General features: G+C 42.1%; 3 protein-coding genes across 3 annotated transcripts in view; 2 read left to right on the forward strand and 1 right to left on the reverse strand.

Moving 5' to 3' along the window:
- The first annotated feature begins 14439 nt into the window (after positions 1–14439).
- Positions 14440–32359, forward strand: LOC308294259 (uncharacterized protein). Its single transcript, XM_080736986.1, has 4 exons — positions 14440–14566; positions 17175–17247; positions 18208–18296; positions 23247–32359. Exon 4 carries the CDS (start codon positions 23659–23661, stop codon positions 31045–31047), a length of 7389 nt encoding a protein of 2462 aa, XP_080593112.1. The 5' UTR covers positions 14440–14566; positions 17175–17247; positions 18208–18296; positions 23247–23658; the 3' UTR covers positions 31048–32359.
- Positions 32360–40753: 8394 nt separating this feature from the next.
- polr3c (polymerase (RNA) III (DNA directed) polypeptide C) lies at positions 40754–54591 on the reverse strand. The gene is made up of 13 exons (XM_080747538.1): positions 54491–54591; positions 51910–52058; positions 49565–49829; positions 48450–48754; positions 47975–48079; positions 47237–47410; positions 46544–46595; positions 45190–45250; positions 44653–44803; positions 44012–44113; positions 43386–43435; positions 41841–41990; positions 40754–41372 (listed from the first exon to the last, which is right to left on the reverse strand). The coding sequence occupies exons 2-13, from the start codon at positions 52054–52056 to the stop codon at positions 41288–41290; spliced, it is 1647 nt and encodes a 548-aa protein (XP_080603664.1). The 5' UTR covers positions 52057–52058; positions 54491–54591; the 3' UTR covers positions 40754–41287.
- Positions 54592–58149: 3558 nt separating this feature from the next.
- rnf115a (ring finger protein 115a) overlaps positions 58150–72089 on the forward strand; it is a 20718-nt gene continuing 6778 nt past the window's right edge. Inside the window, exons 1-5 of the mRNA XM_080744796.1 lie at positions 58150–58250; positions 62611–62669; positions 65483–65537; positions 67801–68180; positions 70654–70722. Of these exons, the coding sequence (XP_080600922.1) occupies positions 58173–58250; positions 62611–62669; positions 65483–65537; positions 67801–68180; positions 70654–70722 (641 nt within the window). The 5' untranslated portion in view covers positions 58150–58172. The remainder of the gene's footprint in view (positions 58251–62610; positions 62670–65482; positions 65538–67800; positions 68181–70653; positions 70723–72089) is intronic.

Here is a 72089-nt window from a genome sequence, read left to right on the forward strand (position 1 = left end):
ATCTATCATAGCTAAAAGAGAGTTTGAAGTTACAATGGGTTTGTATTGGAAGGGGGTGTGTCTAATAAAATGAAAATCAAATGGCAAAATACTGAATCAAGCAACGTAAAAACTGTCTGGGGGTCTCTTTTATGCCCGAGTAGAAGTTAAAATGACCCCAAACATGTTTGAAAGTTATCCCTTTAACAGTGTGCTTACTGCTATTCCTTCACCTTTCACAGGTTTGCTCAGGGAGGCGTCGCCGCTCCGTTTACACATCTGTACCCATCAAAACCGTCACCATCGGACCAATCACCTGTGAGTATCAAGAACAAACTATTTTAAGAATCTGATACAAGGACCCAGGGGTTAAAGCAAAAAAAAATCCCAAGACTGAAATGTATTTTCAGACCATGTCCCAATACAGTATGTGATTTTAGAAACATGGTGCGCACAACACACTCCAATATTTGGGGTGTTTTATTTCTCTGAAGTTCTGAACTGCCTTCACTGAAAGTGTCTGTGCCAATCCATGCTTCATTTTATAGAAGTATCTTCTGAAGTTCTGTTGTATTCTATTGCTAGTCCAAGGCCAATTCAAATACTCATATCTTGAAATTATAACAGCTTTTTAGTTTGGAGATCACTTGACTAGCGTTTTGACGACTTTGCCATTCACGCCGCGGCCATCGCTACACCTCCCGATTATTGTGGGCTCGCCTGGAAGGCGAGCACACGTATGTTATCTTCATTATTGTGGGCTCGCCTATAAGGCGAGCACACTTTAGATATTGTCATTATTGTGGGCTCGCCTATAAGGCGAGCACACTTTAGATATTGTAATTATTTATCTATCAGGCAGGCAGTCATATCAAGTTCTCCTCAACTGTTACTGTGGAGACGTTTGCTTGTATTTGTCTTTGAGACATGTTTTGTAGTGTTTTAGAAATTTTACTTAAAAAGAATAAGGGATTATTCTAAGTTATAGTTTTGCTTAGGCTTGCACCCCAATTGTTTGGCTACAAATCGGGAAAAATGGTCTACATTTTTTGTGCTGGATGTGCTCTAATTTGTGCAGTTGAAATCATCAATTGTGCTTTTATATATATTTATATATATAAATATTTATATGGTTATGAATTAGCAGATTTAGCAGCAGTATACTGATTGCCGGTGCAGCAGTATTTCATTGTAGAAGATAGCAGCAGAACAGTGGTGTCGTGTAGAATATCTCAATAATGATAGCAGCACAAATTATAAAATTTACGGCACAATTCAGCACTAAAGAATGACACCATTTTTATTATGTTTTCATCATATCTTACTTTCCATTTTTGTTACTTATACTCCACTACAATTACAGTATTTGACTGCTTCAGTTACTTGTTACTTTGCAGATTTTAGAATTAATACAAAACATAGGGAAACCTGGAGGTCCTTGAGGGTCCATTGCTGGTTCCCAAAGTGTGGTTCGGTTACCCCCGAGGGTCCCTGAAAGGTTTCCAGGGGGTCCATGGCTGGTTGCCAAAGTGTGGTTCGGGGACCTCTGGTGGGTCCCTGAGCTGTTTCCAGGGGGAGCATTGCGAATTCCCAAATGGCCGGGCTTTAAAGAGCCATAACCTCAGTTCTCAACATGCTACTGGTCTCGAACTTGTTTGTTTACCCGTCCACATTGTTTTTATTGTTATCTTAATTATTTCTTTATTTATCTATCATAGTAGTATCTCCTGCAGATTGTATTAATACAAAACATACAGTAACCACACACTGTGCATCTGACATACAATGTGACACGTTATGAGCTTGTAGATGTGCTATTTTCAGAAAATGAGAATAAATTTTATTCGGTAAGTTAAGTAAACCTTGCTGAGCATGTGCCTCCTGCTTGGCACTTAACATGGTAGTATCCACACGTTTCCAACGTCCCATCGTGCATTGTGCAGGTGGTGTGAGGTTGTATGTCTGCTGTTCTCCGGATGTGTCCCACACATAATGCTACAGTAAATTCTCGCGGAAACAGGTGGATATTTTCATGCTAAAACGTACCCCCCCCCCCCCCCCCCCCATACCGTTAAAGGACCAGGTCACCTCTGGGACAACAACCAGATCTTATTTTATTGTTGTGTGGGACACGATCAACACAATCCTGTAATTTCTTGTGTTCAATCTGTGTTTTTAGATATTTTAGTATTTCAGCATGCTACAACTGGTCATATGATGCTTTGTAGCATGATATTGCATCATCTCATGCATCATATGATGCAAAATGCATCATATGACCAGTTGTAGCATACTGAAATACTAAAATATCTAAAAACACAGATTGAACACAAAAAATAACTCAACATTGTGTTGATCGTGTCCCCACACAACAATAAAATAAGATCTGGTTGTCCCAAAGGTGACCTGGTCCTTTAAGTTCATGTAATAACACTGCTTGTCTACATTATTTGCATTACCATTTTACGTCAGTAAAATGAAAGAGAGCATTGCCTGGGAACTTGACACTTTTACTATTATTGTTTTGGGTTGGAAGCGAGCCCACACTGTTTCGAAGGAACAGTCTTTCTAGTTGTGGGCTCGCCAGTACCTGGCGAGCACACTTTAGATATTGTCATTATTTATTTATTTAGTAAGTAGACGGGATTTTCGGTTCCTTTCTACTCCTACATACTTAGTGAGAAAATGAAAATAAAAACATCAATGTGTTCAGTTTACAGTGGCGAAGTGTGCTATTATTTATTATAGCAATCGGCCAAATGGTGGCGCTGTAGGAAGCCTTCGAAAGTGCGATCTTTGAACAGGTATAGCTCATGCTGTGTTATACATACAGCCATGAAACCTGTATACACTTATGCGTCTCCTCATGCCGAACAACTTTTACCCTCTAACTTTTGACCTCTGACCTTTAGGTCTCCCACAATTCGGAATTATATGAAAAACAGTAAAAATCTATCTCCTCCTGGGATTTTCGCGTCAAGTGCACAAAACTTTTTTCACATGAACTTTGAACCTATATCTACACAGGCTATGTGGTGAGAAGTTTGTACGTTAAATAATGATTTTTTAATAATTCAATATATATTGCGGTTTTATGCAAATTATTCTTCGGCCTCTAAATCATACATGCAAAGTTGCACGTTCATGGCATTTGGCAAAGATGTGGAGGGTTAGTCAAAGTATCACTGAAACCAATTTTATTCCAATCGGCCAAAGGGGGGCGCTATACGAAGCGTCTGAAAATTCAAACTTCAAACGGGCATAAGTCATGACTCGTTTCGTTTGAAGACATGCAACTTGTTACACGCGTGCTTTGACTCAAGCGGAAGACATCTGTGTCGTTGTTAAGTAAGCTCCGCCCTAAGATTCTCCGCCATTTTGAGCAGTTTGTAAAACGCGTAAACCCGCTTTTATTCTGGAATTTTCGCGTCACGTGCACAAAACTTTTTTTACGTGAACTTTGGACCGATATCTAAAGATCTGTCAGATCGGATTTCTTTAACATTGAAACATGCTTTTTTAAATAATTCAAACAATATTGCATTTTTATGCAAATTATTCTTCTGCCTCTAAAACATACATGCAAAGTCACATTTTCATGACAAAATAGTGTAGAGGGTTAGTTCAAATATCACTGAAACCAATCTTACCCCAAATGGCCAAAGGGGGGCGCTATATAATTTTGAGCAGTTTGTAAAACGCTTAAACCCGTTTTTATTCTAGGATTTTTTTTTGCAATTTGCATGAAACATTCTACACGCAATCTAAGGACCTTTATCTAACATGCCTATGAAGTGCACACAAAAAAATTATAAAATAATAATAATAAATATAGCTGCAAGCAGCGATAAAGTGTCCAAAGCCAAAAACACCTCAAATCATGAACACAGCCTGGGATGTGCGTGAAATCTTGCAAGCACATTCCCAATAGGTCAAGGAACAGATACCAACCTTCTCACATTGGCCTGTTATAGCGCCACCAGCGGGTCAACTTTTGCACAACACATTTTTGGAACAAAATGGACCAATCTTTGACGTCAGTAACGTCAAAGAGAGCACTGCCTGCGATCTTGACATTTTGTGCTTTTATAGCCATTGCTTTCTGCCTTGAAGCGAGCCCACAATTGTTTCGAAGGAACAATATTTTTCTAGTTTATTTATATACTATATCAAGTTCTCCTCAAAACTTCGGTTCCTTTCTACTCCTACATACTTAGTGAGAAAATGAAAATAAAAACATCAATGTGTTCAGTTTACAGTGGCGAAGTGTGCTATTATTTTCTATAGCAATCGGCCAAATGGTGGCGCTGTAGGAAGCCTTCGAAAGTGCGATCTTTGAACAGGTATAGCTCATGCTGTGTTATACATACAGCCATGAAACCTGTATACACTTATGCGTCTCCTCATGCCGAACAACTTTTACCCTCTAACTTTTGACCTCTGACCTTTAGGTCTCCCACAATTCGGAATTATATGAAAAACAGTAAAAATCTATCTCCTCCTGGGATTTTCGCGTCAAGTGCACAAAACTTTTTTCACATGAACTTTGGACCAATACCTATACAGTCTATGTGGTGAGAAGTTTGTACGTTAAACCATTAATTTTTAATAATTCAATTCATATTGCGGTTTTATGCAAATTATTATTCTGCCTCTAAATCAAACATGCAAAGTGTTACGTTCATGGCATTTGGCAAACATGTAGAGGTTTAGTCCAAATATCACTGAAACCAATCTTATTCCAATTGGCCAAAGGGGGGCGCTATACGAAGCGTTTGAAAATTCAAACTTCAAACGGGCATAAGTCTTGACTCGTTTCGTTTGAAGACATGCAACTTGTTACACGCGTGCTTTGATTCAAGCGGAAGACATCTGTGTCGTTGTTAAGTAAGCTCCGCCCTTAGATTTTCCGCCAATTTGAGCAGTTTGTAAAACGCGTAAACCCGCTTTTATTCTGAAATTTTCGCGTCACGTGCACAAAACTTTTTTTACGGGAACTTTGGACCGATATCTAAAGATCTGTCAGATCGGATTTCTTTAAAATTGAAACATGCTTTTTTAAATAATTCAATGAATATTGCATTTTTATGCAAATTATTCTTCTGCCTCTAAATCATACATACAAAGTAGCATGTTCATGGCATTTGGCAAAGATGTAGAGTGTTATTCCAAATATCACTAAAACCAATCATACCCCAATTGGCCAAAGGGGGGCGCTATATCATTTTGAGCAGTTTGTGAAACGCTTAAAACCGTTTTTATTCTAGGATTTCTTTTTAGCAATTTGCATGAAACATTCTACACGCAATCTAAGGACCTTTATCTAACATGCCTATGAAGTGCATACAATAAAATAATAAAATAATAATAATAAATATAGCTGCAAGCAGCGATAAAGTGGCCAAAGCCAAAAACACCTCAAATCATGAACACAGCCTGGGATGTTCGTGAAATCTTGCAAGCACATTCCCAATAGGTCAAGAAACAGATACCACCCTTCTATCATTGGCCTGTTATAGCGCCACCAGCGGGTCAACTTTTGCATAACATTTTTGGAAAAAATGGACCAATCTTTGACGTCAGTAACGTCAAAGAGAGCACTGCCTGCGATCTTGACATTTTGTACTTTTATAGCCATTGTTTTCTGGCTAGAAGCGAGCCCACAATTGTTTCGAAGGAACAATATTTTCTAGTTTCTATACTAGGCAGTCAGTGCAAGTATCAAAAAACTTCGGTTCCTTTCTACTCCTACATACTTAGTGAGAAAATGAAAATAAAAACATCAATGTGTTCAGTTTACAGTGGCGAAGTGTGCTATTATTTTTTATAGCAATCGGCCAAATGGTGGCGCTGTAGGAAGCCTTCGAAAGTGCGATCTTTGAACAGGTATAGCTCATGCTGTGTTATACATACAGCCATGAAACCTGTATACACTTATGCGTCTCCTCATGCCGAACAACTTTTACCCTCTAACTTTTGACCTCTGACCTTTAGGTCTCCCACAATTCGGAATTATATGAAAAACAGTAAAAATCTATCTCCTCCTGGGATTTTCGCGTCAAGTGCACAAAACTTTTTTCACATGAACTTTGGACCAATACCTATACAGTCTATGTGGTGAGAAGTTTGTACGTTAAACCATTAATTTTTAATAATTCAATTCATATTGCGGTTTTATGCAAATTATTATTCTGCCTCTAAATCAAACATGCAAAGTGTTACTTTCATGGCATTTGGCAAACATGTAGAGGGTTAGTCCAAATATCACTGAAACCAATCTTATTCCAATTGGCCAAAGGGGGGCGCTATACGAAGCGTTTGAAAATTCAAACTTCAAACGGGCATAAGTCTTGACTCGTTTCGTTTGAAGACATGCAACTTGTTACACGCGTGCTTTGACTCAAGCGGAAGACATCTGTGTCGTTGTTAAGTAAGCTCCGCCCTTAGATTTTCCGCCAATTTGAGCAGTTTGTAAAACGCGTAAACCCTTTTTTATTCTGAAATCTTCGCGTCACGTGCACAAAACTTTTTTTACGTGAACTTTGGACCGATATCTAAAGATCTGTCAGATCGGATTTCTTTAAAATTGAAACATGCTTTTTTAAATAATTAAATGAATATTGCATTTTTATGCAAATTATTCTTCTGCCTCTAAATCATACATACAACGTAGCATGTTCATGGCATTTGGCAAAGATGTAGAGTGTTATTTCAAATATCACTAAAACCAATCATACCCCAATTGGCCAAAGGGGGGCGCTATATCATTTTGAGCAGTTTGTGAAACGCTTAAAACCGTTTTTATTCTAGGATTTCTTTTTAGCAATTTGCATGAAACATTCTACACGCAATCTAAGGACCTTTATCTAACATGCCTATGAAGTGCATACAATAAAATAATAAAATAATAATAATAAATATAGCTGCAAGCAGCGATAAAGTGGCCAAAGCCAAAAACACCTCAAATCATGAACACAGCCTGGGATGTGCGTGAAATCTTGCAAGCACATTCCCAATAGGTCAAGGAACAGATACCACCCTTCTATCATTGGCCTGTTATAGCGCCACCAGCGGGTCAACTTTTGCATAACATTTTTGGAAAAAATGGACCAATCTTTGACGTCAGTAACGTCAAAGAGAGCACTGCCTGCGATCTTGACATTTTGTACTTTTATAGCCATTGTTTTCTGGCTAGAAGCGAGCCCACAATTGTTTCGAAGGAACAATATTTTTCTAGTTTATTGTGGGCTCGCCTATAAGGCGAGCACACTCTAGATATTGTCATTAGTGTGGTTGCCCTTACAGGGCAACACACTATAGTTCTAGGGAAACTTTATTCTTCTAGATAAACTTTTATTTCGGCGCGTTTCACGGCCCACAGTTTTTGCGCCACACACTCGCGCCATATGTCAAATCGACCGGCTTCATCGGGAATCGTGTGCTATTATTGCGATAAGAGAAAAGTTGTATCGTTTAATTGATATTAATTTATTAGTGAATTAATTTTCCCCATTGACTTATAATGGGAATCACAAAAACTCACATTCAATTATTTTTCTCTCACAAACCATTGGGGCTACAGTTTCAAAACTTGGAGAGGAGGTTCATAATAATTTTAAGAATTAATTAAAAAATAATTACATCATTCGGCCACATGGTGGCGCTATAACACCCCACTTTACGTTTTGCCCTATAACTCTTGAACCGTAGGTCGGAAAATTAAAATTATTTTTTCCCTGGATTCCTTGGGTCATGACGCATCTCCCCATATAGGCCACGCCCATTTGCGTCAGGATAGATTTTCCGCCATTTTGAATTTTCTTCAAAACACACTTTTCGCTCCTTTTCCTACATATTTTCTCCAAATGTCACAAAAATGGGTACACGTGATCTATGGACCCATGCGATAAACATATTCAAGCGATATTTCGATAGTCCATACCGTTCGCCCGTAACAGTCTTACGAAGTTCGCGGGAGAGGCCCGGTTCGCGAAAAATAGCCATGAATCACAAACGAAACATCCAGTCAGCACCAAATTTTAACCACAAATCGTGGGTGGTATACTCAACAGATCCCCAAAAGCATTTCCACCTCAACCCATAGGGGGCGCCACAAACGCGCAAAACGTAACTGTTTCATGCCAAAATGTGTTTTTCAGGGGGAACGACCCTCTGAAAACGAAACACAAACAATCTCGGGAGTGACATGAGAACGTAATCACCTTGGAAAATTTGTGGGAGGAGCGGGCAACCACACTCGCAATTTCCCAAATTGCACATTTTCTAGTTAGTGTGGTTGCCCTTACAGGGCAACACACTATAGTTCTAGGGAAACTTTATTCTTTCTAGGGTAACCAAAAGTTTGACGGCTTTCTTCGCCCACAGTTTTTGCGCCACACATTCGCGCCATATGTCAAATCGACCGGCTTCATCGGGAATCGTGTGCTATGATTTTGCTAAGAGAAAAATTGTATAGTTTAATTGATATTAATTTATTAGTGAATTAATTTTCCCCATTGACTTATAATGGGAATCGCAAAAACTCACATTCATGTATTTTTCTCTCGCAAACCATAGGGGCTACAGTTTCAAAACTTGGAGAGGAGATTCATAATAATTGTAAGAATTAATAAAAAAATAATTACATCAGTCGGCCACATGGTGGCGCTATAACACCCCACTTTACGTTTTGCCCTATAACTCTTGAACCGTAGGTCGGAAAATTAAAATTCCTTTTTCCCTGGATTCCTTGGGTCATGACGCATCTCCTCATATAGGCCACGCCCATTTGCGTCAGGATAGATTTTCCGCCATTTTGAATTTTCTTCAAAACACACTTTTTGCTCCTTTTCCTACATATTTTCTCCAAATGTCACGAAAATCGGTACACATGATCTATGGACCCATGCGATAAACATATTCAAGCGATATTTCGATAGTCCATACCGTTCGTCCGGAACAGGCTTACGAAGTTAGCGAGAGGGGCCAGTTTCGCCAAAAATAGCCATAAATCACAAACGAAACATCCAGTCAACACCAAATTTTAACCACAAGTCGCGGGTGGGATATTCAACAAATCCCCCAAAACATTTCCAGTTCGACCCATAGGGGGCGGCAGGGCAGGCAACCACACTCGCAATTTCCCAAATTGCACATTTTCTAGTTAGTGTGGTTGCCCTAACAGGGCAACACACTATAGTTCTAGGGAAACTTTATTTATTATTATTATTATTCTTTGGGGGATAAACTTTTTTTCGGCGCGTTTCACCGCCCACAGTTTTTGCGCCACACACTCGCGCCATATGTCAAATCGACCGGCTTCATCGGGAATCGTGTGCTATCATTTTTCTAAGAGAAAGGTTGTATCGTTTAATTGATATGAATTTATTAGTGAATTAATTTCCCCCATTGACTTATAATGGGAATAGCAAAAACTCACATTCAATTATTTTCTCTCTCTTAAACCATAGGGTCTAAAGTTTCAAAACTTGGAGAGGAGATTCATAATAATTTTAAGAATTAATTAAAAAATAATTACATCATTCGGCCACATGGTGGCGCTATAACACCCCACTTTACGTTTTGCCCTATAACTCTTGAACCGTAGGTCGGAAAATTAAAATTATTTTTTCCCTGGATTCCTTGGGTCATGACGCATCTCCCCATATAGGCCACGCCCATTTGCGTCAGGATAGATTTTCCGCCATTTTGAATTTTCTTCAAAACACACTTTTTGCTCCTTTTCCCACATATTTTCTCCAAACGTCACAAAAAACGGTACACAAGATCTCTGAACCCACGCGATAAACATAACCAAGCGATATTTCGATAGTCCATACCGTTCGTCCGGAACACGCTTCCGAAGTTAGCGAGAGGGGCCCGTTTTTCCAAAAATAGCCATAAATCATAAACGAAACATCCAGTCAACACCAAATTTTAACCACAAGTCACGGGTGGGATATTCAACGAATCCCCAAAAGCATTTCCTCTTCGACCCATAGGGGGCGCCACAAACGCGCAAAACGTAACCATTTCATGCCAAAACGCGTTTTTCAGGGTGGACGACCCTCTCAAAACGAAACACAAACGTTCTCAGGGAGGCGCGTCACCCGCCGCTCGCGCCGGGGCGGGGCGGCAACCACACTCGCAATTTCCCAAATTGCACATTTTCTAGTTAGTGTGGTTGCCCTTACAGGGCAACACACTATAGTTCTAGGGAAACTTTATTTATTATTATTATTCTTTGGGGGATAAACTTTTTTTCGGCGCATTTCACCGCCCACAGTTTTTGCGCCACACACTCGCGCCATATGTCAAATCGACCGGCTTCATCGGGAATCGTGTGCTATCATTTTTCTAAGAGAAAGGTTGTATCGTTTAATTGATATGAATTTATTAGTGAATTAATTTCCCCCATTGACTTATAATGGGAATAGCAAAAACTCACATTCAATTATTTTCTCTCTCTTAAACCATAGGGTCTAAAGTTTCAAAACTTGGAGAGGAGATTCATAATAATTTTAAGAATTAATTAAAAAATAATTACATCATTCGGCCACATGGTGGCGCTATAACACCCCACTTTACGTTTTGCCCTATAACTCTTGAACCGTAGGTCGGAAAATTAAAATTATTTTTTCCCTGGATTCCTTGGGTCATGACGCATCTCCCCATATAGGCCACGCCCATTTGCGTCAGGATAGATTTTCCGCCATTTTGAATTTTCTTCAAAACACACTTTTTGCTCCTTTTCCCACATATTTTCTCCAAATGTCACAAAAATCGGTACAGATGATCTCTGGACCCATGCGATAAACATATTCAAGCGATATTTCGATAGTCCATACCGTTCGTCCGGAACAGGCTTACGAAGTTAGCGAGAGGGGCCCGTTTCGCCAAAAATAGCCATAAATCACAAACGAAACATCCAGTCAACACCAAATTTTAACCACAAGTCACGGGTGGGATATTCAACAAATCCCCAAAAGCATTTCCACTTCGACCCATAGGGGGCGCCACAACCGCGCAAAACGTATGCGTTTCGTGCCAAAACGCGTTTTTCAGGGGGAACGACCCTCTCAAAACGAAACACAAAGGATCTCGGGAGCGACAGGACAACGTAATCGCTTGGCGAAACTCGTTGGAGGAGCCTATTTCTTAAAAACAAGACGCCGTATCCTTAAATCACGAACGCAGGATCCGAACGGCACCTTTTAGAATCGCGCGTCGCGCGGCCCGACGGTATCCGTCCCGACGTCGTCTCCCTCGGGCCCCGGCGTTTTCCTCGGGGTCCCGGAGGCGCGTCCCCGCGGCTCGCGCCGGGGCGGGGCGGGCAACCACACTCGCAATTTCCCAAATTGCACATTTTCTAGTTAGTGTGGTTGCTATAGTTCTAGGGAAACTTTATTTATTATTATTCTTTCAATGTAACCAAAAGTTTGGCGCGCTTCACAGCCCACAGTTTTTGCGCCACACACTCGCGCCATATGTCAAATCGACCGGCTTGATCGGGAATAGTGTGCTATTACTTTTCTAAGAAAAAAGTTGTATCGTTTAATTGATATTAATTTATTAGTGAATTAATTTTCCCCATTGACTTATAATGGGAATCGCAAAAACTCACATTCAATATTTTCTTTCTCGCAAACCATAGGGGCTACAGTTTCAAAACTTGGAGAGGAGATTTATAATGATATCAAGAATTAAAGAAAAAATAATTTCGTCAGTTGGCCTCATGGTGGCGCTATAACAGCCCACTTTACGTTTCGGCCTGTAACTCTTGAACCGTAGGTCGGAAATTTAAAATTCCTTTTTCCCTGGATTCCTTGGGGCATGACGCATCTCCCCATATAGCCCCCGCCCATTTGCGTCAGGATAGATTTTCCGCCATTTTGAATTTTCTTCAAAACACACTTTTTGCTCTTTTTCCTACATATTTTCTCCAAATGTCACAAAAATCAGTACACATGATCTCTGGACCCATGCGATGAACATATTCAAGCGATATTTCGATAGTCCATACCGTTCGTCCGTAACAAGCTTCCAAATTTAGCGGGAGGGGCCCGTTTCGCAAAAAATAGCCATAAATCCGGAACGAAACATCCAGTCAACACCACATTTTAACCACTAGTCGGGGGTGGTATACTCAACAAATCCCCAAAAGCATTTCCATTTCGACTCATAGGGGGCGCCACAAACGCGCAAAACGTAACCGTTTCATGCCAAAACGTGTTTTTCAGGGGGAACGACCCTCTCAAAACGAAACACAAACGATCTCGGGAGCGACGCGACAACGTAAAATCGCCTTGCCAAATTTGTGGGAGGAGCCCATTTCTTAAAAACTGTGGGAGGAGCCCATTTCTTAAAAACAAGAAACCATATCCTTACATCACGAACGCAGGATCCCAACGACACCTTTTCTAATCGCGCGTCACACACACACACTCACAATTTCACACACACACACACACACACACACACACACACACACACACACACACACACACACACACACACACACACACACTCACAGTTTTCTGAAAAACATATGCTATAAATCAGCCAAATTTGTGGGAGGAGCCCATTTCTTTAAAACTGTGGGAGGAGCCCATTTCTTAAAAACAAGAAACCATATCCTTACATCACGAACGCAGGATCCCAACGACACCTTTTCTAATCGCGCGTCACACACACACACACACACACTCACAATTTCACACACACACACACACACACACACACACACACACACACACACACACACACACACACACACACACACACACACTCACAGTTTTCTGAAAAACATATGCTATAAATCAGTGGTTCCAACTGTGTCATGTCAAGGACCCCCAAAAAGATATGTGTTTGGCCGCAGACCCCATCTCAATCTGATTTTTTTCTTCTGGGGACCCCCGGGCCAGCGAAGATTTTGGTTACAAATGTGGCCTCATGCTAGATGCAGAATAGATATGCCTTCATGCTAGATGCACAATAGATACACCATAAAAATGCTAATATACAGCATACGATTTGTGAAAGTTACAAAATAAAATAAAAAGTCTGTTTAATCATAATCTCTATCTGATTTTTTTCTTCTGGGGACCCCCGGGCCAGCGAAGATTTTGGTTACAAATGTGGCCTCATGCTAGATGCAGAATAGATATGCCTTCATGCTAGATGCAGAATAGATACACCATAAAAATGCTAATATACAGCATACGATTTGTGAAAGTGACAAAATAAAATAAAAAGTCTGTTTAAATCATAAATAAAAAAAAACGTTTTTTTTTTTTTTTATAATTCAATGGCTATTTATTGGTTAGCCAATCACAGACCCGAAGTCCACGGGCTCAGCTGTAGCCTATCTATTAAATAACTCTATGATTAAATCCCTTCCAGATCAAATCAAGTAGAGGTGGGATTTATGGCTCAGACGTTCAAAATACTGGCTCATTTGGCTCCTCTCTCACTCAATCACTGTAGGCCTACTCAGTCAGTAGGCTACTCAGTGGAGTACAAGGAGATGTTGAATTTGGGGGGGGGGGCGTCTCTTCCCCAAATGAACGGCTCTCTACTGCGCCAACCGGATCCATCGTTCACTTCAAAGAGCCGTTCAAAAGATTCGATTCGTTCGCGAACGTCCCACCTATTGCGCCAACCGGATCCCATCGTTCACTTCAAAGAGCCGTTCAAAGGATTCGATTCGTTCGCGAACGTCCCACCTATAAAATCAAGTCATTACAAACGATAACGTGGTTAATAGTTTCTTTGGGGTGCACACAAATTGCGTGAATACTAATGTTGTTGTTGTTGTTGTTGTTGTTTTTGTTGATAGATAAACGTTGATGTTGTAATTGTTTGCATTGGTTGAAAACGTACTCAAATCTTTTTACTTGAGTAAAAGTATCAATTGATCTTGTCGGTTATGACAACACAGTAAAATCGGGGCTTAACTCCGCCCACTTTAGCAATGTAGAAGCACTCCGTTACAAGTAAAAGTCCAGAATTCAAAATGTACTTGAGTAAAAGTATGAAAGTGTTGGCATAAAAATTAAAAGTACAAAGTACCAAAAGTAAAAGTACAAGCTCAAATAGGGCTTAAGTGGTTCATGTATGTTTTATAATATTATGGTTTATTTTATGCAGCAAAGTAACTAGTAACTAAAGTTTTCAAATAATTGTAGTGGAGTAAAAGTACAATATTTGGATCCGAGAAGTAGTGGAGTTAGTAGAAGTAAAAGTATTGGAAATTGGACAAGTAAAGTACAAATACTTTTTCAAGTTTTAAACAGTGCACGTGTGTGTGTGTTTTCGGAAACAGTAGGCGGCTTCTGGTGTTCTGTCCAATTACAGCTCTGGCTTTAGGGGGCATGTCCTGGGCATGTCCAATAGCACGCCTGTGTACGCCCCCTCAGTCTGCTTTACGGCACGCTGGTGACTGGTTGTTTACGCTTGCCTTGTGAGCTGAGACAACAGAACTCGAGAGCTGTAGCTGCTATTTTCCAGCGATTCCATTGATTTATTTAGACATTGTTACACTTTTTATCTCATCTTTTTCCCCCCTGCAGGACCTCGCAACACTCAGGTAATTAACTTTACGTAACACGATCCTTTGTTTTCTACGACGCTGTCGTGTTTAAGCTATCGTTAGCTACCGGCCATAGCTACCGGTTGAAAGCAAAATGGCTTTGTTGTCAAAATGGCTTTGTTGTCGTATGATCGATGCTAACGTTAGCTTAGTTTTCTTGTTTGTTACGAAGTTGAGTCATGCACCGGGCTGCATACCCGCGTTTAGCGTTGAAAACGGCTGAAAAGGTACTTTTTGACGGCTACGGGTTAACTGAATTAAACGCTGGTGTGCCTTTATTGTGGAAGACAGCACCGTTTCCGCCCAAACAAACCTGTGTAACTTAACACAGCCATAGGACACGGCGTGCTATACAGTTTTCTTAACACACAAAAACACATTGAACATCCCGTTCAACTTTCAAATTAAAATGATCTGACCATGCAAACAAAAACACGTGCGTATGTCAGAGTTGGTATATATCGCTATCTATGCGTGTTCTCATCGCGCGTGTGTGTTTGTTGCGGGGATTAAAGACATTTTAATTTAACAAGGCGTTTGCCTAGAAAGTCTGTTAGATGCCCCATGTGTTTTAAACCTTTTCTTAGCTTTGTATAGGTGAACAACGTTCTGAACTTATTCATTTCTCTGTTTCTTGTTTTTATTTCTTAAGGCCCATTCCCACTGGGCCAGATAACAGATAAAAAAAATCTCTATCTCCAGATATTTTTCCATTCAAAGTGGATGGTAGATACAGATTAAAAAAATATTGGCCACAGATCAAAGTATCTGTGACAAATATCTGTGGTACATATTTTTTGTATCTGTATCTACCATCCACTTTGAATGGAAAAATATCTGGAGAAAGAGTTTTTTTTTATCTGGACCAGTGGGAATGGGCCTTTAGTCTATTTTCTTAATATTCTTCCATTTTGCCTTTTAATGTAGCACTTTGAGATTTGCTTCAAATGTAAAGTGTGATATAAATAAAATGTATTATTATTTGCTGGTATTTGGCATCAAGAACCCTGGTTCAAAGTTTAAGTTTAACCACTTAATGTGAGCTTGTAGATCTGCTATTTCCAAAATATCTGGCACACTGCAGCCATGTGATAAAAATGCATTGTACACATTTTATGGCAGCTACAAATATTTGGAAAATATTTCTATGTAGCCTATATCATACTTGTGTAATTTTAAAGCATACACTTGGAAAAATTACTCCAGTACTCAACAATATGTTTTGCTTTGTTTGCCTGGGATCAGTTTCTTGATGCACTACTCTGTCACTCAGCATTCTTTAAACAGCAAGTGTTTACCTTGCTAATTGTACATTTCTATTAAGCCTATCTGCTAAATGCCTAAATTGTATTTAGGTCTATACCCTACTGTTGTACTGTAGCTAACTGTCATAACCAAATATTTGAGCAAATGGCTGTCTCTGCCAGGCCAAAAGGCATGGTCGAGAATATGTTTGGCACCCTGTCCATCAGTGTGTGTGGACAGATAATCTCTGTCACTGATCAATGATGAAACAGTGCACACACACTCCATGGATGCTACAGTAGAACCACTGCCCCAACTGTTTCACATGGGCCCCTTAGAGCATTGGTTCTCAACCTTTTCAGGCTGTGACCCCCAAAATATTCATATTTTAACTGGGGACCCCCCCACCATGACGAGAACTAAGAGTTGAGGCATTTTGTATAACACATGTATGTGAAAATAGCAGATCTAGCAGATCTACATGCTCACAACGTTTCGCGTTTTGTGAGCATGTAGATCTGCTATTTTCACAATTTCTGCCTTAATATTAGATAATATTTGATAATGTGAGCATGTAGATCGGCTACGCTTCGCGTTTTGTGAGCTTGTAGATCTGCTATTTTCACAATTTCTGCCTTAATATTAGATAATATTTGATAATGTGAGCATGTAGATCGGCTATTTTCACAATTTCTGCCTTAATATTAGATAATATTTGATAATGTGAGCATGTAGATCGGCTATTTTCACAATGTCTGATTGATTGATTGAAGACTTTATTAGAAGTTTGCATAGGAAAAGGTACAGTTTCATGACAGTACATATTAGAGGTGTCTGCCTCATATCATCTGGGGACCCCCCAAAATCATTTGGGGACCCCCTGGGGGTCCCGGCCCACAGGTTGAGAACCACTGCCTTAGAGCACCACCAGAATATCATGTTGTTTTACATAACTCCTACTGATCTTGTGCAAAAATTGTTTGTTTTTCTATAGTCATTAAACCAATGTGTAGGCCTATTTCAGATTTGTCTTATTCCACCCTGATTGGCAAAGATTGTCTTCCAAAGTTTAAAGAAGTTCTCGGTTTTGAAGAAAATGCCTCAAATTATGGACACAGCATGTCATGTCATTTCTGTGAAATCTTGCACGCACATTCCCACTAGGTAAACAAAGGAATGACACACATTATTTCCCCCTTCAAATCAGCCTCAAGGTGACCTTGCATACGTACTCCCATGAGGCAGAAGAAAAACCTCTTGGTTAATGTTACTAACAGTGTATGTTGGTATGTAGAAAAATAAATGTGCCTTTGGTTTAAATTGATTTGTCTAAAATATTGTTTTCTAAATCATTTTGCAGCTGTGGGTGTAGACGATCCTGATCCATTGGACACAGCTGTGGTTGACTCACTGACCAGACACCCTACTGCAAGGTATGATAAAATAACCATTCTAAAATGGATAGTTTCAAGGTTTCCCTTTAAATGCTTAAATTGCTGTGGTATGAGACTATAATCCACACCTTGAATCAGTTTATATCAAACCCAGTTGCATTATTTCTTTCCAGTGTTCCACAGTGCACCAATTATCTGCATCTGTGTTGTTGCCAAAAACCTGGGACGCCTCGCGCTGCGAGGCGTTGTGAGCTATTTTTGGCTAAAGTTCTCAGAATATGGACGTTAGGGTTAAAAAAAAATTGTTAGATCTCACACAAAGATTTGGAGGACCCCCTGTTGTAACTCTGAGGACCCCCTAGGGGTCCCAGACACCCTGTTGAAGACCCCTGGCCTAATTTGTAAGTCCGCTCACACCCATTTGTTGCTGTGTCTTGGTGGGACACTCCATCCACTGGTAGTGGACATTTTAATTCAGTTGCTCGTATTGTTATTATGTGTGTTCAATTCTAATTTCAAACTTAGTTTCAGTAAAATGGAGCTGCTCAGTGGCAGTATAGTGACTCAGCATGTTTTTATGTTTTTATTCTTCTTCAAAAATTATGTTTTAGCAAATTCAACATAAAAAGGCAGAACCAGGGTGGGACAAGGCACATAGAGCCTGCTTTTTTTCCCCATTTCTATATTAACCACTTTAACCCTAGCGTCCATATTCAACTTTAACCAAAAATAGCAGACCTCACAACGTCTCGCACTGTGAGGCGTTGTGAGCTTGTAAATCGGTTATTTTTTATTTTATTTTTAAAAAGGCAGAACAAGGCACATAGAGCCTGCTGGTTGGTCAGTCGGGACCAACCAGAAGGCTAACAAAGGGTGAATTGTTAATAACTATTTAAAATATTTAAGTACACATGTGCACAATGGATTTCAGTGTGTAAATCAATAATGCATGTATCTTCAGTTGGGTCTAAAATACAGTATTTTTGGAATTATTTTCAGCTGTGACCCGACGACAGATTCTTCTGTTCTTTTGGTGGACACGGCTGTTGTTGACGGACCGACCTTCCCAGACTGACTGACACTGCAAGGTTTGTTTTAACTGACACACGCAAATCAAATAGTTTCAGATGTAACAGTGATCTCCATTCATGTCTCTGAAGATCAACTATAACATCCATGAGAAATGTGCATGGCAGTGGATTTTTGTATTTGCTGACAACTGCAGGCTCATGCAACACATTTTGACCTTGTAGATCTGCTATTTTGGACATGGGACACGCTGTATGAATAAAAAAAGCTAGAACTGTAAACATGCAGTCATTGCTGCTGACCCCCACACTTGATGGCTAACCAGCTGGTAAATTAACCATTAATGACATCCCAAGTAGATGCAGAGGACTAATTTAATGTACTAGAGCAGGAGTCTTCAACAGGGGGTCCGGCCGGGACCCCTAGGGGGTCCTCAGAGTTACTACAGGGGGGCCGCCAAATCTTTGTGTGATAGGATTAACCACTTAAACCCTAGCATCCCTATCATAGTAGAACATTAGCCAAAAATAGCAGATCTACTAGCTAAGCAGACTCAGCAGTACTGTTCAAGCAGACATTTACAAACACATTTTGAAAGATGATTCCATACTTATTTTGAGTTTGTACCACTGGCAAATACATCTGCATTAGCCTACTTAGTAGTATACTTCACCCATTTAGGACTGAGGTTGATTCTAAAAATACTGTGTAAATCCTGACCCAAGTTTTCAGGGGATCTAAATTGACCCATACATATATACAGTACTGTATATCACTATTAGCTGATAGTGGTTCTCATGGTGCTCATCCCTAAGAGTCAAAACGAAATGTCATGTCTGTAATTCCAAATGCTTTTAGGGGTGGGGTCTCCCCAGTTCAATGAGAGGTGTAGTGATTTTTCAAATCAGCTATTTCACCATATTTATCTGTGGTGCAGGGTCAAACTAAATTGACTAGCACTTAGGCTTGTCAGCTTGTGGGGTCCCCATTTCAAATATGATTAGTCTGGGGGGACGTGGCTTGAAAAAGTTGAAAGCTACAGTTCAATTGTAATACCTTTATATAGACTGATGTCATAGTTTTAGGTCCCCAGTCTATACCCTGCCTGTGGTCTTAGGTGTTGAGGGGTCGCTGAACGAACACATTCCCAAACTGCTGAGTGCACTCCGTTAGCTAGGATGTGTAGATGCAGAGATACACATTTGGTTTGTTGAGGTTTGTTGTTTGACACCTAAGTGATTACAGAATCAAGTTTTTCTGGAGGGTCTACTAAATGAATAATAATTGGGGTTGACACCAGAATGTATGTCCTCGATGCCATTACAATTCTGAAGACACATTTTCTATATTATTTTAGCGCACACTTTATTGTCTCCCCCAGGCCAAAGGCATGTCTGAGAATATGATTTGCACCTTGTTTCTGTCTGATTCTGTCTGTGAGCAGCGAAACTGACCACACACACACTCCCTGGATGACAGGGCAGAACCTCTCCCCCACATTTTTCACATATGCCTGGCATAGTGCTATCCTTTCCAAACATCACGCATATCGTTACACGGTACCTCTATATCAGTAGTGGCCAACTTCAATGATGGCAATATTTCTCCACTCACTCCAGACGGCCACATTGCATGCTGTCGGCCAGAAACTTATTTTTTAACCTGAATGTAAATGAATGACCTGCTTCATGTCAAGTAGCAAAAACAGCTTTCTACAAGATACAAAAAAAATTGCTACGTGATATCTCTTGCCATATGATGAAAATATTTGTTTCGGAAATTATTGAACTTTTGATTTCTATAGTTGTTGTAAAATGACACAATTGTAATTAAGCCCAAATGTGACGGAAAAACTTTCCATGCGCATAATGGATTTTAGTATGTAAACCATTAATTGCGACGTCAGGTGCAGTTAACTATCAAAACCTCCACCGCCTGTCAGTCAGTCTGTCCGGCACGTCACACTTTTCCCCATCTCATATCCATGACAAGTGCATAATGGATTTTAGTATGTAAACCATTAATTGCCGTTAGGTAGCAGTTACTATCAAAACCTCCACCGGATGTCAGTCAGTATTTCTAAAGTCAGGTCATCAACATGGATCTGTCCCAAATCCCCATATTCCCTCCTGATTGGATACGACTGCCTTCTAAAGTTTGTGTATGCGAAGTGACTTCATTGGTTCTTGAATTATTATGATTGCACTATTACTGTACACACACACACACACACACACACACACACACACACACACACACACACACACACACACACACACACACACACACACACACACACACACACTAGCAAATGGTTGTCTCTGCCAGGCCAAAAGCCATGGCCCAGAATATTCTGGTTCAAAATAACCAATTTCAGATGTACAGTAACTATGTAAATGTGGCAAATGGAAATTGTCTCGTGGTCCATTTCGGTGTCAATGTTTAAGCAGCCATTACCAATACATACAGTATATTCTATGTCACTTCACCCATTTAGGCTTAAGGTTGATTCTAAAATTGCCTTGTAAATCCCGACTTGAGTTTTCAGGGGATCTAAATTGAATCATACATGTATATCACCATAAGCTGATAGTGGTTACCGGTTGGCCAACTTGAACTGCTCCCAGAGTGCAGTCCACCAGCTAGGATATGTAGATGCAGAGGACTAACTTCATGTACTAGAGGTTTGTTTCACACGTCTCACAGCCAATCCAACCCATATGTCTGAGTCATAATGTCAGGGGCTTTGTTAAATTACCTGTTGTACCCATCCATGTTCCTTTTATTATATGGCCATCTTTTGGCATGTCCATATCTATTGGCCACTGCTGATTTTGATGTCGATTAGTCCCATATGCTCTGTTTATAACCTGATCTCCATATATGCCTATATACTGTATGGGCGTATAATTTACCATGGAAAGGTTGGCTGCCAACTCTGGGCTAATGCAATGCTTTTTGAGCTTGTAGATCTGCTATTTTGTACATGTGGCCTGTGTTTTACTATGTAGAGCATGGTTTCCCTTTAATTTATCATGGAAATGTTGTCTGACAATTCTGGGCTAATGCAATGCTTTTTGAGCTTGTAGATCTGTTATTTCCGACATTTGACCTGTAGTATGAATTAGTGAGCGACCGATATGGCCTTATTTGGGCATATCGGTTTATATCGGTATCGGTGAAATTTCCCGCCAATATAAAAATAAATAAATAAAAACCTGGCCTCTGTGGACTGGTGAATGGAAGTGGCAATGACATATTTTGTCCAGCAGATGGCACCATTCCTTCACACTGAGGTGTGTGTGTGTGTGTGTGTGTGTGTGTGTGTGTGTGTGTGTGTGTGTGTGTGTGTGTGTGTGTGTGTGTGTGTGTGTGTGTGTGTGTGTGTGTGTGTGTGTGTGTGTGTGTGTGTGTGTCAGTCACAACAGTGTGTAAATACTTTACTTACTATTGCTGGGTTTATTACTGTAGTTTAACAACTTAGATTGGGTCCAGGGTAGCAGCCGCGGGTTTTACAACAGTTTTACATCCAGTTTAGAAGGACATTCTGGACAGAAGCTCTTGCGGTGATGTCATGCTTCACAATTCAACTTTGTCTTTAATATACTTATCCAATAAATGTACAAGCATTCAGCATTATATGGTCGCAAGTTATGCCACATGTTTAGAGATAATCTGATGAAGCCTTTTACATTATAACATGTAATCATAATGCATCTTAGCCTGTAGTTGTATTGGGGTCGAGTCACTTCACACCAGCCTGCATTAACATTGGAATGAGTCTCAGTGCATAATGGTCTGCTAACTCCAGTTTTAGCGAGATGCGTGTCAAACATTAACATAACGACCCCCAAACAATCACCAATACAACACTGCTTTTTAACGAATAAAGGATGCAAGGAAGTTAAATGAACTAAATTATTGAGTTGACTCGCTTATGGAAAGATACAAGGTTCACTCGGACTCTACTTCAACCAACATAATGATATGCTCAGTTCAGCCATAAAACGGTGTTGCCTCAAAAATAGCAGATCTACAAGCTCACAACACGTCTATCCATGACGCATTACGAATGTTTAAGTCTGCTCATACATTTCCTCCCGGATATACTACTGAGTGTGGTGTTGCCTCAAAAATAGCAGATCTACAAGCTCACAACACGTCTATCCATGACGCATTACGAATGTTTAAGTCTGCTCATACATTTCCTCCCGGATATACTACTGAGTGTCTAGTCCAATCAGAATGCACAGTAAAACACTCTCACAGCCAATAGGTGACTATTATTTCTCAAACCTCAAGGCTTGCAACACAGCGGTTTTAATGATTTATTAGATTAAAAATATACAGAATAAGAATAACAAGTAGGCGAAAGAAACAATCTCACATTATGTTACTCAAAATGGGCACCTACCCGGTCGGACAACCTGGTAGCAAACTTCAACTGCCCGACCATTTTATTTACCTACCCTGGGCAGTCGGGCAATTGTTGGCCGGGCAATTGTTGGCGTCAATCCCTGTATTAATGTTGTCAAATGGACATTGTCTTGGGGTTCATCTATTCTCAGTGTTTAAGGAGCAATTACAAAAACATAACAGTATATCGTATGTTGCTTCACCCATTTAGGACTGACGTAGATTCTAAAAATACCTTGCAAAATCCTAACCTAAGTTTTTAGGGGTTCTAAATTGACCCATAAATATATATCATTAGCTGATGGTGGTTACTGGTTGGCCATCCCTAAGACGGATCTCTGCAAAACATTTTTGCTTGTATTACCCAACAGATTTTGTTCTAACTAAGGAGTAACAACACTAGTATCTGCACATCTGTCATTGCAGTAGCAGGAACGTTGCCCCCAAGCCCCAATCTGTTCACAGGTTGTGCAATGTTGAGGCTTGGTATTCTTCACATAATTTGGCCATTGGAAAACCCTGATGTGCAGCAATAATGTGTCTTCAGTTTAACTTATGTGTCTAAAATACTGTATTTTAAAAATTATTTTCAGCTGTGGGTGCACTGGCGCGGACCTATCCTGCTCTATTCGTCGACACGGCGGTGGTTGACTGACCGACTACCCAGTCTGCGACTACTGCAAGCCAAGGTATGTTTATTTATTTCTTTATTTTGTACTAGTGTTCATCAGATCTGAAGAGCTCCATTAGTGTCTTCATATTTAACGGTAAGTTGATTTGTTTAGAGTGAAGTCAGTTATATTGTTTATATATCCAACGTCCCATTGCGCAGAAGGTGTGCGGCAGTTCCACTGCCACATCTACAAGCTCACAACGGTTGCATCTGCGACGCAACGTGTTCTCCGGAAGTGTCCCATACATAATTCTACAGCACATTCGCGTGGATAGGTTTGGAATAAATCGTAAACAAGTTCATAGCTAGATATCACATTGCATTGCGACATCATGCCTCAGCGGAAGAAGAGATCTATTGCTGCAAAGAATAGATGGGCCACCAAACATTCAAAATCCCCAGAATACAACTGCATGGAAGTTGATGAAGGGAAACAAATATTTAGCCCGGTCATGGACAATTTGGCACAAACGTCTCAACAACATGCACAGTGTGAAGTTGAGGAACCGCACAGCAGTGTGGAAGCCATGGACCTTTCCAACAATGACCCTGTACAACAGACCGACATCCCAGCACCCTCGGTGATATCTGTTGTGGAAGCCATGGACCTTTCCAAAGATGACCTTGTACAACAGACCGACATCCCAGCACCCTTGCTGATATCTGTTGTAGAAGCCATGGACCTTTCCAACGATGACCCTGTACAACAGAGTGACATCCCAGCACCCTCTGTGATATCTGTGCGGGCATCCAAAAGCCAGAATGATCTTTCCTTTTCCAATATGTCAAGGAATAAGCAGTGCACATGCATGGCCCTGACATTTTTGGCACACCAACATGAAGGTCGTGACATTAAGCGTAATGATCTCGACAAGATATTGGACAAGGGAGACCGGCTGTACAAAAGGACCATAACAAAACTAAAGAAAGACAAACTGTTCAACTCCAACTTTTTGAGTATGGAAGAAATACCCCTGACTGTTCAAACACAACGCAAGAAGTACTCCGTGACTAAATATAATGTAGAGATGGGCTACATGAGAGATGACGGAGAAACTCACCGACGCAATTGGTGGCTGAATCTACAGAATAGACTTCAGTGCCTGTCGGTAGATGTCAATTATGCACTGCTGACAGTATCACCATACACCATTGCTGTCTTTAGAGACAGGTCTGGAAGATATGGACTGTTTGACTCCCATGCCAGAAGTGCTGATGGCCTACCTTTGCCTCGATGGAGAGGAGGAAAATGTGTCATGATGACTTTCACTCACTTGGATGATTTGATTGCTAAGATTGAACAGCTAAATCAATCCTTGCATTCCATAGCGATTGACAGAATCCAGTTCGATTTCATGCCTGTAACATTTGAACAGACAAATTCTCCGTCACCCCATCTGACTAGCGAGGATGAAAGTGACACTGGACCATCGAGCTCTAAACATTCAAGCTCCAAGTCTCCTTTGCAGTCAGGCATTGTATCATCCAAATTGAATAGCGAGGATGAAAGTGACACTGGACCATCGAGCTCCAAACATTCAAGTTCCAAGTCTCCTTTGCAGTCAGGCATTGTATCATCCAAATTGAATAAAGAGAGACGAAGAAAACAGAAGAGGAAGGAAGCTTCACAGCAAACTCCTGAGGCAAAACAAAGCAAAATTAATACAGATTTTAGGGCCAGGAAAAATGAATACATGAAGAAGTATAGGGCTAGGAGATGCAGTTTCGATGTAGCATTCAAGGCTAAGCAAAAACTACATAACAGCACATACTTCCGAAGAAGATATATCGAAGATGTTTCTTTCAGAGAGAAGGTCAAGACACATGTAAAGACATATGTCAACAAGAGGTTCTGTGAAGACCTGGTGTTCAGAGAGAAGCACAAGACATATGTCAACAAGAGGTTCCAAGAAGACCCGGTGTTCAGAGAGAAGCACATGACGTATGTCAACAAGAGGTTCCAAGAAGACGTGGTGTTCAAAGAGAAGCACAAGACATATGTCAACAAGAGGTTCCAAGAAGACCTGGTGTTCAAAGAGAAGCACAAGACGTATGCCAGGACATATGTCAACAAGAGGTTCCAAGACGACCCGGAGTTCAGGGCAAAACACACCCAACATATGAGGTTGTACATGTCCCACAAATGCGAAACGGACAAATACTTTAAGTTGCGCCGTGACATCCGTGCTGCATATAAAATAAAACGCAGGTACAAGGCGTTATGTCAAGTCCTGCTCAGACTGAGACATGATGAGAAGAAGAGGGAAGCTGAAAAAGCGTCTAGGGAGGCTGAAGCTACTTCTGAAGAAGCAATGAAAGCTGAAGCTGCGAAACAGCGTAGCCTGGAAGAAATCGCTATAGCAGATTTCCAGGAAGACATCAAATATGGCCCTACTTATGTGTGCACAACGTGCCATCGGGCACTTTTCTCGGAATCTGTGTACCGTTGCCGTCGTTCCAAGTTCACACGGAAGCGAAAGCTGGTTGATGCCTGCTTGACAGGCAAATACGTCCATTTGTGTGACGATCAATGTGGAGGCCCGCAAGCCTGCACTGTACCCGAAGAAAGGCGTCTCGAGTGGATATGCAAGAATTGTCACGACACCCTACAGGCTGGAAGAATGCCAGCCTTGGCTGTCGCAAACAATTTAGAGCTAGCACCCATTCCCCCAGAACTCAGCGATCTGAATGTGCTGGAAAGGCAACTCTTAGCTTTGGCCATACCGTTTGCCAAGATTCTCACACTTCCTAAAGGCAAACAGGGAGCTGTACTTGGTGCTGTGGTGTGTGTGCCATCACGGGTGCAAACCACAATAAACGCCTTACCGAGAAGGCTCGGCTCATCCGGACTGTACCGAATGAAGCTAAAGCGACGTCTGCGGTTCAAAGGCCATCATTTGTCTCACATTGTTAATATGAGGAAGGTTGTACGGGGCGCGAGGACACTCAAAGTGACTCACCCAGGCTACACAGCGGTCACAATCGATGATGACGACGATGTGGAGGGCCAGGTTGAAAATCTGCCCGCCGACGAAGTCATGGACAGTTGTGATGAGGCTGAAATGATGGAAGTAGCGGATTCTGCTGAAGCTCTCGACGCATCGCAGGCAGTGGATCAAGATCCCCCCAGTGTTGAAGATGAGCAAGATGCGCTGAGACCTGGACATGGCCTAGACAGTTGCTTGGAGGCAGATGACATAGCACAAGAAATGATGACCTATGGTGATGGCATATTTAGCATTGCCCCCGCCGAAGGCAACAGGCCTGTCAGCTACAGCACTGTCCCTAACCTCGAAGCGCAGGCCTTCCCTACTTTGTTTCCAACTGGAGCAAACACGTTGGATGTGAAGAGAAGGGTCCGTCTGTCCCCGAGCCGTTACTTCAACGCAAGACTTTTCAATGTTGACGGTCGTTTCGCTAGAGACCAAAGCTTTTGCTTCTTTGCACACTTTGTCTCAGAGACACATATTGCAAAAAACAGCATCTCCTTTCAGTTAAAGAAGGGAAAACCTTTAACCAATGATGGTCGCAGGATCACCAACAAGATGTTGAAAGACAAGCGTGAAGTCGAGAGACTGGTCAGAAGCAAAGACGCAACACGATTCATGTCACCAATTAGAGGGACTCCAGCTTACTGGCACAAGACGATGTTGGACTTGTTTGCCATGGTCCGTCAGTTAGGACCACCAACCTTCTTTGTGACCGCAAGTGCTGCTGAGTTCAGATGGCCAGAAGTCATCATCGCAATAAAAGCACAGCAAGGCCAGATTGTGGATTGGGAAAAGTTGGACTGGAATGGGAAATGCGACATTCTCAGAAGCAACGCAGTCACAACCATGCGAATGTTTGACAAGCGAGTTAAATCCGCTTACAAAAAACTGGTACATTCAGAAGCTCTACCTTTCGGACGCGTCATCGACTGGTTCCATCGTATCGAGTTCCAAGCCAGGGGAAGCCCACATTTTCACGCATTGATGTGGATCGACGGCGCCCCCGTCCTTGGCGTTGACTCGGATGAGAAGATCTGCGAGTTTGCAGACCGCTACATTTCGTGCCAGCTGCCTGATCCAGACGAAGATCCTGTGCTTTACCAAATTGTCCTACAGGTTCAGATGCACAGCCGAAACCATACAAAGTCCTGTAGGAAAGGTAGGAAGACATGCAGGTTTGGATTTCCAAAGCCACCAGTGGACAAAACGTGCATACTAAACCCAAAGGCGGTTGATCCAACTGCAAATGACAGTGGCACAGAAGATGAAAGTGAAGCAAACAAAGACATGGATGAAGGCGCAAACCAAAGCGCAACCAAAACAAAGGCAAAGCGTGCCGAAGGCCTTGGCAAAAAACAGACAGCAAGAGCACAAGCTGCTATGGAGAAACTCAAACCAATTTTCGACATGCTGATGGACTCTGCGTCAGGAGTGACAGACCTGTCGGACTTGCTGGCAAAGTGCAATATGACCAGCGAAGAGTACGACAGCTGTCTTGAAGACATGAGGAAGAACCGCGTCCTCCTCATGAAGCGCGGAGTGAAGGACTGCCTTGTGAACAACTACAACCCAGTTTTCCTGAAGGCCTGGAATGCTAACATGGATATCCAGTTTGTTCTGGATCACCATATTGCGATCACATACATGCTCTCCTACATTTCAAAGGCAGAACATGAGATGGGCGAACTTCTCAAACAGGTAGTGGTTGGCATCGATCCGACGCAGGTCACCGAGAGGGATGCGATGAACCAACTTGTTCACACCTATGTGAAAAACAGGCAGGTTAGCGCTCAGGAGGCAGTGGCCAGGACTTGCAGCATGCCGTTGAAGAAATGCTCCCGTGATGTTATCTTCCTCCCGACAGATGACAATGCAATGAAGATGAGTCTCCCCCTCAGCGCGCTGCGGAACAAACCAGACGACTCAGACCAAGTGTGGATGAAGGGATATCTGGACAAGTACAACGCCAGGCCCAAAACACCCGAGTTTGACAACATGTGTTTGGCAGACTTTGCGTCCAAGTACAGGGTTGTGTACGGCCAACAAGCAAAAGGCGAAGGTCGCTTGAAGTTGTCTGACAACATGGGAACCATTAAGAAGCGCGAGGGCAGAGATGCAGTTGTCAGATATGCAAAATTCTCGGAACAGAAGGAGCCAGAGAAATTCTATGGCAACTTGCTTAAAGTCTACCTGCCTCATCGCTATCAATCGACCCTCAAAACAGAAGCGTTCCCCACGTACAAGGAATTCTACGAGTCTGCGTGCGTGGAATTGCCTGGAACAGGCATGATTTATCCCGCGAAAATGATTGTTGCTGAGAACAGGAAGAGGTTCGAAAAGTACAGTCAAGCGGTGGAAGAGGCCGTGGAGGAGTTCTGGAAAAATGGCCCCGCTGAAAACGCGTGGGCCAACATTGCCCCAGAAAACGAGCTAGATCGCATGGAATGTCTTGCCGAACAAGACGAGGATCTGCTGGAAGAGGAAGAACGAGACAATGCGCCAGAGTTCAGCACTCGTGAGGTGGGTACAATTCCTGCACATAGTGTAGTGGCCCCACAATTGAGCCTAGATTTTCTGCGTGCAATGTGTCGAAACCTAAACCAGACACAAGCCTCAGTGTTTCACTCTGTACGGGACTGGTGCTTACAGAGCGTACTTGAGCAGAACCCCGAACCGTTCCTTTTCTTTGTCACTGGAGGTGCTGGCACGGGCAAATCACACCTGATAAAGTGCATCTTCCATGAGGCAACAAGGATTCTCCGTCGACTCCCCAGACTTTATGAAGACAGAGACGCATCCATGCCCATGGTGCTGCTGTCGGCATTCACAGGAACTGCAGCGTACAACATCGGGGGGAACACACTGCACTCCCTGTTAAAGTTGCCCAGAAGCCTGAACCCACCCTACAAAGGGCTGGGAAACAGTTTGGATGATGTGAGAGCAAAGCTGGGAAATGCGGAAATCATCATCATCGATGAGATCTCGATGGTTTCAAAGCAATTGTTTACCTACGTTCACTGGAGACTGCAAGAGATCAAAGGCAGTAAGAAACCATTCGGTGGCATGTCGGTACTTGCAGTAGGTGACTTTTACCAGCTCCCTCCAACGGCAAGCGGGAAACCACTTTGCGTGTCAGAAGAAGGCAAACCGGATCTTCTGTGTGAACACTTTGAGATGGTCACGTTGACAGAAATCATGCGACAGAAGGATGACGTGCCCTATGCACAACTTCTGAATAGGTTGAGAGTCAAGAACAAGAGAGAACGACTGAGCGATGCAGACAGAGCACTCCTTGGTGAGAGACTGACTGACAGTCAACATTGTCCTAAGGATGTTTTGCACATCTTTGCAACCAACGATCAGGTTGACAAACACAACAAGGTCGCTTTGACTCGGCTCCACTCTGACATCGTTGACATACCCGCAGAAGACTACGAGAGAGACGAAATTAGTCACCGCATGGCTCGCCGCTCAGAACCCCAGAAAGGTAAACCGTACAAGGATCTTGAGGACAACTTGCAAATTGCAGAAGGCGCCCCTGTCATGATCACCAGGAACATAGACGTGGAGGATGGCCTTGTAAACGGCACATTTGGCAAGATTGATGGTGTTGACATGCGGGTCGACAGGGACGGAACTACAGTAACCAAGCTTTGGCTGGTGCTAGACAAGCCTGAAGCAGGACTGAAGTACCGGAGAACTACGCCTGGCGCCACACAGGTGTACGTCGAGAGGATGGAGGAAAACCTGAGTAACCACAAAGTGATTCGCAGGCAATTTCCCATCAAGCTGGCATATGCTTGCACGGCTCACAAAGTCCAAGGGATGACTACACAATCTGCAGTGGTTTCCTTGAAAGGGGTCTTCTTAGAAGGCATGTCCTACGTTGCCCTCAGTAGGACAACGACACTGCAAGGATTGCACATCATTGACTTTGATGAGAAGAAAATCTGGGCTGATCCTAAAATCACAGCTGCCCTGGAATCCATGAAGACTGCGTCTCTGGACGGTGTCATGCCGCTGTTGAAGTTTCGAGAGACGACAGCCCAAGCCCAAACTTTGACGATTGTCCACCACAACACTCAGAGTTTACCGGCTCACATTCAGGACCTCAAACGACACCACGAGCTGACACTTTCAGATGTCCTGTGCTTGACAGAAACTCATCTCACTGGCTCCTTTGTGGCTGACAGTCTGCAATTGGACGGCTACACCATGTTCAGCCGCAACAGACACGTGTCATATGCAAAGCTACCTGAACGTGCAGAACAGAACGGCGGTGGCGTCGCTGTGTATGTGAGGGACCATTTCCAGGCTAGTGAAAAGCGTTACCTTCACAATGTGACAAACCTTGAGTTTGTGGCAGTAAAGATCGAGTCCCCTGTCAAGCTTCTGATCGCTGCGGTGTACAGACCACCACATTATGGTAACCCATTTATGGAGAACCTGAAGGCGCTTCTGGACTCCTTGGAAGTTATGGATCACCAGCCCATCGTAGTCTGTGGAGACTTCAACGAAGACCTACTGAACGGTTTTCCTGGGCCCATAACAAGGCTTCTAGAGTCCAGAGGATATGCACAACTCATCAAGGAGGCCACCACAGAAAAGAACACGCTGTTGGATCACATGTACATCTCAAGACCACAGCAATGTCTACAGTCTGGAGTGCTACGTACATACTACAGCTATCACAATCCTGTGTATTGCGTATTGTCCACCGAAGATGACTAGTGCATAGACTGCAGGACGTGCTTGCAAACACTGGCAGCACGCAGACCTACTTTTCTACAAGCTCAACGCGTCGCGGGCTTGCAGATCGGCTATATTCCTGATGCAGAAACCTCCAGGAGTAAAGAAGTTCAGGAACGCTTGGCTTCACAATAAAAGCATCGTGTCGGGCCTCTGATGTCACTAAAATGTTCATAACTAGGGTTAGGGCCAATCCTTTGTGAATAGACTGTTCTATAGGTTTTCTTCTCATGGAAACGCTTTGGGTTGGTTTTAAATGTAAAATATATATAACTACATTTTAAATGTAAAATATATATAACTCCACTTAAAATCGCACAATGACACTTGAACTTACGGTGATATCTGCCCAAAGGTGGACACCAGAGATGCTATGGGGGATATGGATGAACTTTGTTCATCAACACACTCCTGGCAGGCTCTAGTCCCACAAAGGTCAAATCAGACCAGTAATACATTACAATGCACAAGATGCAGCACTTACTGGTACACATAGCCCTCAAATAATGGAAATCGATTTCCCAAAACTCAAATCTGATTTGACCTACTCACCTAAACACCAACCAACCAACCCATTGCTTTCTGTGATTGTGTACTAATCTACATTATGTGATTGTTGTGTACTAATCTACATTATGTATTGTTTGTTTAATCAATGTACAACTTTGACCATTGTAATGTTGCATGTGCTATATCAATAAAATCTTGAGTTGCGAGTACATTTCTTATTGTGGCCTTGTTATACACGTGTTATGTCTTTAACACTTTTCTGCTTTACAGGGGTCAATTCTAATTTCTGTTTCTTCATTTGATAACTTTATTTCAGTCATGTCATGTTGATCTACATTATGTAATGTTTGTTTAATCAATGTACAACCTTGACCATTGTAATGTTACATGTACTATATCAATAAAAGGTTGAGTTGCGAGTACATTTCTTATTGTGGCCTTGTTATACACTTGTTATGTCTTTAACACTTTTCTGCTTTACAGGGGTAAATTCTAATTTCTGTTTCTTCATTTGAATACTTTATTTCAGTCATGTCATGTTGATTGTGAACCGTCTGCATTGGTTAAATATACTAACACTTTTTTCCCTGTTTTTCAGATGCCGTTGAGTGATTCTACAGTGCTAACAGATGTTTGAATTGTTCTGCCTTTAACCTTTTTCTACTTTTCAGGAATGTTCTTTGAAAATAATATGTCTTTGTTCATTTAATTTTTGCTCTGGCTCATGGACATGTGGTACTGAATTTATATAAGCTCACATAGAATGACATTATTGGCCATCCCTAAATTGGATATCAAAAACATGGACTAACCATCTCCAACCAAATGCCACTTTGGATTTTATACTGCCTGTTCATGACCCATCTTATATTGCATGTGCATATTGATCATTTCAACCCACTGTTTTTAGGCCTGCAACACCTATTTAGACTAAATTAGTTAATCAATTACAGAATGTTAGTTACTAGTTCAATATCTTAAATTTACTCAAAAGTTAGAAATAAATATTTACAGTGGTGGTAAAAGTACTCAAATGTTTGCCTTAAAAGTAGATAGAAATAGTCTTCTACAAGTAAATGTTCAGTATTCCAAATTTATTTGATTAAACATACAAAAGTATTGGCATCATAATGTACAGAAAATAGCAAACGTCTAAAATATACATGCAAAATATAACACTTCACAGGTTTCAAATGCAAACAGCAAAATGGCAGATCTACAAGCTCACAACACATAGCTTTGCAATGTTTCCTGAGATTGTAGAACGGCTATTTTCAAATAGTCAACATTTAATTAGGAATGAAGTAATGTTTTGTGTTAATATTTGAAAAGAAAATGGTAACTAAACAATACCTAAATTTGTTCATCAGTTGCAGAATGTTAGTTATTATTTAAATAGATTTTTCAGGAGCTTGCTTGATCGCCGTTGAGGGGTCGGTGAACCATTTTTCCCCCTGCACTCTGAAATTGGCAGAAATAGGAGGCAAGGGTTTTTCGCTTCACCCTGGAAAATCTAAAATAGGTAATGAAGGGTTAAAATGTTTATTTATTTATTTTGCAGTTTTGGTAACTACTACAAATGTTTAGCTTGCATAAATGTGTAGAAAAACTGTTAAAAGTATTGTAGATACCATTTTCAAATGGCAAATAGTCAAAATGTAATAAAACATGTAGTGGTTAATGTATTATGTTAATAATCAAAATTTTTACATAGCAAATAGTCAAAGTTTAATTAGAAATGTAGTGGTTAATGTATTATGTTAGTAATCAAAATTTGTAAAGTATAATATAATGTTTGCTAAGATGTAGTAGAGTAAAAGTAAAAAAAAAACAAAAACAAATTGAACATATCCAGTACAGCTGAGGTTTAAAGCCAAGCACTTGAGTATATTTTGTAAGACTTTCCACCACTTTAGTTTTGACAATAACAGTACTAATAATTTAGCATAACATAAAAATCTTACAATTTAACCATAACATTGTTAAATTTAATCATAACCACTAACCATTGATTATAATAGCACAAATATTTATGGTGTTGCATAAAGTAAAGGTACTAATAACAGTTTGTTAATAAACATTTTAAACTATATCTGCTACTGTGTTTGTGTCTCTTCTTTTTACCATGTGTTTGAAAAGTGAATCTGTTTTGAAAGTTAATCTATATATTTGGTAATCTATTTAGTCTGACATTTACTATGAATACAGATGTGTTTTGGATTTTTGAGTTACTATCCACAATCAGAATAGTTATTCACCACTTGAACAAAAAGTGATTCTTTTGAATAAATGTAACATCCATTAATACACCCACATCCATTAACAAGCCCATGAACATTCAGTTTAAAGGTGTGTTAACCTCCAATTATTCTTGGCTCTACAATCTGGTGTTATAATTTATTTTACATGGTTCCACATAACTGTTTGATCCTTGCAAGAGTCAAAACTTGTATTGATGGTGTCCTGACTAATCCATGCTCTCTGAATGGACCTCAATCCCTGCTGGATGGACTTCAATCCGTGTACTGTGTGCAAGATGGTGACGCGATCAACAAGGATCCACCTTCTCTGATAAAGTTGTCACAATGTAGCCTGAACAATAGTTTTGCATTGTCATTTTGACACCATTCAATAATGTGCCTGACATGCTGAGCAGTATCGATCATACAGCATACAAATAGTATGGCTTCAACACAGCTACTAAACTCTTTGACATGTTTCAACATTGGCTCTACTTCTATTATAAAGTGAGACGTTCCCAAGTGCAATACAGGGTATTTTATATCTATTCTCAGCCCAGGAAAATAAAAGGTGATACATCTTAGTCATAATTAAAGTGTATATAAGTGTGGGGAAAGCATAGCCCTATATTGACAGGCTTCCACCACCTTTTTGTAATGGTCACTCAGTCAGTGTGCCATGTCAAGATAGATTTTAATGACATGCCATCAAACATTCATATTTAGATTTGCAGGACATTGTTAGGACGATGATTAGACTACATTAATCCACCTCTCTCCCAATGCCCCCCAGCCAGAGTTCAGAGTTTTAATGAATGTAGAATTTTATGCAGATTATGTACTGGTCATCTAAGGTTGCTGACCCCTGCTCTAAACAAAGTATTTTCAACATCACGCAATATCAAATCATATTGTGCTAATCTCACAAGATTAAGGTTCAAAAAGGTTGCTTTGATAAGAATGTATTTTGATATCTATTACACCAACTGTTCCACTGAACTACTGCACAAGATAAACCATTTTCCTGGGGTCCCGCCAGCACACCCCGTGACTCGCGTCCAGGTGAGTCAGGCAACCACACTCGCAATTTCCCAAATTGCAAATTTTCTAGTTATTTCTATACTAAGCATATCAAGTATCAAAAAACTTCGGTTCCTTTCTACTCCTACATACTTAGTGAGAAAATGAAAATAAAAACATCAATGTGTTCAGTTTACAGTGGCGAAGTGTGCTATTATTTGTTATAGCAATCGGCCAAATGGTGGCGCTGTAGGAAGCCTTCGAAAGTGCGAACTTTGAACAGGTATAGCTCATGCTGTGTTATACATACAGCCATGAAACCTGTATACACTTATGCGTCTCCTCATCCCGAACAACTTTTACCCTCTAACTTTTGACCTCTGACCTTTAGGTCTCCCACAATTCGGAATTATATGAAAAAAAGTAAAAATCTATCTCCTCCTGGGATTTTCGCGTCAAGTGCACAAAACCTTTATCACATGAACTTTGAACCTATATCTACACAGGCTATGTGGTGAGAAGTTTGTACGTTAAATAATGATTTTTTAATAATTTAATATATATTGCGGTTTTATGCAAATTATTCTTCGGCCTCTAAATCATACATGCAAAGTTACACGTTCATGGCATTTGGCAAAGATGTGGAGGGTTAGTCAAAGTATCACTGAAACCAATTTTATTCCAATCGGCCAAAGGGGGGCGCTATACGAAGCGTCTGAAAATTCAAACTTTAAACGGGCATAAGTCATGACTCGTTTCGTTTGAAGACATGCAACTTGTTACACGCATGCTTTGACTCAAGCGGAAGACATCTGTGTCGTTGTTAAGTAAGCTCCGCCCTTCGATTTTCCGCCATTTTGAGCAGTTTGTAAAACGCGTAAACCCGCTTTTATTCTGGAATTTTCGCGTCACGTGCACAAAACTTTTTTTACGTGAACTTTGGACCGACATGTAAAGATCTGTCAGATCGGATTTCTTTAACATTGAAACATGCTTTTTTAAATAATTCAAACAATATTGCATTTTTATGCAAAGTATTCTTCTGCCTCTAAAACATACATGCAAAGTCACATTTTCAGGACAAAATAGTGTAGAGGGTTAGTTCAAATATCACTGAAACCAATCTTACCCCAAATGGCCAAAGGGGGGCGCTATATAATTTTGAGCAGTTTGTAAAACGCTTAAACCCGTTTTTATTCTAGGATTTTTTTTGCAATTTGCATGAAACATTCTACACGCAATCTAAGGACCTTTATCTAACATGCCTATGAAGTGCACACAAAAAAATAATAATAATAATAATAAATATAGCTGCAAGCAGCGATAAAGTGTCCAAAGCCAAAAACACCTCAAATCATGAACACAGCCTGGGATGTGTGTGAAATCTTGCAAGCACATTCCCAATAGGTCAAGGAACAGATACCAACCTTCTCACATTGGCCTGTTATAGCGCCACCAGCGGGTCAACCTTTGCACAACACATTTTTGGAACAAAATGGACCAATCTTTGACGTCAGTAACATCAAAGAGAGCACTGCCTGCGATCTTGACATTTTGTACTTTTATAGCCATTGTTTTCTGGCTTGAAGCGAGCCCACAATTGTTTCGAAGGAACAATATTTTCTAGTTTATCTATCAGTCAGTCAGTATCTCCTCAAAACTTTGGCGCGCTTCATCTCTTAAACGCTTACACCTTTCAACACCATTCAAATTTTTATGTGTTCAGCTTACTGAGGACACGTGTGCTTGTACTTTTGGTTTTGAAATGTTTTGTAGTATAAATATAAAAAAATAAAAATGTTTAACTTTAAGCACCCAATGCATTTCCAATGGGTTTAGTGAGTGGGGACAGAGTGGAGAGAAGGATAATAGACCCATGTTTATGTTAAGGCGCTGTGGCTGCAGTGTTCACACTTCAGATATGCTATCTATATCATTGCGTTCACACAGGTCTGCTCTCTGATTTGATCCAAATGTCTAAGCTGTGTGATGTATAAAACTATAGTTATAGTTAAAACTATAAATAAATGTCCCTCTCCACTCTACTGATTACACAGCTGTGATCAAGAATCAAGTCCGGGCGATGGGATGTAAATCCCATAGCCATATATCCTAGAGCCTGCAGGGACAGTCAGCCATATTAGTGGTTGTTGTTGGTTGTCAGGGAGATATCAAAACCAATGCATTTCCAAGTCAGATCCACAAACACAATAAAAGCCATGCTCCACTCCTCAGTCTGGAGTGGCCACATAGAAGAACGCCTTGGTTATAGACATAGTGGAGGACAGATGTGATCTGGGATTGTTAGCCTACAGTATATGCACTCAATATACTCCACTACAGTTGGAGTCCATTTGACAGTTGCTGGTTCCCAAACACAGAATCAAAAATGTAGATCTAGAACACATAGAATATGTACAGTACAGTAAGGTTCAGTAGAGTACAGTAAAAGTACAGTAAGGTTCAGTAGAGTACAGTAAAGTACAGTAAGGTACAGAAAGGTACAGTACAGAAAGGTACAGTAGAGTACAGTACAGTAAGGTACAGTAAAGTACAATACAGTACAGTAAGGTACAGTAAAGTACAATAAAGTACAGTAAAGTAGAATAAAGTACAGTAAGGTACAGTGGAGTACAGTAAAGTACAGTAGAGTACAGTAAAGTACAGTATAGTAAGGTACAGTAGAGTACAGTACAGTAAGGTACAGTACAGTAGAGTACAGTATAGTATAGTACAGTACAGTAAGGTACAGTACAGTACAGTAAGGTACAGTAGAGTACAGTACAGTAAGGTACAGTAGAGTACAGTAAAGTACAGTAAGTTACAGTAGAATACAGTAAAGTACAGTACAGTAGAGTACAGTAAAGTACAGTAAGTTACAGTACAGTACAGTACAGTAAGGTGCAGTACAGTATAGTAAGGTACAGTACAATACTGTAAGGTACTGTACCTTACAGTACCTTAAAGTATCCTATTTGTTGGGTTGGAAGCGAGCCCACACTGTTTCGAAGGAACAGTATTTCTAGTTATTATTTATTTTTTTGCGTATCTGCACTGATCTCAGAAATAGCCCCTATGGAATCCTCAGGACTGAAATCAGTCCCCAGGACTGAGAACTTTAAACCCTGAGGACCTGAAATGCTGACAAGAGTTTTACTAAATGTGTTTTCTCTCTCTCTCTCTTTTTGCTTGGATCTTCAGGGGACAAGCTAGCAGTGTGAACCAGTTGTCATCTTTAAACTACTCCAATACTGTACATTCCATTTTGTAACATTTATTATGACTTCAGCTGTCTTTTGATTCATGAGACTACAAATAATCATGCATAGTGTGTTCCAGAAAATTGCTATTATACGTCGAATTTCATTTCTCCTATGTGATATTCACTTTCTTTTTCTGGCAAATTGTAATTGCTCTTACAAATTGTTATAATCAATAAATAATATAACCCTGTTTGTGTAAAATAAAATCCACAGTGAAATCAGCAACTTCAAGGTTCATATATTAATCATCCTTTGTACATAGATTAAAAACAAGAAATCTTTATGTATTGCTATTCATTTTACAGTTTTTAAACTCTGACTTTTATCTTTGTTTTATAATCAACCATTAAGGACACTGTTTGAAAAATTTAATAAAGTAAATAACAACTCCAATATGACAGCGTTTTAACTGGTATTATTAGGTGTTAAACACAAAAAGCCATAAATAGCACATGGTTAAAACATAGGATCAATGATGAAGTCAATTGTAAACATTTCTTATTCTGCCCATCAAAATGTACTAAAATGTTTGAATCTGATAAGCGTGCCAATTATGTGAATTGATACATAATTCCTGCTTTTTTTCCTCGCTCTATTGATTACTCATGCCAAGGAGACTTGAGTTCAATAATAGTTTTTTGTTGCATTCCTAAAATAAAAAAAATATTAAAACTAAATAGTAAATTTACAACCATTGTTTGCGGATGGGGACCGACCATGGACAGACCATTCAGCTGACCTGCTTTGCACTGTCCATGGCACTGAAGACTCTCCAAAGCACTCTACTCCCCCTAGTGGGCGAGTCATGCCCAGAATGACACTGCACACCTTGTCTGACCAAATGGAGACTTTTGTTTTGATAGGCATTGCACTGATTCATTAGTTGTATGACAGGATATGGTGAGACTCTTATGGAGCACTGTCTGTAATGGACTTTCTTTTTTTTTTTACCTCCGTTTACTATTGTTCTGTGTTATTGATGCTTCTTGTTTGTTTTTAATTTTCTTTTTGCCTTGTAAGTTTGTAACGTTACCTGCTGTGCTGCCTCTGGGTGAGGTATCTAACCATTTACCTAATAATGGTTTCCCTGGTGACTCAGTATAACTACAGCCCCAGTTACAGCAAGCAAATGATCAGCAAATGATGGCTAAACAGTAGCAGAAACTACACCCAACAATGGTCATATTATTTTGACCACCAAAAGTCCAACTTACCAGTAGCCTATGCCTTTTCTATATTCATAATTATTACAAACCTAATATAAGACACAGGATAGACACAGTGTTCTAACCTCAGACCAGAGCTGGGTCAGTGAATGGGAGGGAGGGAGAGTTGTGTGTGATCAGTGGTGGAAAAAGTACTCACATTTTGTACTTAAGTAAAAGTATCAATACTGCACTGTAGATGTACTTCGTTAGGGTGTCCTCACACCAATATGAGAGTGGAATCTGCGTTCCGCCAATGCATTTCAATGATAAGGGAGCGTTTTTTGCAGAAATCCTCTGCTGGAATGAAACCGCTTCACTTTCAGGTATTTTGGTGTGAGGGCACCCTTACAACAAGTAAATGTCCAGAATTCAAAATGTACTTGAGTAAAAGTATGAAAGTATTGGCATCAAAATGTACTTAAAGTACCAAAAGTAAAAGTACAAAATGTTTGAAAATAGCAGATCTACAAGCTGTGTGAGCTTGTAGATCGGCTATTTTCAAATAGCCTAGGTATAAAATAGGGTTAAAGTGCTTTATGTATGTTTTATAATATTATAATTTATATCTGCAAAGTAACTAGTAACTCAAGTTTTCACATAAATGTAGTGGAGTACAATATTTGAATCCGAGACGCAGTGGAGTAGAAGTTAAAGTATTGAAAATTGGAAACACTCAAGTACAAATACCTCAAAAGTGTACTTAAGTACAGTACTTAAATAAATATACTTAGTTACTTAGTTTACACCACTGTGTGTGATGTCAGTGTAGAGCTGCAGTGTTCACATAAGAGAGATCATGGATATGGAGGAGGGGAGGGAGAGATGTGGTTATGTGCGTGTGTATGCAGGTGAGCCGTTTGACCTAAAGCCATAATGCACAAATAACGTAACTTTTGTGAACTTCGACCCATAGATATCTTTCTTTGTCAGTTTATTTTTATTATTTCTTTTGCAGTTAAAGGAGTAGTTCACCCCCAGAATTACTTTTTTCCTATTGATTACTCATGCCATGGAGACTTGAGTTCAATAATATTGTTTGGTTTTTGTCGCATTCCTAGGACAAAAAATGTATTAATAACTTAATCTGACGGTTTCCCCATCCAGTGCCATGCATTTGGGTCCCCATCCAGTGCCATGCATTTGGGTCCCCATCCAGGGCCATGCATTCGGGTCCCCATCCAGAATCAATGGGGGTAAATTTACTATAATCACATTTTTGTCTTGCAACAAATACAAAAAAATATTATTGAACTTAAGTCTCCATGGCATGTGTAATCAATAGGAAAAAAAAGTCATTTTGGGGGTGAACTAATCCTTTAAGGCATAACGGCTGTGGCAGTACGGCAGACGTAGTACGAAAGATACCAAACCTTTGTCTTGATAACTGAATTTATAACACGTTTGAAATCATCCATTTATAAGCAACATAATAAAGAGATACGTTATGATATCAACGATCCCTCTGCTTTCTGCCCAGATGTTTCCAATGCTCTTTTGTTCATTTCATAGGCTTCTTTCACTCCAATTCAGTCCATTTTGTGTACGTTTTCTCCTTTTGTCATTGATTTGCTGGTATACACAATATAATGACCCAACCCAAAACAAAAGGCTTTCCAAAGCTTCAGAGCTTCAATGCACTTTAGCAGGTGTAACAGGGTCATATGTAAGTACAGTTATTATAACAACAGTGTGCGTCTATAGTTGTGTTGTCTTCAGCAGGCCAACAGGCTGGGAGCTGAAGACCAAGTTTTCGGCATGTTGTGTCTCTCAGTGCGCGGCTGTAGCTGTGGAGTTATTGTGTTGTTGTCTCTCAGCGTGCGGCTCTAGCTGTGGAGTTATTGTTGTGATGTTGTAGTTGTGATGTCTCTCAGCGTGCGGCTGTAGCTGTGGAGTTAATGTTGTGATGTTGTGGTTGTGATGTCTCTCAGCGTGCGGCTGTAGCTGTGGAGTTAATGTTGTGATGTTGTGGTTGTGATGTGTCTCAGCGTGCGGCTGTAGCTGTGGAGTAGACGTAGGACTCCAGTAGGAAGATGGTTTCATCCACCTGGTTTTCTGTGGAATCCAACCTGAGAGTGAGAGAGAAACACAGGACAGGGAGGAGATATAGAGGTCTTTTTAGTACTGTGGTGTAATATGTTGTTGATTTGTGTTGCATAGCAAGACTCAAGATTCAAGACTGCTTAATTTGTCATTATGTTTCCTCCTGCAAGCAGCATAAACAAATAATAAAAAATAAAATAAAACGAAACACGCTTCTCCTAAAAACAGCAAGAATGCATGAATGAATACAGCAAAACCTCCATGTCAATCTATTCTTAATAAATACATCCATACAAAAATCGTCACAGTCCGGCAGAAACCTTGTATCTCCAAGTTTCAAATTTGTACGTTATTTTTCGTAAGGTAAAGCCCTGCTTCATCATACAAGAACGTAGCACAAAATTAGTAAAAACGGCGTCTGTTTTCACTAGTTTAAATCTTTTTTGGACATACAAGGTTTCCACCCGACAACAATACTGTAGTATGGTATATACTTGTTGATGTGATGCCTCAGAGCTTCCAGCTGTTGCTCCTCCGGTGCGGTGATCATCTCCTTCACCTCCTGCAGCTGTTCTTCGTCCGCCCCGCTGGCCTGCAGGGACGCCAGGATGGCCTCGATTCGCTGGGACTTCTCCAGCAGACGCCTGTCGAATCAGACACGGCCAATCAGAGTACAGCAGTGGTCGGCAACCTTTTTTATTATCATCACATCAAAACAAAAATATGTCGAACCGATTTTGATTTGTACACATACTTAACGACCGTTATTCTCCGTTTGTCATATTTATTTTCACATTAGGACATTGTAACAATCATTAGACTCGAAGCAATAACCCCACCAATGCATCTCCCAGACTCCCCCCTCAGTCAGAGTTCAGAGTTTGAATGTTTGAATATGTGCAGGATGTCAGATGTGAGGGGTCTTAATGTAATTGACTAGACTTTCAATATATTTTATTTAAACAAAGGAAAAACCTCTCTCTCACCCTTATGCCAGTGTACCAGTAATCACCCTCCCCTGTGCCCATGTTGGCACCAATACCTAAGGTTGCCTACCCATGGAGTAACAGTATCTGACACATACTCCTTCCCTGCCATTTCTAGGATCACAATATTGTGTTTCCACTGATCTAGGATCTAATCCATGTACTCTTCAGAAGGAGAAGTTATACAATCAATCCTCTTCTGAGGGTAAAGCCTCCTCCAGCTATAAATCAGCTACCGTAGTCTCTCGGTTATAAAAGGTGTTTCGTAGCTCTGATCCCATGGTGAGCAGGGCTTTCCCACTTTTATTGATAGTGTAGTGGAGAGAGACAGGAAATAGGGAGAGAATCGGGGCCGGGGATGGTGCCGGAATCGGGAATCGAACCCGGGACACGCTGTCAGGCATCAAAGCCTATGCGGTTCGCAGCTAGACGCCATAACCACTTGGCCATCTAATCAGCGCCCTGCCCCTGCCCCTCCTATGAAGATGTGAGAATGCTGTTTATAAATGTTCAACACCATAGTCTATCTCCAGACTTTTAGAGAAAGGTGCTTGCAATAAAGCAGAAAGCCCGCAACACTCCAATTTAGTTGAAATATTTTCGGTGCACGGCTCAAAATAACATGAGACAAGGAAGAACGCGTTTTCAATAATCTTCAGCGTTATCAATAATAAAAGTTGATAACGCTGAAGAAGACCTACACGGTCGAAACGCGTCCGTTCATTCTTGCCCAGTGAGGTAAATAAAAATCATGTAAAAAGGAGATTCCTTGAGTGCTGGCAACTTCTTCCTTATCTCCAGACTTTACATCGAGCTCAGAAACCCTGGATTCAACCCCAGCCTGGACAGCTGGATCCTAGCCATCCCAGTTACAGACTGTTTGAAATGAGTGGCAGGGACACTGTTTTGGTTTTCAAAAAAGCAGACCAGGAAGAACAATAATCATCTTTGGAAATGCTAATGAAGCTGTACTAATTGACAGACAGTTCAAATAAACATAACCCACATCAGGATAATGTTCATTAAATTCATTATAAAACTGTTTTCACTCACTTGTTCTCTTTGGTTTCAAACAGGCGTCGATCTATAAGGTTTGCCACTGTCTGTAAGGGAGCAAAATGTTACTCACAGAGGACACTCATATACTTACAGTAGAGCTGTTGAACAAGTATTCATTAGATATACCTGTATGAACAGTGAGCAAGGAAAGATGCCTTCATGTATTATGCTCCACACAAGTGGGATACACTTCAGGACTCTCTGAAACTGGTTCGATTGGTCTCAATAGGTACATTTAAAATGCTTCTTGAGGGCAAACTGCATAGTGACTGTACATGTTTTGTATAAGAACTATATACTGTATATTTATTTACTTTTTGCATCTGTAATGTTATACTGTGATTTGATTGCCTATTGTGTTATTTTTCATTGCTTGTGCTGTTTTTATGATGTGATCAGGGTGTCCATGAAAAGGAGAGCTTGCTCTCAATGGGCTCCCCTGAATAAATAAAGGAAAAAGAAAGAATGAAGTTTGGGAGTCTATTATTATAATTAAAATGTGGGGGGAAAACAATCTTGGAATGCTCAAACTTCGGTCCATCCACTCAGCCACCCATCCATCCCTCTATCAATGTCTACCTCCCTACACCCATGCATCCATAGCAGTGGAGGTGCTGTACCTTGTAACAGTGTTGCAGCAGCATCCTGGCTGTAGACAGCTGGTTGACGGTGTACAGGTAGAAGGTTCTGGAGGGAGCGTGGTCTGGAGTCTTGGGAATCTCCTGAGAAGCACAGCGGCAGCAATGTGAAAGGGACGCATTCAGACAGAGACAGAACCTGCAGTCGCGATTATTTGACATAATCGTAATTATGTTGTCATAATCGTCATAATTGTTTCCATGTTGAAAATTCATATCATATCATATCATGTTCACTGTTCATATATTTCAAAAATAGTGGAAATAGCAGATCTATAAGCTCACAACGCGTCGCATCTCCACTTTCATTATGACCAGTAAGACTCCCTAATCGAGAGATAAGCGTGATTTTAGGTCCAAAAATGTGTTAAAAAAAATCAGAGTGATGGTGGCGCTATATGGGACAGATCCATGTTGATGAGATAAGTGTAGACATACTGTGTAGCGATTTGTGTGATTTTAGGGCAAAAGCTGTAGGAGCAGTGTTCAAAAATGTGTTTTAATTTTTTTTAAATGTAATTGTCAACGACAAAAGCACAACTAAATCATTAATCGCAATTATTTGAGTGACAAATCTGACAATCTCTCGTCAAGTAAAATGTCCTAAAGGTGACAGCCCTAACCTGCAGTTGGACCAGGTTCTCAGACAGCAGCGTGTACAGCATGTCTTTGGCCTCCTTCGCTGGAATCATGGCAAAGTCCTCCACCTGCTTCTGCTCCAGGTGGCGCTTCCGTAGCAACAGGCGGAAGATACGCGCCGATCTGGAACCAAACCTGAGGGCACGTTGATTGGTTGAAGTTAATGATTCATTGTTTGACGTGGAGACCCTGCTGAAAACAATAACGTTCTATGTGACCACGAGTCAGGTTATTTTTTCTTTCTCCAAGCCTATTTAATAAGGCTAGCTGACACACACTCGCACACACAAAAAACATGAAAGCATGGAGAACATAGGCTATTTTTATTTGAGCTCTAAAGTTAATACACGTTTCCTTGGCCCTTGGTAAAAATCGTGCCTAAAGAGCAGCTTTCAATGATTGAGAAGTGAATGTAACTTGGTTTAATTTCTTTTTTTTTGTGTGTGTGTCTTATTATTCTTGTAAGGGATGGGTCTTGGGACAAGATGCAATAATAACAATTCACTCAATCATTCACTCACCTCTCCTGTACAACAGACTCCAGTGTAGCTCTGGCAAGGTTGGCCAGTGCTCTGTGAAGGTCTGATCAATGGGTCATGAAGGAAAACAAACTTCAAATACAGTAGTTTACTAAAGCAATAAGCCACAAGAGGCGAGTGGTTACCGGGGGAGTATACACCGGCTGAGAGGCGTTGGGAAACACGAGGCGTCAGCCGAGTGTTTCCGACCCTCTCAGCCGGTGTATACTCCCCCGGTAACCACAAGCCTCGCGTGGCTTATTGCTTTTCTAAAACGGTCACAATATTGCAACATGAAAATCATAGCATTGCATTATTTAAAGAAAAAAGTACACTTCTCCGCCACCAGGAAGAGACATTTCCTTGCGTTTACCAGCAGGAACAGGACTTGCCAGTGTGTGTTTACAAAGTCACGTCATTCTTTTTGCCAAAAAATTAGGGAAACAACACTTGTGTTAGATCAGTCTCATGTTAAGAACCATATTCGATCCATACACATGTTTATTTTCATCCAGATTTAGCTGCTATGTATCACATCAAAAACGCTAGCATAGCAACCTAAGCTAAACAGCCGAGTGGTGCCTGGAGAATAGAGGGCGCTTGTTGCCTTTACAAGCCCCGCCCGGAGCCATTCAGTCACTGTCCTATGCATGCGGGCGGTGCTTAGAAGCACCCGCACGGCAGGATTTGAGGGGAAATCAAACGCTCGCTTCTCTAGTTCAGCCTCACGGCACAGTGGAAAGGAATAACGCACCTGGCTTTGATATAAACTGATTCAAGGTATGGGTTACAGTCTCAGGTATACCATGGCACCCAGCCAATCAGAATCAAGGAATGGAACTAGCCGTTTTAGAAAGTTAAGTAACAACTCCATAAACAACAGATTATTGCACCTCTGGTGAGGACACTGTAGAAATGGTAGGCCCACAAATTGCTACACGGTCCTTGACATTGAAATAGACGATCTAAAAGTTTACAATACTTGAGTTGCGACATGCTGTGAGCTTGAAGATCGAATAGACCCTGCAACAGTAGTATATAGTTTAAGTTGAGCATATAATGACATACATATACATATATGACATTGATTCCCAGGGTTGGTGTGTGTGTGTCCAATAGAGCCTGACATACTGTATATTGGTCTGGCCCATATATCAGCAATTATATTACTTAAAAAAAGAAAATATTAATATTAATGAAAACAAAAACAATCATTGGTGGTCTATCCAACAATGGGTATGGAGACACATGGCATCAGCAAGGCTCTATGGCGCGGTTTTGTTCTTGGGTTCCAATGTAGACATAAACAACCAACAATAAATAAAATCACAGTGTTTGTGTCAGACATAAAGGATACTGACGACGTACATTCCTCCTCCACTGTCACCTGCCTTCCCCACAAACTCCATCTGTTAAAACACACAACACCACGATGGTTAAGTCACTTTTTGAATAAAATGTGCACTTGTAAGAGTAGTAGGCAACATACTTTTCACTTTTACAAGTATATATATATATAAATTTTAACTATAAATACGTATAAGTATAACATGTTTCTATTGTGAAAATAGCAGATCTACATGCTCACAATGCCTCGCAGCGCGAGGCGTTGTGAGCATGTAGATCGGCTATTTTCACAATTTCTGCCTCTAATATTTGACAATTTGGCCAATGTTTAATTTGTCATTTCAGAGGTATTAACAAAATCAATAACCAAAGACAATGCATAGCTATTTTTTCCAGGACCTTCCAGGACCCTTGATCAATTCCAAAACCTTTCCAGTACTGGAAAAATATTTGTCTTATTTCAAAATATTTCCAGGAATTTCATGACCGTGGGAACCCTGGTAATATTGCTTTAATATCACCCTCCCCCCGGCTTCCCCGCCCTGAACACGAGCCAATTGTGTTCGCACAGACGCCCGACAAAGCCTGACGAACCACGGGGGAATCGAACCCACGACCTCCGTGGTGGTGAGCAGGGACTTTACCGCTGCGCCACCAGAGCACCCTATATTATCTTCTCTTCCTGCAGGTCAACTGGTCTTACCGGGTCGTCCACCAGCAGCGTGAGGTACTGGTCCAGGATGGGTCTGCTGATGCTGTAGTTTGGCGGCAGGGAGCGGAAGATCTCATTGGCTGACAGGGCCTGCGTGCAGACGGCGCCGGGCGGGGTGGTGACCTCGCTCATCCTCAGCATGGTCCTGACGATCTCACTGCTGGTCTGAACGCAGGAGACACACACTGAGTAACTCCAGAATGTCACTACAGACGGGAAGGAATGCAGTGTGATTCAATACTTTTACAGTGTCTGTGTGTGTGTGTGTGTGTGTGTGTGTGTGTGTGTGTGTGTGTGTAATACTGTTTGTTTTCACAACATATTTAAACATTACAACATATTTTTAGGAATAAGTTTACAACTAGACTGCACTCTGTCGAGGTGCACTTCACTCGTTGCCATGTATGGCCTAAATAGCACCAGCAGAGCGCGCCTCGTTATTTATATCATGTCGCACTTGTGACGTCCCCAAGAATGCTGGTCGCTCAATGGCTGTTGAGGAATGATGGTCCCTGATTGATGCGACAGAAACACAGAGCGCAGTACTAGCGCACTCTGCTGGCGCAAGTAATAAGAAAGGATTCAGGTTGGGGTTAGGAGGATTACACGTTTAAAAGTTAGATTTATGTGTGTGTGTGTGTGTGTGTGTGTGTGTGTGTGTGTGTGTGTGTGTGTGTGTGTGTGTGTGTGTGTGTGTGCGCGTGCCGTGCGTGCGTGCGTGTCAGTCACCTGGTCCAGCTTGCTGGCCACAGCGCTGATGATGGCCTGATCTCTGAAGTGCAGATGGAAGCGCTCAATGTTCACCTGCCAGTAGACTCCCTCATCTCCATGAATCTGACACACAGACAGACAGACAGAAATGTTTTCCTATTTTCTTATCCGTTTCAATTCATTACTATTGTTCAATCGTTTACTTTTTCAATTTCTAATTCTCATTGGTCGGAGTCTAATATAATATAATATAATAAGTAGAGGAAATGTGTGTAAATGAGAATAGAGGAAATGTGCGTAAATGTTTTCTGTATGAGAAGTTGGATCTGTATGTTCAGATTGTGGATGAAATGAGGAAATTGTGGATGAATGATTTTGTGCAAAGTGCAGGGAAAGAAATAACTGCATTTACAGGGCTTTTCCATGTGCTCAAGGCACTTCACAACGGTTCATTCATTCATTCATACACTGGGAAACACCGCTCCACCCCCACCTCCGTCTCCACCCTGGCCTTCTTCCCGTTCCTCTGCTCGTCCCCGTCGTCGCTGGAGCGCCGCCGCTTCCCGCGGCCGACCAGCCTGACGTCGGGCACCTTGTAGCAGTCGGGGAAGCTCTCCGGGGTGTCGGGGACAGAGCTGACCGGAGCCGCCTTGGCGCCCGGGACGGTCGGGGCGCTGGAGGCCTCGCTGGAGACCGCGGGTCCCTTCTCCGACACCGGGGGGCAGCGCTGTAGGAAATGTGTCTCCACCAGTTTGGAGAAGGCCGTGGTCACCTCGCTGTACTCCATGCTCTTCCCCTCTGGAAGAAAAAGCACCACGTTTCATTCATACTACGCCGTGGCATGTCTTCACTGTCTGGAGTTTGCAGGAAATGGGTGCTTCATTGGTTCAATATTGGAACAGATAGAGCAAAAAAGGAGTTTCAGTTAATGTTCTTTCTTCAAAAATAGAGAAATGGTTTCTGACAGCAACAACAATATATGCCAGTGTTCCTGTTTTATTGATGTTAACTTAGACTATTTTATAGTTTTTTATCTAGTGTTATCTTTTTTTTATCCTTTCTGTAAAGCCCTTTGTAACTGTTCAAGGTTGAACCTTATTGTTACATCTTGTGTAGCTACAGGTAGATAAGAGTAAAACCTTTTTACAAATGTTTAATTTTAGTTTGACTTCCTTCAGACAATGCAGCAGCACAGATAATAACAAGAAAGAAATGACAGAAAACAAGAGAGTGCAAAAAAGAGCAAACAAAGAACAAAAGAGATCATCATATCGTCACTGTTGGGCAGAAACCTCGTATCTCCAAGTTTCAAATGTGTAATTTTCTTTCGCAAAGCAAAGCCCTGCTTCATCATACAAGGCCGTCACACAACATTTGTGAAAACAGCAGATCTACAAGCACTCAACGCCTCGCCGCGCGAGGCATTGTGTGCTTGTAGATTGGCTGTTTTCACTAGTTTAAATCACTTTTAAAACGGTTTTGGACATACAGGGTTTTCACCCGACAACGATGATATGTACATTTGTGTAAAACGTTTCAAGAAGCACTTTATACATAAAACATATTATTTATATATGGCCCACTCTGAGAGCCACTAGTCTTCTTTACCCTCCATGTTGAGTGTGAGGCGGTCTGCCACTGTCTTCACGGTGCTGCTCATGGTCATGTGGCCTCTCTGCAGCAGCTCCTCTATGATCAGCTCCCCCGTGTCTCCGTACAGCGTCTTGGCCGTGTAGATGTAGCGCGGGTAGCGCAGGATGCGGAGGACGCGCTCGCCCAGCGCCTGGTACTCCACGGGGCCCCCGGGGCCCCGCCGGCCCACGCTGAAGCGGCACGTACCGTGCTGCATCAGCACGCACAGGGACTTCTTCACCTGGACACACACACACACAGTCAAGACTTTATTTAGACCTGGAACACCTATACGTTGTTATAGAGAAGTAGTTAAATTGTCACTTCACCATCCAGTCTCCATATATGCAAACATGGAGTAATCACAAGGGTAAAATGAATTAATACATAAATGAATATTAGTATGATGAAGACAGTAGAGAACAGTCTGCACAAACACGTGCATGACATCAGTTTGTGTTGTGAGTGACATCAGACCAGAGCTTATATAAGTTGTTGCTCACATCTAGAGAGAACGAGAGACATATTACGACGGTGGGCTGCAGGCGTTGAGAGAACAGGACTGCTAGAGTTGGTGACATACCAAGAGAGATAGAGATGCTGACTTGGTCCGTGCCTCTGAAAAGAGGACCACCGACAATCAACTTCGTTGGTTGTGCTGTTGGACCGGTGGAGGATAAGGTGTATTCATTTGGAGGGTTCTTCTACAACGAGAAGACCTACAACAACAAGGACCAGATTGATGTGCATGTCTTCAACACAGTGACTTTGTGCTGGATGACGTTGCCCCCAGTGACCACCGGAAGAGGAGAATATTCCCTTGAGGTTCCCTCCATGCGCTACAGACACACAGCTGTACTGATAGATGAAATCATCTACATCTGGGGAGGGATTGTGAATTGCAAGACAGAAGTTGATGATGACGCCTGGTTTACCGTCACAGGGGGCGGGGACAATATTCTTTATGCATTCGATGTCGACACTCAAAGATGGTTCAAGCCGAAGGTTTCTGGAACTGTTCCAGAGGAGAGGTACTCCCACTCAGCCTGTGTCTTGGAGAAGGTCATGTTTATCCATGGTGGAAAAAAACATCTGACTGGACTCACTAATGACACCTACAGGTTGGACACTCCCACAATGGTCTGGTCTTTAATTAAGACCAGTGGCATTCCCGCACCTGTTTCATCACGTCACTCAGCCACCATCATCGGGACAAAGATGTTTGTATTTGGGCGAAATGGGCACGAGGAAAACAACACCAGAGTGTTTGACACAGAGACCAACTGTTGGCTGAGCACACCTTCTGCACAGATTCTTCCAGAACAACGTCACAGTCATGCAGCCTTTGCCTACAATGGAGAGCTGTACATATGTGGTGGCATCAACTATGGTCTGAGACGGAAGTTCAATGATCTGTGGAAATTCAATTCCAAGACCTGCTCCTGGAGGAAGGTTGAGCCCAAGGGGAAAGGCCTGTGTTTGTTGGGTACAATGTACAGTTGCATTGTGGGAGATCGTGTCATCCTCTTTGGAGGAGCACTCGTCTTACATATCTTACACTTAAGTCCTAGTCTGAAGACGTTATGCAAGCTAGCAGTTATTCAGCTTGGTCTGGAGCGGTCAGGACTCCCACACAACATCAGGTGGGAACTGACAGCAATGTCAACAACAACAGGACAAACTAGAAAGACGCAATTGGAAATTGCAAGTGTGGTTGCCATTGACTCTAATGGGGAGCCAATCAGATGAGGTGAAAAGGATGACATCACGATGTCTGGGTGAAGGGTTACAGCAGATAATGAGTAACTCAGACAAGTTCTTCAATGGGAAAACCCTTAGAGAAAACGGTTACATCAGATGATGCGAAAGCTAGACAAGAACTATAGTCTGGTTGAGCTGCGGGGCAACCACACTGATTATTTTGGGGGAGTCCCAAGATCAAATATGATTATGTTGTGGGAGTCCCCGGTTCAAATATAATTATGTTGGGGGGTCCCCAGTTCAAATTCCGAACACTGTTCCACATACATCCAACCAGGTGAAGAAATCACAGACTGAGGCTTTAACATTTTACTTTCATGTGAAATATCCGAGACCATTAAGGGCTGTCCATACTGTCTCCGACCACCGAACCATTTGTCGTAAAGGTCCGACTTTCCGACATGCAGCTTTTCCGACTGCAAGTGACGTCATTTTGTAGTTGAACCAGATCTTTCCGATGATAACTTCAGTGGTTGGAGACAGTATGGAGTATTGGAGTATGGACTATGGACAGCCCTTCAGGGTTTCATAGAGCTTTGTAAAGAAGACGGTAACAGTACCAGGTCCAGAGGGGTGCCGGTCTCGTGGACGATGGTGCGGAGGTTCTGCGCTCCGCTCCTCAGCAGGTGAGTGCCCACCTTCTCCACCACCTCCCCAAAGTGCTCCTGCAGGAGCAGGCCACACAGCCGCGCCTCCTGGACCGTCATCTCTGCACACAGGAGCACAGGAGAGCAAATGGATGGTCAGTAGTAGTGATGGGACGATATGAACGATATTTCATATCACGATTATTATTGTGACCAAAGAAATCGTTATTGCGATATTATCGCGATAATTGAAATATCCCCAACATCCATTATCCTGGGGCGGAACATGTGCCAAAAGATAGAAGATCTACAAGCTCACAACGTGTCACAACGTGAGCTTGTAGATCGTCTATTTTTTGGAAAAGAGATTTGGTAGAGACTAGCACTGGCATGATTAACAGGTCATTTCGACCTGTTTTTGAGATTTAGAAATGGAATTAGAATGCTCAGGAAACACTCAAAACATTTTATTTCATATTATTTACAAAACGACTCAAATGGTAGAAAAAAATCAAGACTTTGCTTGTATGTTAAGGAAAAATCTGGAAAGGGAAGATTTCTCAGAGTTTCCTGAGCAAACCCAAACCACCTCAAAATCTCAAAATCGGGTTTCATGCGAGTGCTAGAGAGTGAAAAAAAGACTGTATCAAGTACGTATATTATAAGTACGTTTTACCAATAGAGTAGGGTTTAAATGGTACAGGACATGCAGCTTGGCAGATCAACACTTCAATCCCCCTACCTGGCTACTTTGCAAAACAATACTCAGGCACACGTGCCTCACCTACGACGTTCGGCTAGTATTCTATTCTCTGCAGTGTTTACTCGGCCTGCCTGGTATCTACAATGCCGACCACCGCGCCACAGCCACTGAAGAAAAGTCCAAGCCGAGCGCCCAAAGCATAGGTATCCAAAGGAAACTTTGTTTTACGCCTACGGCTAGTCGGCTACGCCTACGGCTACGCCTGCCCGCCTGCCTAAAGCCCACACACAAGTAGCCTACATATTTTAAGTAGGCTACTTACTGTATGTATGTAGTGTGGGTGAGTCTACGTAAAGGTATTTTATATAAAACTAAAAACGAATTCATAGAAACTAAAATAAAAACAACAAATTAACAATGTAACTAAATACCTGTAATAAGAAATGTAATTACATTAAAGAAATGTTTTCCATCACGTGTGTTGAATACAGTATATCTAGCACCGCACACGTGCACGTGACATCATTAAAATAGAGGAAAAAAATCCACATCACACCACTGCTGGATATTTACCGTTTGAACAAAACAATTTCTATTTGAGGACATTCGAACAAATGGACGCCTTAAGGGTCCATTTGGTTCTAATTATACACTCTCAGTTATGGGGATTCTTGAAATTAAAAGGTTTGATAACCACTGATCCACTGCAGGAAAAAAAATTATAAAACATTAATAAATGTGCACCAACAAGTTATATATTTATAATTCATAGTTGTATGTAAATGGATGTATTGTCGATACAGATACCAGCTTTTCTGATACTAACTGCTATCGGAAAAACAACCCAATTACAGGGTTGAGGTCCACTTCAAATAGCTAGTTTCACTGGCAGCCCATCAAAGCTGGGCCTTACCTGTGACAGTCAACACTGAAAATAATGGTGAACATAAACTGTCAATCACTTAGTCAGGGTCAGGGACCCCTGGAATCCCGTCCAGGACCCCTAGGGTTCCCCTGGACCACATGTTGATAAGCACTGACCAAACATTTTTAAATAATGTAATGTTGCATGATGCAACATTAGATTATTAAACAATTATGCAACCTGCATCATGTCTATTATTTCCATATTTCACTATCATTGCTAAGCACAAGGGTCTTAAACAGGGGGTCCGGAAATGCTACTGGGTCCTCAAAGTCACTATAGGTGGGGGGCGTTAAATCCTTTTTTGATTAAAGTGATTAAATGTCTGAAATAATCACAAAAACATTGATTTACACAAGGCTGATGAGTCATGACACATCATGACAGTCAACAAAAAAGCTATATATGAAATCAAAGACAAATCTGCAACAGTTTTATACATTACAGTGTAATGTAAATAAGTCTTCAAGCCAGTTGGCCCTGGCTTGAAGACCCCTGGCTAAAGCAGACAAATAACTACACAGATCAGACTGCTAAGTCAAGACACTTTAGTTAACTAAACAGACAGTCCACTAAACATAACCCAGACAGTTAAGTCAGTGGATTCCAGGGACTCTGTGTGTTCCTTTGTGAGGGTCTAAATGGACCCATACAAGTCTGTAACTCTTGACAGCGTACAAATGGAACCAAATGGACCCATGGAAGTGTAAAAGTTGTTGAAATACTGACTAATCAGCACACAGCTAATTAACCATACTGAAAGACTGTTGACTTAACACAGCAGTTGACTGACAGTTTAACATCACACAGACAGTTAAACTAACCACTGACCACAAGGCATTTAGAAACTAAACAGTCAGTTACAAGAACAGACAGCTAATTAACCATACGGTTAGGTAATACAACTACAAGATAAGGGAACCAACCTTTATGTAGTATGTAATTAATGAACGTTTAATAAGTTAATAACACGTGCGACTCATTCGCTCCTCATCATCACACAGGCGACGAACACAACACACACCGCGCGCTGCATGCCGGGGCAAGCACCGTGACGTCATGACGCACGGCGTGCGTCAACCAGCAGAGGCAGGAGGTAGTGTTGCCATGTCTTTTTATTATAGGCGACTTTGGGCTTGTTTTTCCTTTATGGTGCTTATATTTACGACATGAATTCTTCTAGTTTTTAGGATTTATTTATTCAGATCGAGTATTTTCCGGCACTATAATTTATTTTATTCTTATATGAATTTCTGGGTTTGTTTCCAGAGTGTAATTACTTGTTTGGGCTTGTTTCTTAACTTAAGTGTAATTACTTGTTTGGGCTTGTTTCTTAACTTAAGTGTAATTACTTGTTTGGGCTTGTTTCTTAACTTAAGTGTAATTACTTGTTTGGGCTTGTTTCTAAAGTGTAGTTATGGCCTGCATGGTTTCTAAAGTGAATTTGCTTGTTTGGGCTTGTTTCCATATATGGAGATTGTGATGTCATCATGAGTCACACTTGCAAATTAATAACGTCCTTGTCCGTTTTATGCCCACATGGAGATCCCTGTCCCGATGTCATCAATATTAGTCGCATATCTGGGAATGCCCATATTTGGTAATGCCATATATGGGCATGTTCTGACATCACACACATGCAACAGGTCCGATACATCACTGGCCAGATGGCCAAGAATTGGCACGACCTTGGCCAGGTTGCATGTCGCCGGTCGCCCTAAGGCGTCTAACTAGTTATTATTATTAAAGACCCATTCCACACCTCCAAAGTGAGTTTTAAATTAATTATCAGAAAAACTAATCTCTGATCAATAAAACTATATTCTAAGAATTTCCCCCAGTGACCCCACCCTCAAAATGTTCCTAAATTAACTTATGGGATCCTAAACCCCATCTCTGTACCCTCATTTAGAATGCCAGGATCAATTAATATCCCACCATGCCACACCTGCAGGAACAACCCCTCATGAATAGGCTAATGTGCCATATTCCTGTTATCATTTAAAACCCCCAATTGCAATATTAGACTAATTATGCCTTATCAAGGCTCAACATTTTGAATAGGCCTACTGCAAGCCTATACTTTTTATGTGGTCTTTATTATCATTAGAATTTCTATGAATTGCCAGTAGGCCAATATGGAATCCTGTAATGGTTTTTGTGATTTGTGCGTGTGTTTTTTTGTGTGACATCAGCATTTCACAGGGGAGACATGGCTTCTTTTTCTAGTGGGATCGCAGTTGGTTGCGACCGTATAGGTCACAGTTATACTGTCAGAACCGGCACAGCTTGTCCGTCTACGTGTAACGCCTGACACTGTGGTTCCCCTGACACATCACTGTGACATCACAGGTGACATCAAAGTGATGTCAGATACTCAGAGCAGGGATCTCCATATATGGGCATAAACAGGTGACATCACAGTGGTGTGGCTGGTTCAGACAGGGATCTCCATGTATGGGCATAAAAGGGATTGTATGTTGTGATGTCATGGGAACCACTCTATGCCCATATATGGAGATCCCTGATGTCATCAATATTAAGCCTATATTTAACAGGACTTCATATATGGGGAACTGGTCGCCTAAAGGGCGAGGTCGCTTGTCGCCCTGAGGCGTCTAAAGCCTCGAACAGAGTCGGGTCCGCCACCGCGCACCGCACTACACCGCGGACCCGACTCTGTTCGAGGCTTTAGGCTAGTTGATTTTCTTTTTCTTTTCTTAGTGGAATTTCTGGTTACGAGAACACTCCTGTTAATTCTTCATGCTGTTGTCAGACATGGCTACCAGCTGTTTCCCCTCCTGATGTATCGGAGTCCTGACTGCTCCAGACCCGTACTTCTGACCGGGACCTATAAGTTTAACATGTACAGGTTGTGGACATCTTGGAGTGTGTATCCTCTAAAGAAGATGACACGATCTCCCACCACACAGCTGCACATCCTAGACATCATGCACGGACCTTCCCCCCTGGGCTTAACCTTCTTCCAGTAGAGGGTCTCTGGATTGAATTTCCACAGACCATTGAAGGTCTGACGCAGACGAAAGTTGCGGCCACCAAATATGTACAGCTCTCCATTGTAGGCAAAGGCTGAATGATCTCCATGGTAGCCAAAGACTGAATGGCCCTCACTTTCTTCTTCTGGAAGAAAACGTGCCGAAGCTGTGCTCCAGTGGTTGGTCTCTGTGTCAAACACACAGATATTGTACTGGTCCTTGACCTGGTCGCCATGGCTCCCGAATACAAACATTTTTGTCCCGATGATGGTGGCAGACTGAAACTCTGAAACGGGTGTGGAGGAGATGGTGGCATAGCGATGTTCTGAAACAGGTGGTGGAGTGCCACTGGTGTTAATTGAAGACCAGACCATGGTGGTGGTGTCCAACTTGTGGATGTCACTGGTATGTCCGGTCCGCTTATTAAATCCTCCAAAGATATACATGTCCTTCCCCAAAACACAGGCTGAGTGGTCGATCCTTGCTTCTGGAACAGTCCCAGTAGTCTTGGGCTTGAACCAACGATGGGTGTTGACGTCAAATGCATAAAGCACGTTGCAGTACGTGTTTGTCTTGGTAATGCCCCCCCAGATGTAGATGATATTGTCTATCCGCACAGCTGTGTGGCACCAGCGTACTGAGGGGGGACTTTCTTCACTTCCAGTTGGCACTATGGGCAACTTCATCCAGACCAGGGTCTCTGTGTCGAAGATGAGCACCTCAATCTGACCCATGTTGGTCTCCCTGAAATAATCGCCTCCAAAGCAGTACACCTTGTGTCCCACTGCCACAGCAGCATGACCGCATCTCTTTGGTCCACTGCTCAATGCCAACGTCCAGGTCAACATGTCGGCTTCCATTGCTATTTCAATGTCTCTCCCTCAATGTCCACATCCTTTATATAGGCCTGCTGTAGGCCTCTGAGCTGGCATGACGTCACACTGACAGTCTTCAACAAAGTGGCAACGCCGATTTGCGCAGGAATTCAACACATTTCTCACTGACGTCACAGTACTGAGCTCAGCTGGACAGGTCTGACGTCACACGCACGCACGCACGCACACACACACACACACACACACACACACACACACACACACACACAGTAGCCTACAACACAACAACAAAAAAGCGTCTTGCTGCGCAACGCCGATTTGCGCATGGAGGTGTTTGTTTGTTTCACTCAGAAAATAATTAAAACATTATAGTCTACACACAGACCCCCCATTTGAAATTATAATTTGTGCCAGGGCCGTAAAGGCACAAAACTATCTAAATAGTGGGGGCAGACCTCCATTCAGAAACATCCCCACATCCCCATTGAGAAATACCCCCACTGAGGTTAGGGTTAGGGTTTCAGGTTAGGTTTTAGGTGACACCAAGTCAATATTCTGAATGGCAATGTTTCTGAATGGAGATGTATTCAAAAGTAGTAGTAGTAGTACTGTTGTTAGGCCGCCCATAGTCTATTTTCATAGAACTGGTTACTTGTTTCTCTCACAAACCCTGGCAACGCTGGCCAGTGTGGACAGGCAGGGGAGCATCACGTGACGTCTTCGTGTAGCAGCAGCAGTCTGTGTTCAGTTCAGTTGGGGGGTTGAGGAGAACCAAGATGGCGGAGGCTGCAGCGGTGTCCCCGCATCGCTTCTTCTGCCACTGCTGTAAGGGAGAAGTCAACCCCAAGCTGCCGGTCAGTCCGTCCCGCCGTCCCTGGCGTTCTTTCCCCCTTGTCGTGTTTTGTCGTGTGTCGCGGTTGTCAGCTCCGCCGGGCGGAGGGAAACGCCATGTTTCTGTACAGCTAGCTGAACGCTAGCCTTTAAGCTAAGCTAACTGTAGCTATTTTATGGGGCCCTGGCTGTCTTGTCTCGAGACTGCTGTTTTGTTTTTGTTTGTTTGATGTGTCGTCGAATTGCGTCCCCTTTTTAACGCTACCTTCTGCGTGTTCGTTAGAAAGACACGGCAGAAGGAGTTGTGTTTCGTGCTGCAGTCTGTCTGGGCTGCGGTCCGTTTTTTGAAAGTAGCATTTCTTTTTGACAGCCAGCACTGCATGTAAACAACATGTAAACATTACATTACATACATGTTGTGAAAATAGCCGATCTCACAAGCTCACAACGGCTCACAGTTGCGAGGCGTTGTGAGCTTGTAGATCGGCTATTTTCACAGAACGCAGACATACGTTCATGTCTACTAACATGAACGCCTTTCATTTGGTTTTGTCGTTCCTGGTTGCCAACACTGTCTCTTGAAACACAGAACTGTCCCTTGTTTGGAAACTGAAAGACGTGTCCCTTGATTGAGCTGATAAGGGATACATTTCTTTAGTTCCTTGTTTTTGGGGGATCAGTCCAATGACATCCCCATCTTACTAGTCATATACATACTATATTACAGGTTGTTATTCTCAAACCTGCTAGACTTGGTGAACTGGACTTGAATTGTATTTGTACTGTCTTGGACTGATCTTTTTCTGTCTACACCAATGTCTTTGCCCCCCCAAAAATGCTGATCTAAAAGCTCACGACGCGTTGTGGTGTTGCATTTGCAAGCTTGTAGTTCTGCTATTTATTTATTTTTTGTCTAGCCCAGCATATGGATGCTGAGGTTCAAGTGGTTCACATCGTCCCTGTAGGGTTGAAACCTCATATGTCCAAAACACTCGTACTTTTTTAGGATTCAAAATTAGCTGATCCACAAGCTCAATGTTTCCTCGCAGCACGTTTCGAGCTTGTGGATCTACTGCATTTGATGCTTTTGTGGAATACCAGAAGAGTCGCCGGAAAGAAACTCGCCATGGGCTGATGGTTTATGCCATTTGATTGATTGAGGTATTTATTAGAAGTTTTGGATAGGAAAGGGTACAGTTTCATGACAGTACAGTTCACTGGTACAATGTCAACTAAAAGGAAACTCGGGTAAGGCAAGGCTTTATATTTGTTATTTTCCATTGATCCTTAATATCCTTAATATATACCTCTGTAAACTATGCCTAAACGGTTAAACCTAACCTTATTCCTAACCTTAACCTCAGTAAAACGGTGCCAAAACCTAACCCTATTCCTAATCTTAACCTCAGAAAGATATGCGTAATCCTAAAGTTCTTATTTCTAACCTTATTCTTAGTAAAACAAATACAAGAATAACAATCTCTGCGAGTTTCTTTCCGGCGACTCTACCGGTTGCCCTTTTGTTTGTTTTTTTAAGATTTGTTTTTTGGGCTTTTTATGCCTTTATTTGATAGGATAGTAGACTGACAGGAAATGGGGAGAGAGATGGGGAATGACATGTGGCAAAGGTCGTCCGGATCGGGAATCAAACCGGCGACGCCAGCAGGCATCATAGCCTAGTATGTGGTATGCGCCTTGACCACTAGACCAGCGGGCGCCCCATGGTTTCCCTTTTGTGTGACACTGTGTATGATCAAGTAATATCCTACTATTAAAGGAGCAAACTCACGCTCTAACGCTCACGCTCTAACGCTCTAACGCTCACGCTTATCTACGTTTATCTATTCACTCGCTTCAGCAACTGATCCCAAAGTTCACATGGTATTGGCCATTAGCATTATACCAACACTGACGGAGCCCGAATTTCATTTCTCCCAAATTAAAGCAGTTTAAATTAGCGTTTTCTTAACCACTTCTGTTGAACTCTGCTGTCTGTTGCCAGGGTTACGGTCCGTTCCTCCAGGCCATGGGATCTGTAGCCCCACACACACACACCCCTTTCTCTCACAGTTAGGAATGTTTCTCTCTCTCTCTCTCTCTCTCTCTCTCTCTCTCACACACTTTCACCGGGTGCGTTTGACATATTTTGGAGCACATATCTTCGAACGGGTAAGGTCTAGTGGTGTTAATTTACGAATAAATAGGGACGCCCAATCGGGTGTTCCTTACTTGAATTTCAGGTATTTGGTATTTGGCAAACCTATATATACAGTACATAACCTTAAACATAACATGCAATATCATCATATCATAACTATATACATCTACCAACTTGTAGTCCGTTTTAGTTTCGTTCTTAAATTGAAAGTGGGATGATGATGATGATGGTACTTTCTGGCTTAAAGTTGTCCTCTTCCTGTTTCACTTCACACGCCCAAGTTTCATCTTGTCTGTGTACAATAAATAGTTTGGTGTTGCTTAGCTAAGCAGTGATTTATCACTAGTGTGTGTGTGTGTGTGTGTGTGTGTGTGAGAGAGAGAGGGAGAGAAAAATGTGTGTGTGTGTGTGTGTGTGTGCGTGTGCGTGCGTGCGTGCGTGCGTGAGAGAGGGAGAGAAAAATGTGTGTGTGTGTGTGTGTGCGTGCGTGCGAATGAAAATGCATGTTAGATTGTGTGCGTGTGAGAGAGAAAGTGTATGTTTGTTAGACTGCGTGTGTGTTAGAGAGAGAGAACATGTATGTTAGCCTGTGTGAGAGAGAAAGTGTACTCTGTGTGTGCACGTGTGTGTGTGTCAGTAGGTCAGCCAGGCTGTTGTATCAGATGTAGTAGTTGAACCTGCCTGCCTGCTCTCCAGGTATCCGTGCTGCCGAGGCATGCCTCTCATGTCTCCCTTCAGTTTAAACCTGTCACCACTGTGTCACTAGGCATGTCACAATTCTATCAAAACCTGGTGGCCAATACATGAGCTAATCACTAAACTGTAATATCCCAGGTTTAAGGCCCATTCCCACTGGGCCAGATAACAGATAAAAAAATCTCTTTCTCCAGATATTTTTCCATTCAAAGTGGATGGTAGATACAGATAAAAAAATATCTGCCACAGATATTTTTATCTGTGGCAGATATTTTTTTTTATCTGTATCTACCATCCACTTTGAATGGAAAAATATCTGGAGAAAGAGATTTTTTTATCTGTTATCTGGCCCAGTGGGAATGGGCCTTTAACCTGGTGGCCAATACATGAGCTAATCACTAAACTGTAATATCCCAGGTTTAACCTGGTGGCCAATACATGAGCTAATCACTAAACTGTAATATCCCAGGTTTGCAGACGGTGGCATAGTGGCATACCTGCTTCCAGATCATTCCCAGGAAACACATTTAAATGGATAGTTCACCCAAAATCGATTACTCACCCCACAGAGACTTTTCATGGATATTCTTTTATTTTATTAAAGTTTTCTCATTCCTAAGCCAATAATTTGATGACCAGCAGTGGTTCCCTATGGAGTCACAAAGAGTCTCCTCAAATTATTGGCATAGGAATGTGGAAAAAATAAATCAAATAAAAATCCATGAATTCAAGTCTCAATGGGATGGGAGTAACCGATAAAAAGATTTTGGGAGCCAACTATCCTGTTAATGTTTTGGCTCACTTTTAATCTACCGTACCAAGCTCGTAGGTAAATTTAAAAAAAAAGAATAAATAAAAATAACAAATTATAAATAGCTGTTTAGTTATAACAGAAGTAGCGGTTCCATCACATTTGGACCTGTTTCGTCTGCTATACAATGGTTAGGTTACAATACAGGTGGTTCTCTCAAACTCTTTTAATTTCGAGGACCACCATAACTCTTCAGTGCTCCGTTTTTACACGGGTTGTGGCAGTCAATGAGTTAAGTGTCCCAACCCTCCAGCAAAAAGTGGAAATATTTTTTTGCCAATTTTCAGTTGGCTTGTGTTAATTTTTGTTCCCTGCGGTTTCCTGTTTCAGTTCAGTTTCCCATAGCTTTTTGTGATTGGCTGCATATTATTGCAACCGGAAAAATACGTGACACCTTCATACAGTATGTGTTGTTTCCGCGTGTATCCAAAAGGCACCCTAGTACAGATAAGACCGAAGCTTGTGATTGGCTGAACCGGAGGTAGGGAGCGCTCCGCTGTGTTCACTTGGACAGCTCGGAGGTGCCGAAAGAATACAACTTCTAACGGCGCTGAGTCGGTGTCACTCGCCGGTGTCTCATGTGGCTCAAGGTTGCCTGAGACGGCGTGCCTCAGTCATCTCCACCAAAAACGAGATCCTTTACAAGGACTGATTTTGTGTTTCCTGGTCAGATGTGCTGCCCAGCCTGCCTAATATCAGCACCCTCTTCTCTTCACAGGAATACGTTTGTCCCAGATGTGACTCGGGCTTCATCGAGGAAGTAACAGAAGACTCCAGGTGAGAACTGACCTCTGACCCTGGCCTTGAACAGATATGGAACAGAAAACGAAAGCATAACTTTCCATGAAACGTGTAGGTTCCACCAACTGGAATATATATATATACCGGTATATATATATATCTATACCAGTAAGACTCCCTAATCGGGAGATAAGCGACCGTAGGTCACATGTATACACAAAGAGTAGGGAGCAGTGTCCCCAAAAAATGTGGACGGATCCATGTTGATGACATGAGTGTAGACATACTGTGTAGCGATTTGCGTGATTTTAGGGCAAAAATTGGAGGAGCAGTGTCCAAAAATGTGCTTTCAAAAATCGGCCTGAAGGTGGCGCTAGAAGAGGGCCATGTGAGAAATGAGGGGTGGGGTCTCCGCGCCGCCGAGGCGGACGAATAGGTACCGGCCCCGGCTCTCCCGGTCGCTCCTTGCCCAAGTTACGGCATTTTATGTGCGCTGCAGTGGCAGGGGGTCCTCCACTGGGGGCGCCACCACTTTTGCATCCGTTCTGGAGCACAAGGAGTCGGTGGTCCCCGGGAATTCCCCGTGAGCAGCCCCGTTGGGGTGGTCATTTGGTCATTTTTGCACATTTGGACATTTTTTACATCTGGGGGTCCCCCAGGGACCTGGGGGTCCTGGAGCTCCGGGGGTCCTTGGAGGTTTTAGTTTGGCAGGTAAGGAGTGTGTGTGCAAAATCTGGCATGGATCGGGGCAACGGTTGCGGAGATATGAGCAGGGCAAAAGTGTGACGTGTGACTTGTGACGGACTGACGGTCACTGACACCTGGTGGACTTACACCTGGTGGAGCTTTCTGTAGTAAGTGCGACCTACGGTCGCAACTATAATTTTGCGAATGTCTGAGTGAGTGAGTGAGTGAGTGTCTGTCTGTCTGTCTGTCTGTCTGTCTGAAACAGCGTTTCTCCTCAGCGGCTGGAGCAATTGATCTGAAATCGCATCACCATTAGCATATGAACACACCTGACATAACTGTGAAGCCCGTTTGTCACTTTCACAAATCGTAGGCTGTATACCAGTAAGACTCCCTAATCGGGAGATAAGCGACCGTTGGTCGCTTATCTCCACAAATAGGCCAAAAGTTTGTTTTACCAATTATTACACTCTATGTGAACATTTACATCAACAAATCCCAAGTACAGGGCATCATCTGGGATACAATCCCTTTTATGCCCATATATGGAGATCCCTAACATAATCCCTTTCATGCCCATATATGGAGATCCCTAACAGAATCCCTTTTATGCCCATATATGGAGATCCCTAACAGCATCCCTTTTATGCCCATATATGGAGATCACTAACAGCTAACAGAATCCCTTTTATGCCCATATATGGAGATCCCTAACAGAATCCCTTTTATGCCCATATATGGAGATCCCTAACAGAATCCCTTTTATGCCCAGTTGGTTGCTAGGGTAAAAAAACATGGTTGCTATGGTAAACAGTTGGTTGCTAGGGTAAACAGTTGGTTGCTAGGGTAAAACCATGGTTGCTAAGGTGGTTGCTAACGTACACTAACAGACCAGCAACAACAGACTGTTGCCACAGCAACGTACACAAAGGTTTGTGTACACATGTGGTGTGATGTCATACTGAAGATATATGACATCACACCGTACACAAACAAAGGTGTGACGTGTGACGGACGGACGGACGGACGGCCGGTGGAGGTTTTCATAGTAAACTGCTCCCTGACGGTCGCAATTAGCATTTTTATGGTGTATCTATATCTATTTAGCCTACAGTACCTTTTGTGACCACACATGTTAAGGGAGGGGCGCTGTTGTTCAGGCCATGCACAATCACACACAAACCCACACACACACACACACACACACACAGGGGGGGGGGGGGGGGGGTGTGTGCGGGCGGGCGGGCGGGCGGGCGGGGGGGGGGGTTCTGGCCCTGTTACAGATGTTGTCCAAAAATCATGCAGATCGGTACACAGTATCTCTGTAGCTGTTAAATGGAACGGGTATTTCTTACATTGATGCTCCTACATATTAGCATGCAAGCACCAGTTAAAGTTACTTTCCATCCCTCATATACTGTGTGCACAGTGCACATCCCATAACCCACACACTGCACATCATTTCGGAGCTCATATCTTTGAACGGGTAAGGGCTAGTATATATAAACTATGGTGTCAATGCTTAGAATTACAGGCCTACAATGGAAAACATTAAACCGCTAAAAACACTCAAGCCACCAAAGTTTAAAAGGCACAAGGTTGATATTTAAAGAATATAGAACTGTGTGTGTGTGTGTGTGTGTGTGTGTGTGTCTTTTGATCATGAGAACTAGTTCAGTGGTTCTCAAACGTAATGGTCTCAGGTTCCCCCTGTAAAGAACCATTTCATCCAAGCCACCCCTGAATGACCTTGTAACTTTATAGAACCTTAATTTATGTCATAGTATGGCAGGTAAATATGCAAATCTTTCATTGATCATTGATCAATGAAACTAACATAGGGAAAACTCATTGTTCAAGCTTTAAAAAAAAATGAAAATACCACAATATTATTAAAATCCTATTGTTTTGCCAATTATTTGGGATATCTTTTGCAATATCCTCACGGACCACCAGTGGGTCCCCAGCGCACAGGTTGAGAATCTCTGGTCTAGTGGATGTTTTGATTGATTGATTGAATACTTCATTAGTCAGTAATGTAAACAGCATGTGGTACAGTCAGACGTTTAGGTTAAAAGGATAACGCCAAAAAGTCCCGGGGACTTGTTTCCATTGTGGTCCAATGTTAATGTTTTCCCCCCCTCTGTGCTTGTTGCCCTCAGTCTCCTGGAGGGCGGCGCCAACGGATTAGATGACACAGCCACACAGTTCGCAGAGGTAACATTTACTGTTTAGGCATTTAGCAGACGCTCTTAATCCAGAGCGATTTACAATAAGCAAGGGCAGCACAAGATACATCAAATGCATAGAAATTGTAATATAAGAAGAAAACGATGGGAGACCAAGAACCTAACACAACAAGGACACCAGCACTCACTTTAGAATGAATTCTTTCATATTTATTGAACCTATTCAGTAAAAAACTATAATAATCGTAAGTGTCAAAAATCAATAATCTGAACATCGAAGCTATACACACTATTAGGGATGGACATCGGAATCGGCCAATATCAAAAATCGGCAGGTATGATATCAAACCGGCTGAATCGTTTTATGCCAATTGTGTCTATGGCACTGCACTGCACAGCATGATGCTCTGGTCCTGTGACCAAAGTAAACATTAGCAAGTAGCAGCCAGTCTACTTAGTGGCAGCCTACAGAATACAGATGGTGCTGATTACCTTTGCAATGTAAGGATATATTCCATAATCCTGTGTCAATGTCGTCTCCAAAAAGAAGGGAAAAAAAGCATGCGTCACCTGCTTTCCTCCTGCCTAGTCCAGACGGTACTACTGTGATTGATTTGGCATTAGTGGTCTTCTAGCTTATTGGTACTCAAATTGAAGTATGTCTTGTAGGCCTACTTGGCCTGAAAAAAAGGGTATTGGAGCAACCCTATTTTCTAGTTCTTAGATAAAGAAATCGGTATCGGGAAAAAAACGGTTTTGGCAGGTCAGACCTTCATAAAACCGGTGGATCAGTATCGGCCAAGAAATTTGCAATCGGTCCATCTCTACACACTATAGCTTCGATGTACGATAGGATGCCGAAAAAGGACTGGGATCGGTCTATATAAAAATGCTATCTAGATTACATGTATGGTCATTAAGGGTAGGCAAGTGCTATGAGTCTTCAGACCACGGCGGAAGCTACAGAGTGAGTCTGAAGTTGGAATTTATTCCACAGTTTGGGGGCCAGGAGGGTGAAGGGTCTAGTAGGTTGAGTGGAGGTATGAGTCACATTGTTGGGGAATGGAGGGGGTAATATAATCTCTCTCTTCTCTGTGCCTTAATCCTTTCCTCTTCACCATTTCTGCTCATCTCTCTTCATCCTCTCATCATCATCATGTATTTATCCTGTCTCCTCATGATTGAAGTTCTCATGATTTTCACTCATTTGGATTCCATAAAAATCAGCATGTCTTGTCTTCTATGGGATCATGTCATGCACCGGAAATAGCCTATCTACAAGCTTGTAGATTGGCTATTCTTGAGTTATGTGCGCTGAATTATGTGCATTTTCGGTTGTAGGAGTGCACAGTGTATGACTGATTGAATGTAGGAGTCTCAGAAGTAATGTTGGAGAACCCAGACAAATCAGTCATGTCAGTCATCTCCGAATTTGGGCACTTTTTCAGCATGTGGCTGTTACCATGGCAGTGATCTCAGTCATCTCCAAATTTGGGCATTGTTTCAACATGCCGCTGTCGCTGTTAACATGGCGGAGACACATGCGCAGTACAGGCGGCGGTATCAGTGATGTCAGTTATCTCCAAATGTGGGCACTGTTTAGTATCAGTGATGTCAGCATGCGTGTATATATCAGACAGACATCGGACAGACAGACATTAGTAGCCTGGCAAGCCAGCCCGATACTGTGCTCACTCATCCCTTCCCCAGTATCAGGTCTGGACATTCGGCCTATAGGCACCGAGTATGAGTAATCAGAAAATGATCCGGGGCCAATCAGTGACTGCATTTCAACTGCTCTCTGCACAAGTGAAAAGCTTCCCCGGATTGGTCCATGTGTAGATGGTGACGTAGAATACATGCCGCGGCATTTTCAAAACAACATGGCTGCCCTCGATGCAGCAAGTGTAACATTTAACACTGAAACGATAAAACAAGCAATAAGTGAAGTTATTTCAGAGTTGGAATCAATTACAACAATTAAAAAGGAACAGGAGTGAGTATGTGCTAGCGGAGCTCATTGGCCGAAAATATGTGTTCGCCGTTCTTCCGACGCGGCTGCACTGTGATGACGTTGGATGTTTTGCGACGCTCATTCGTTAGAGGAGTCTGTCGGTCAAGGCAAGTACTCCCGCCCACTTTTCAATCTGCCTATAGCCCAAAGTCCAGACTCATATTGTGGGAAGGAACGAGTGAGTGAATGCACAGTAAGAGACTGGCTTGCCAGGCTAAGACATTAGGTTGTTTATTTGTAGGATTGTGCTTTATTCCATGTCTCTCTCCTCCTCCAGCTCTGGCACCTCCTGTTCGTGGAGCGTCCGTTCACGGTGGACGCCGACAGTCCCGACTCGGAGCCGCGGGTCCCTGGCGTGGGAGGAGGCGGAGGAGGAGGGGGCGGCCTAGGAGGAGGAGGGGGTCTGGGGGGTCTGAGCGGGCTGGGCTCTGTGGGGGCTCTGGGCCTAGGGGGAGGGGGAGGGGTGGGAGGAGGAGGGCCCTTCGGGGGGTCGGTCCCAGCTGGCCTGGGGTCCCCGCTGGGCGGCCTGCAGCTGGGAGGAGGAGGAGGCCCCGGAGGGGAGCACTGGGGGCCCGGCCGCCCGCCGCGCCTCCACACCCAGAGGAGGTACCGGTCCCGCGGCAGCAGCAGACCGGACCGCTCGCCGGCCGTGGAGGGGTGAGTCAGCCTCGAACCCCCCTCACATAAGTGTCGCGTTTATATGTATATCAATGATAAATAGGGATGGGACGATATGAAAATGTCATGTCACGATTATTGTGACCAAAGAAATGGCATTTACGATATCATGATAATCTAAATATCCATCCATCCATCCATTATCCTGGGGCGGAACGTTTGCCAAAAAATAGCAGATCTACAAGCTCACAACGCGTCGCAACGCGACGTGTTGTGAGCTCGTAGATCGGCTATTTTTTTGGCAAAGAGATTTGGTAGGGAGTGGGGAAAAAAGACTATCTAGTACATTATTTCCAGGTTCATATTACCATAGAGGGTTTAAATGGTACTGGATATGCAGCTCGGCAAATGAAAGGTGAATTGATGTATCTCCACGATTCGATTAATTTTGATATTTATATATTTTTTTTTTACCATTTTAGGGATGCACCATCAGTATCAAACAGATATCGGTATGATCGGCTGATATTTGCCGTTTTCGGTCAATGTCGGTATCGGCAAATAAAGCTGACATTTACCGATGGCAGTAGTCTATATTTATCTGTTGTTGATAAGCATACATTTTGCACTGGATATGTTGGTGTATTTGTTATCTCCAGCCTACCAAGCTGTAGATTCTGAACAGTTGTTTCTTATAATGGAGATGCTGTATATTTGTTTCCCTTGCAAAGAAGGGGGAAATAAATATATAAACGGTATCGGTTAACGGCCGGCTAAATTGTTATTTTAAGCATTGGTATCGGCCAAGAATTTCCATATGAGTGCATCCATTGTGCATTTATATAGAGCCTTTTTACAGGGTGCTTTACATTACATTCACACACACACACACACACACACACACACACACACACACACACACACACACCACCGATGGCGGTGGAAACCATGCAAGGCACCAACCTGCTCATCGGGGGAAATTAGGGGTTCACCGTCTCAAGGACACTTCAACAGTAACTCTGGGGGAGCCCGGGATCGAACTGGGAACCTTCTGGCATTGTGAGCTTGTAGAACTGCTATTTCATCTTTTTTATTTTTTACATTCTGACGATTATGCAAAAATGATTGCGATGACCTCAAATGATTGCGATCCGACGATTATGTAATAGTTGTGACAGGCCTACGCTTGCACCGCACGTAACCCCAGCCACTTCCCCTACACACAGCATACTGGTACACAGACTACACACTAGGGCATTCACCAAATATTCGAATATCAAAGTCACTATTCAACGTTGTTTATCGAAGTCGAATATTCGCTTATATGATCTTATTGTTTTCTCTTTAAAACATATATAGTTTATAAAACTTGGCTACTAGATAGGAAAGTCATAAAAATTGGTTGTCAATGCCCCTGGTGGATGAATTTGTTAATGCTCTATACGAGGGGTTCTCAAACCTTTTTAGGCCCTGAACCCCAAAATAAACATATTTGAACTGGGGACCCCCACCCTGACAAGCACTTGGAATTGTAGGTATTACGCCTATTTTCACAATGTTCGCCTCTTGCTTGCTTAATATTTGACAGTTTGGCCAGTCCTGTCGAATATTCGAATACTTTGAGGTTGAATAATTCGAATACTAAAAATCACTATTCGTGAATGCCCTAGTACACACTAGGACTGGCCAATATATCCATGTTCAGTGGTGGACCGAGCATATGAGTGGAGCTGAGTGGGGGGAAAATGCTGCTCCACGTTCCAGGAGGCTGTTGTCACGTTCGCTCCGCGCTCATGTTGATTTGCACACCGCTCGCTGCTCAGTTTCCACAGCGCCCATAGTCCATTCACACGCTGTTTAGTGGAGCTACAACAACCGGAGAAATATTTTCCACATGCGTGCTCGGGATCGCCCTCGGTAATACGGTAGAAACACTGAAAAACCCTGCGCACCAAGTGCCGCCCTGCGAGCTTGTAGATCTGCTATTTTTGAAAAATCTTGAAAATGTGTGCAATTCTTTGAATATTTTGACCCGATTCTATAAGTGTCTTCTGAATCCTTCTAAGGTTTTTTGAAAAAGATATGTTTCTATGTCGGCGGTACTCAAACATTTTCATGTGAAGGACCCCCAAAATAATATGTATTTGGCCATGGACTCCCTTCTCAAAATATTGTATCAGGGACCCCCACAGAAGCAAATATTTGAGTTACAAATGTTCGCTTTAAAAAAAATAATCTATATATATATATATATTCAAAGATTTGCACAAATCTTTATGATTTTTCAAAAATAGATCTACAAGCTCGCAGCGCTGCACTCGGTGCCACGCTGTGAGCTTGTATATCTTGTATATCTGAGTAGATGTTTTTGCCATAATCACACGTATGCTATTCATGTAGTACTTGAATCATGTGTTGCTTATCAGGGTATAAAGTGTATATAAATGATTTGTGTCATTTTCATTGTTAGTATATTCACACAGTGTGTTCTGTCTCTCTCTCTCTCTCTCAGGATTGTACAACAGTTTCTTGCTGGTCTGTTTGCCAACTCTGGAGTCCCTGGTTCTCCTCCCCTCTCATGGTGAGATGGTTGTCATTATGAATCTGTTAAATATGCTTCACCACAAATGTTATGTTTAGACAAGGTGTGACGTTAACCTGGTATCCTAGTGTCTTTGTATCACTACATTGTTGTCTTTATGGTCTACTTGATTGACTATTAGGGGTGTGAAAGAATATTCTATATTCGAAGATTCGTTCGAATGTTAACAATAAAAGAATATTCGAACGTAAAAAATGGAGCTTCGAATTAATTTATATTTAATTAAAACAAATCTACCGCACTTCTCGCGAGATTCTGGGCGCATGGAACGTTAAAAGGTGGCTGGTCTCGCAAGGCAGAAGTCTCCATTCGCTGCTGCAAAAGTGGGTTGATCTACAAGTCCACAATACGTCTCTGATCCAATACGTTCATTACGTTGTGAGCTTGTACATTAAGGGTGCCTATTTAGCGACACCGTCATACAGCGAAGAATAAACCTCCAGCTGCTTCACTTTCCCTTCACACTGTCACTGGCCGTCACATGTCGGAGTGGAGAGATGCACTCGTCCGCCTCGCAGACAGTGCACAGTGCAGTGCACACACAGTGCTTTTAAACTGGCTCACGTTGATTCAGAATGATTAACGAGTCGAGCTGAAACGGGCGACTCATTTAGTAGTGACGGGAAGGCATACAACAACGAGACTTCTCCACCGAAAACACTATAAAAAAGCATGGATTTCTTCTCTCACCGAGTCAATCTCCCCGCACGCAGCCACGCGGTAACGGTAAAACTTCCTCCGTCACTCACACTGCTCTTGTAGACTACCCAATTTTGTTCAAACCAAAACATAATCCATTGGTGTGATTATAATTGCTCATTTCATGTCGTGGCTGTTCCAACTCAACTCAATCACAGCTGCTGTGAGTGAGGCACGCTTTGCAAGACGATCCGATTCTGCTCTAACGCAGGCACGTGCACACATACATCAAACGGGGCTTGAGCCCCTGCCCTTTTAACAGAGAATTGTCCACCAAAAGGCCCTTTTAGAAATGTCAGCCCCTGCCTCTCTTAACATTCTTTGCACGTCCCTGACCAACGCGGACCTGCACACAGTAAAAAAAAAAAAAAGCGATAGAAGCGACTGTCTAGAATAAACAGCTTCGAAGTGCGAATGCTTCGAATTATTCGATATTTTCGAATATTCGAATTTATTCGAACGGTGGATTTTCGGGCGAATATTCGAATGCTATTTTTGGCACATTTTCACAGCCCTATTGACTATGGCCTTGTTTGTTGACTAGAGTTCATGATAATTCTCTCCTTACTGTCTCTCTCCTACACTGTCTCCCTCTCAGCTGTCCTACTGTCTGTCTCTCCTACACTGTCTCCCTCTCAGCTGTCCTA

The sequence above is a fragment of the Nannobrachium achirus genome, assembly GCF_963921795.1.
Source record: "Nannobrachium achirus genome assembly, chromosome: 2".
In the NCBI taxonomy this organism is placed as follows: domain Eukaryota; kingdom Metazoa; phylum Chordata; class Actinopteri; order Myctophiformes; family Myctophidae; genus Nannobrachium; species Nannobrachium achirus.

Excerpts from the sequence above, each read along its gene's own strand:
- LOC308294259 (XM_080736986.1), top strand. The coding sequence starts at position 23,659 with ATGCCTCAGCGGAAGAAGAGATCTATTGCTGCAAAGAATAGATGGGCC.
- polr3c (XM_080747538.1), bottom strand. The coding sequence starts at position 52,056 with ATGACGGTCCAGGAGGCGCGGCTGTGTGGCCTGCTCCTGCAGGAGCAC. Across the intron at positions 48,755-49,564 it reads CCTCACACTCAACATGGAGG|AGGGGAAGAGCATGGAGTAC; the intron begins GTAAAGAAGACT and ends TTTTTCTTCCAG. Across the intron at positions 43,436-44,011 it reads TGCTGCAACACTGTTACAAG|ACAGTGGCAAACCTTATAGA; the intron begins GTACAGCACCTC and ends GCTCCCTTACAG.